Raw genomic sequence first — 57,852 nt, 5'->3', positions numbered from 1 at the left:
TCCACCAGACTTCACATAGGTAGCTCTGCTGTTCTTCCTGCCTTGATACATCCAACCTTCTTTAAGTTACTTTCTTCAGAAAGTCTTTACTGATTTAGTACTTCTGAGGTAGTAGGGCATAGTGATATGTTATTTTTGCCTTAACTGCTATATTTATACTTTTCCTTATACAATTTGATAGCTTTTCTGTTCCCCTCTCTCCTTCCCAGACAAATAATAGGAACATATAACTACTATTAATTTTGTTCATCAGCTCTACTGGTGCCCAGTACAGGGCTTTGATGTCATATCTGGATTTGAATTTTAGCTCCTCCACTTTCTATCTGCATTGCTCTTAGACAAGTTTTAAATTTTATCTGTGCCTCAGTTTTCTCATCTGTGAAGTAGCCACCTCACAGGGTTGTTGTAAGAATTAAAGGAGATGATTGTTGTAAAGCACTTAACACAGTTACTTGTCAGAGTAAGTGCTAAGTAAATGGTCACTGTTACTGACATTCATAATTCCAGTCATCCTAGTCATGGCTGTACCATCGTAGTGTTTGTGAATATATCTTTACGTGGTCTCAGTGGTGGTTTGCTCTTGTCTGTTCAACTGCAGTTCAGCTCAAGAGACACACAATGATTACCCAGGCACTATATACCAGGCATTGAGTCACACCAATATGAACAAAACACTGTGTTTCCCCAGGTCAGTGAGCTCATTGTTCCAAAATACTATAGAGTACTAATGGGAAAATAGAAGGATGGGGAAAGCTCAGAAGTGGTACAGAGGAGGAAGTGGAGTGTTTTGTCTGGAGAGTTTAGGAAAAGATTTATAGAAGAGGTGAAATAAGAATGGAATTTCATGTGACAAATAAGTTAGCAGTGGACAAGGAGAATAGGGCTTTCCATGCAAAGGGAACAGCATTGTATATTGGGTAATGGCATGGTGGAGTTGGGGTGGTTGCCTAAAGTTGAGGCAGGAATGGTTTTGGGAAACCAGTTCATGCAGAGCTCTGAATGCCTTGCTAAGGACCTGTACTGGAGGTGATGGGAGATCTCTGAAGGACTTTAAGCAGGGGAGTCCCAGGATCAGATTTGCAGTTTAAAGATCCCTCTGGAAGCTGTGAGCGGCACTAAGCAGAGTGACAGGGAGACCCAAGGCAGGTAGACTGGTTACAACAATGCTGTAATAACCTTACCCAGAATTGAGGAAGAACTGAACAGGGCAGGGGCATGAGGGCAATCTTTTGGGTATGCCCTTGTGCATTTTCTTTCTTATAACTGTATCTTGTCTCCTCAGCTACATTTGTGAACTCCCTAAAAGATCCTTCAATTTCCTTTCAAATGCTCGCCCTGCCAGTAAAATGATAGGTACCAGATTTCAAATACAAAATGTAGTTGTTCGTTGTTTGCTTCAAAGGCCCAAGAGCTCCTGGAGGTTGGGAGCCTTGCCTGGCTGGCCACGCTGTCTCCAGCTTCTCCCTTGCTGCCTGGCATCTAAAAGGGCTCAGTAAATGGGGTGGCCACTGCCAGGTGTTGGCTCCATTAGGAAAGACTTGCACAGAACCAGCCATCCTCTTTCCTCTAAGCCTCCCTTTTGGCCTAGGAGGGGTTAGGAACAGCAGCATCCTCTGTGTGCAGATAACTGTCCTGTGAGGTGGGGAAGTGCTCCTTGTCCTTTTTAAGACAATTCTAATGTAGCCAGGCCAATCACTAACTTCTAAGGACAAGTATTGGCCTCATCGTTAGCCTTTGAGAAAACCTCAGAGGTTGCTGATGTGATCATAATTCATATTAAAACCTTTTTGCTTTAGAGCTGCCTTAAAAATAGAGTCAGCACAGTCACTAATGGTCCTTCCTTTTTGACTCCTGCCAGAGGTGGCCTGAAACTTCTCTTACCTTCTTGGACATTTGTTACTTTGGTTCTTGTGTCACGCTTACCCACCACCCACTCCCAGCCCCACCCTGGGGGAAAGTGTTGGACTGATCCCAGCAGACTCAGGCACAGCTCACTGCCTCTTCAGCTGGGGTTATAAATAACCACTAAAACTAAACAGTCAAATAACCACATTTTGAAAATTGCTAAAAAAAAACAACAACACAAAAACCCCCACTCTGTTCCTGATTCAATAGCAGTTCTCCTCCTCATGCCCTTCATCTCCCCCCTCTTCCTCCACTTATCTACCTCCCTTCCCTGATCCAAGGTCCCTAGGGAAGTCAATCTGAGCACAAAGCTGTGCTGTGATGAAGACATCTTTTTCCATATTTGACAGGGCCAAAGCCCTCCAGGGCTGTAGTTATAGTTACATGATGTTGTTATGGCAGCAGAGGCCTCAGGGCAACATATGTTCCTGGGTGGTAATTGGGTTTGCTTTAACAGACTGTTTCTCCCTGGGTTCTTCATTCCCAAATTCACTTATCAAGAAGACCAGGGAATTGCTATTATGGATGGGCCTTCATTTTTTAATTACAACAAAACCAAATTCCTCTTTATTCCCCAGGATGGAATGTACCCAGTCATCATGGGTTGAGACTTTTGAGACTTCAGGCATTTTCATTTATTCATTCAACAGATATTTACTGAGCATCTGGTAAGTGCTAGGCATTGGGCTGGGAGCTGAGTGCACAATGTGAATAAACTGACATGGTCCTTCCCCTCTTAGAACTGTCGATTTAGGACAAAGAATGTATAGGAAAGGGCTGTGGGAGTATGACTTTCACCTGCCCCCACCCCCTCCACCTTTTCAAATATTAACCCAGTGTAATAACACTAAATAATTTTTTTGAGAAAGGATATTCTTAATCTCATTGCTGTCACAAAGCTATTTTTAATTTTTACACATTGCCTTCTGATTTTTCTCCACATGTATATGTTTTATTACATGTGCATATTTTTGTATAGATACATTCATTGTTTACATTAAACGTCATATTTTTCGCACATTCTTAGCATTTCCCATGTTTCTCTAATAGTCTTCATAACTGTAATTGTAACCACTGTGTGACATTACCTGTGGTACTGTGGCATACGTATTTCAGGTATTGAGGGTCTTTTATGTCAGATATTGCTGCAGTATTTGCCTACATCGATAGCTCTCTCTTGCTTTTATTTCTACCTGTTATATATTGCTTTATTTCTTTCCCCAAAGATTTGCCCACATTTAAAGTGTCACCACTATTGTGTAAGGGTGCCAATTTTAAGACATTGTTCCCAGAACTGAGTGTTACCACTTAATAAAATCTTGCAATTTTAGGAGAAATGAAAACTGCACCTCAAATGTGCTTTTGATATTGTTTGTAGTTAGGATATACTTCAATCTTCCATGTATTTATTTGCTAGTTTTGTTTCTTCTTCCATGAAATCCTGTTCATTACTCATTTTTCTACTGGGGTCTTGATGACTTTCTTGAAGCTTGAGAGATGATAGATGATGATAGATAGATAGATAGATAGATAGATAGATAGATAGATAGATAGATAGATAGATAGATAGATGATAGATAGATAGATGATTAGATAGATGATAGATAGATAGATAGATAGATAGATAGATAGATAATAGATAGATGCATGCTTTGTCTGAGTTACATTCAGTTACAGTGCCCGCGTCACTGAGAAGGCAGAACATCTGCTTCATGATGATTTCTCTAGTATTTTCTCCTCACTTTCACTCTGGGTTCCCAGTTACCTACAGTGGTAAACTCTTTGTCAAGGATGTGGGCTGTTGAGAAATAGAATGAGACTGTGACCAAAATGTGTGGATGACATGGATGATACAGTGAGGAAGCAGGTTATGTCCGATCTCAGCAAGAGTTGAGGGGCCACTTTATTTTTTATTTTTTAAATATATCTTTATTGATTTTATTTATTTCCTTATTTTTGTTAATCCTCATCTGAGGATATTTTTTCCATTAATTTTTAGAAAGAGAGGAAGGAAGAGAGGGAGGGGGAGAGAGAGAGAAACATTGATGTGAGAGAGACACATGAATGTGTTGCCCCCCACAAGCTCCCTGCCTAGGGCCAGGGATCAAACTTGCAACCCAGGTATGTGCCCTTGACCAGGAATCAAACCCGAGACCCTTCCATGCACAGGCCTATGCTCTACCCACTGAACAACACTAGCCAGGGCTATTTTTATTGATTTTAGAGAGAGAAGAAGGGAGAGGGAGAGAGAGAGAAACATCAATCGCTGCAACCTGGGTATATGCCCTGACCAGGAACTGAACCCGCAATCAAACCGACCACCCTTTAGTGCACAGGACTACGTTCAACCAACTGAGCCACACCAGCCAGGGCAAGTGGCCACTTTAAAAGCTGTAGTTACTCTTGCCCACAATAGAAACCTCAAATATGGTTCTGTAGACACTTTTTTTTCCCTGAGAGGAGCTGAGTCCCAGAAAAAACATTTCCCAGACCAGCCAACTTTAGGAGGATGAAAAATGACCCTGCATTCTCCCATTTATAAACAGGGTTAGGAGATACTTTCCCAGGAACCGTGTGGTGAGGATCAGCTCCCTCTGAGTCATTCACAGTGCTTCCCAGTCTCCCTTATAACAACTGTACCCAGATGTGAATCAACTGGCCAAAGTGAGGGGTGCACGCTATAACTAGGGAAAACACTTCTCTACTTAAGGCAAACCAGCACATACATGGGCCAAATCCACAACCTTAGGCTTCTTAGTCTTGCTCTAACCAAATGAGGTTACTCACCTCAACCGAATCTCGGGGGGAGGTTAAGAATGATTTTCTTACTAGTCTGGAAACTACCTGAGGATGAGTAGGCATCTGGTCATTTTCTTACCTGCCTAGCCTTGCCAGTAGATGTCACTACACCAAACCACTTTCTCCAAACACAGGACTAAGAATCAAAGAATGGGCTTTGAAAAGGGGGAGTCCAACCATCACAACCCTCTTCTCCCATGGCTCCCATTAATACCCCTGAAAAACTATCAAGGATATGTAAATACACATGGTTCCAGACAGTACAGAGGCCTGAACTCAGCAGGTCAAAACCTCAGAGTCAGAGTTCTTATCCAAGGGCCTTCCCCAGACTGGGTGGGGAGCACAGCTGCTATAGGAAGGGCGGCAGGGTGAGCAGACCATTTCAATGGGGATACACATGATAGAGTTATCTAGGAACAAGAGCCATAGTCTTGGGGCTGTTCCAAATGTCACTGTGGAGCTGATACCTCAGGCAAAGCACTCCACCCACCCTCCGCCCCTACCCCTCTGTCTACACTGGCAGGGGCCATCCCTCACCTAAGGACTGCCAGGCTGGAGCTGGCTCATCAGTTTTGGGCCTTCTCAGTGCCAGCCACACCATGTGAGGGCACTGGGGAAGTTCCTAGCAATTTAGACCATCATTACTGTTCTCCTTCAAGACAAGTAAAAGCAGCATTAGTAATCTGGGAAAGAGAGCCATTGTCTGCTCTTCTGTAAGGACTCCAGGTGCTTTTGTAGGATAAAGACTGAAATCCATACTGGGCCTGCAGTGTCCTACATGGTCTGTCCTCTGGTTAACTTTCCAGCCCATCCCACACAACCTCATCCTCTGTGCTGAAGCCTGATCGGCCTTCCTGCAATTCCTTAGGAGTGCAATGGTTCCTTCCACCTCAGGACCTTTGCACATACTCTTTACTTTGCCTGGAATGTTCTTTCTTCATATTTTTATCCTATTTCTACTAATCCTTCATATCTCAGATCAAATGTCATTTCCTCAGGGAACTCTTTCCTGAAATTTCTAGATTAGATAAAGGCCGCCCATTTCTACACTTTTATAGCACCCCATACTTTCCTTCACAGCAGTTTTCTCTATTTGTAATTATGCATTTGTCTGTGTGAGTATTTGGATTCTTCATTTGCACACATTCACATGGCATTCATATATGAAATATAGTGCCTAATTCTGGTCACTCAGCTCCCAATATGAGAATCCAGAAAAAGGCAGCTAAATCAGTCAAAGGAAAAGTGGAGGTTACCAGATGAGGCAAAATTTCAAAGATTGTGGAAAGATGAAGGCTGAAAATATGATCCATGTGCATGAGAATAGAAGGGGATAGATGAAGATATGCTAACTAAATCTTAAAAAGTCAGCATGAAGGGAAATCTTTTGAAAACTAGACTGTGGACTACTAGAGAAGAGACCATGTATTATTTACCTCTGTATCCCCAGCACCTAGCATGATGCCTGGCACATAGTAGGAACTCAAGAAATGCAGTTGAACTCTTCTGTTGCTGAAGCTTAAAGGAGGAACTGGCTCTGGGGATAAGTAGTATGCAGCTATTCCCTTGGGAAACCACAGAGAAAAGCCTGAATAGGGCCAAGAAGGGTTCCTTTACGTGTATAGACAATAGCTGTACAATAGACTGTTTCAGGGGCATTAGGGCTATTCAGGGCCCATCCCCTGACCTTTCAAGGCCATCCTTGTGAAGGGCAATTACCACACACTCTCACAAAAAAAACCTTCTTTCCACCAGCAGGGCCCAGATTCTAAACTATATAAAACATGGGTCTCACCCTACCTCACATTGCTATCTCCTTCAGTGCCCTCCAGACTCTTGGGCACATGCCCTGTTGGTCCTTTGGGCCTGTTCCACTCTGGTTTTCACCAGAAAAGGGAAAATCCCAGAAGGTGGTGCCCTTCAATCGAGTAAAAATGGCTGCATCTCTCAGGGCAACCAGAGCCAGGGCCTGGTATTCCTGAGCCCGCAGCAGGGAGGCCATTAGCCCCAGTCCCAAGAATCCCCACAACCAGCACCCCTGGCATTTAGCCTTCCATCCCTGGCACTTAACCCCCTGGCCCCTTAAGCAGGGACATTTCACATAGTTTTTCTTGGAGCCATGGGAGGTTCAAAAGAATTCTTGTACATTAAAAAAAGAAATCCTCCAAAAACAGCCATTGAGCTGTTCAACCTCACTTATTTCTTCCCTCTCCCAGCACTGTGGGGCTTGCAGAAAAGAATAAGGCCCTGGCCAGCGTGGCCCAGTGGTTAGAGAGGCGGCCTGCACACAGAAGGGTCTTGGGTTCCATTCCCAGTCAAGGGCAGTACCTGGCTTGCAGGTTCCCTGCCCCATTTGGGGGAACGGTCCGGTGATGTGTCTCTCTCTCCTCTCTCTCCCCTCCCTTCCATTCTCTCTAGAATCAATGGAAAAAATATCCTCGGGTGAGAATTAACAAAGGAAAAGGCTAAGGATTTGGATGTATGTTTATTTGTCTCATTCGGCCAGTTCCCCTGGTCTCATCCTAGATGGTATTAGAATCTTGGGCCCCAGGAGAGGTGAGGGCTGAATCTGCCCCAAAGCTGGACCTAAAGGCATAGACATCAGGAAAATACTTTTGACTCTTGTCAATGGTGTGCTGATGCGTCATGGAAACTAGTCCCAGGGGCTTCCCCTCTCCGGTTTCCCCTCCTTCCCTCCCAGCTGCCCATAAATCACTGAGTATTAAATATTGTTTGGAGGACCCTTCTGCCCCCACCCCTACTCTGGGGCTCCCTGCCAGGGAGAAGACTGCAAACTAAGCAGGGAGAAAAGAGAGAATGGGCAGCAGGCAGGGGTGCCCACCATTTATCAACCAAACACAGCGGTCAGTCACTCTTTCCAGCAGGGCTCTGGCAGGCAGGGCAGGCAGTGCAGCCAGAGTTTTCTGGCAACGGAGGGCATGGTCCAGCAAGAGTTCCCCTTACTTGGCTGCCCCATCCCAGAGGTGGGGAGACAAAATCAAGGGGTGAGCCCCTTTATTTTTTATTTTGGTGGTTTCAGAATTAAACACACACTTTCAGTCCTGGATAGATTCTTACCTCCTTCCCACCTTCTTCTGCCAAGTCTTCCCTGGGGCCTCCTCTTGTAGCTTCTCTTTTGACCCCACGAAGAGCTTTCTCACTTTACCTGGCACACTACAGAAGTTTCTTAAGAGTCCCAGCTCCGGAGCTCTGGCAGGCTTTCTTAAAGGGCAGCGCCACCCTTCTGCCTCCTTTAATCTTCTCCGGTTTCTTCTTAATGGAAATCCCCCAACTCCCCCATCTCTCTCTCTCCTTCCGGGAGATAGGAAGCTTGGAGAAAGGGAGTGATTTGGTCCTAGGCTAACTAGTCCACTGAAGGACAGACATGCTTTTGCCAAGGAAACGTTTAAAAAAATATTTGACTCACACTCCAGGAACAGCTGGAACCTGCCAGACTCACCTCCATGATTTCTGAGTACTGCTCCCCTGCAATATAAACAAAGTAAGAGCTCTAGAGTTTAGGGCTGGGGGAGTGACTGAAAGGCAGGGGAGTAGGTTATAGTATGATGGGTCTTGTGTGTATTTCCTACCTCTGACCTTTAACCTCTGGGTGAAGAGTGGACCTCTGGATCTGCATCCCCCTCACCTAGTCCACTGAGCCCCACCCCCTCCACCACCAGTGGTAGTTATACACAGTAGAGGTGAAAGCAGGTCACCCCTAGCTGTATAACCTTCAACAGATTTTCTAACCATTCTGAGCCTGTTTTCTTGCCTGTGAAATGGGGATAATTATACCTAGTGTATAGGATATAATAACTATGACTGAGGATTAAATGAGATGATATGTACAAATTGCTTAGCCTATAGTAAGTGCCCAGTAAGTGGAAGTTTTCTTCTATGCTGTGTAGCAGGGGCAGATGATCTGTAGCATCCTGATTACATTCCTTCCTTCCTGGGACCCTGAGGTTTCTGTCTCTACAGATGATACAGTTTCCTTGGGCATTCTGAACCCACCGCCGGTTCAGGGATCCCAGTATTTCTAGTCTGTCTGGGGAAGAATTCAGAATTGGGTGTATAGAGCCAAGAAATTTCTAGGGTTGGTATCTAAACCCTGGCTTGACATTCTGGGCAAACACCCAGGAGGTCAGAGAATTGGATGGAGCTGTTGGGTGGGACTTCCGGGGAAGATGCCAACTTGTCTGATTTTATCAAAGTGGCATGGAAGAAGCATGGCCAAGCTGCTTCCTACCCCAGCAGAATACAGGCCAGTTTGTAGACTACCAGGCCTTTGCCCAAGCTGAATAGAAGCAGGGGTCACAGAGGTCACTAGTGGAATGTACTGGAACATTCCAGGCCCTTCCGCTGCACAACAACACAATTCCTTGTGGCTATGAGCCACCAGGGGCTTCCAGAATTGGGTACAGGTCTTCACACAGCAGGAGAAACCACCTGTTTTGAAAGGAGGAATATTCTATGTGCCACCCAGTTACTAAGTGGGAGGAGTGTAAATCCAGCCCTTTGGGACTTTTTTATTAGATAGAGAGACTTGGCTGCCAAGGCCATTTTGTCAAGCCAGAGCCACTGGAATAAATGTGTTGGGTACAGGATATCCACCAGAGAAACCAGGAATAGACAATTCAGTCAGGGTCGATGATTTGGCTAGGATATAACCAGGCTTCATTCTTTCCGTTAGAAACAGATTTACAATGAAGCTAATGCAACTCAAGTGTCAGAACCTCTCACTTGCACAGAACCCTTCCAAGGCCTAGTACCTAATTCTATAATTGTTTTACTCTTTAACTTAGACAGGAACCCCCAAATGATATAACCATTAAACCTCACAAAACCTGCAGCTTCCCTACTTTCAGTCTGCAGGACTTCTGGCCTCAAGCTTGAGGAGTGGCCAGAAACATTAGCTGGAGGAACAGTCAAATACTTAACCAACTTTGACTCAACATTACTGAATGCAGTGGCTTGCACTAGTTGCTGACAAGAAATACCAAAATAACTGGGTCCCTTTGCTCAAAATTGGGAAGAAAGGACAAACAGATATAAAATGACTTAGCAGGAATAAAGCTACCCATAAGCTAGTACTCTTTTTTTTAAATATATATTTTTATTGATTTCAGGGAGAGGGAGAGAGATAGAAATATCAATGATGAGAGTCATTGATTGGCCGCCTCCTGCACGCCCTCTGCTGGGGATGGAGCCCGCATCCCTGGCGTGTGCCCTGACCGGGAATCGAACCACAATCTCCTGGATGCTAGGTCGGTGCTCAACTGCTGAGCCATGATGGCTGGGCATACGCTAGTACTCTTAAATATTGGGCAACAAACTGCACACCTGAGTCCCTAGGGAACCATTAGTGTCTCACAAGGTCAGTTGAGGAATGATTGGAGGAAGTGAGGTCTAATTGGAAGTTGAAGCAGATGGTGAAGAAGACGGCGTTGCAGGGAGGGGAAAGCTCATAAAGCTTTATTTTCAAGGCACAGAAAATAAAACTGAGGAAGAACCTGTGGTGATATTTTGCAGTTCTTTATTATTACAAAAGCCCTTTAGAGATAATATTTTTGGCTCTGAAAATAGCTCTGGAGTCTATGCCCTGGATCTAAAGGAAATCAGACTACGGACCAGTTTTCAAATCACTTGTCCCTTATGTTATATTTATAATGTTTTTTGTTGTGTTTTTTTTAAATCATCACCCAAGGATATTTTTTCCATTGCTTTTCAGAGAGAGAGTGGAGGGGAGAGAGAGAGACATTGATGTGAGAGACACATCAATTGGTTGCCTCCTACCAGTGCAAGGATCCAGCTTGCAACCCAGGTAAGTGCCCTTGGCTGGAATCGAACCCAGAACCACTTCAGTCCGAACAAACCGATGCTCTTAACCAATGAGCCAAACTGGCTAGGGCTGTTTTTGAAATTGGAATGATACTTGATGCCTGATTTGGTGTGTGGTGTGAGGAGAAGGGAGAGGGACTGGAATCAGATAGAGAGTGTTTAGAATATGGTAGTTTATTTGCCTCAGGGGTAATTGCATTGTTGAGGCCAACTTGAAGAAGGTAAATGGGAATAATGGTGGAGAAGAGGGAAGTCTAAAGGGGGCTGAGACAAATGGACCTTTTGGTTTATATGCAGTCCCCTGGGAATGTACGTAAACCAACATCTCCTCTCCAGAGTCTTTGATCTCTGAGTGGGTCTGAAAAAGTCGGGCGTGGGGGATGCAAACTGTTCCCACCGAGGTGCTGCTCTAGAAACCAGATGGTTCCCTAAGGTACCCATAATCACATGATGCAGCAGAACTCGAGTTTAATGAATTTTTTGTGAAGCACCATCTGCATGCTGGTCACAGTGTGCTAGGTGTAGTAATTAGAGTGATGACAAAGACACACCTGTTCTTCTCAGGAAACACATATTTTAGAGAGGAGGACAGTTTTAAAAACTGAAAAATGCCAACCTGGTATTCCATATGCCAAAGAGCCAACTCTTACATCTTGCATAGTGACCTTTTAGGGATATCATGGGGGTAGGTATATTTGTTTCCTGAGATATTCCCTTAAAAGATTAGCAGGATCTGCCACAAACCATAGATCTTCCATTCATAAACATATATAAATCTTTTTTACTTTTTGGAAATACCTTAATGAGGCATAAGTTACATACAATAAAATTTACTAATTATATATGTATAATTCTATGATTTTTAGTATATTTATAGAGTTGTGCAACTATTCCAATTTTAGATCATTTCCATCGCCCCTAAAAGTTTCTTGGTGTCTGTTTGCAGGCAGTCCCTGCTCCCACTCACAACCCTAGGCAACCACTCATCTACTTTCTATCTCTATAAATTTGCCTCTTCTGAACATTTCATATAAATGGAATCACACGATGTGTAGTCTTTCGCATCTGGCTTCTTTCGCTTAGCATAATATTTTAAAGTTCCATTCATATTGTAGCAGCCAGTAGTTTGTCTCAGTTTATTGCTGAACGGTATTCCATCTAAATTCTTTTCAAAGTTATTGATGTTTCGGAGCAACACTGAATGGGATGCAGGAGCCCTGGGCTCCTGCTCTGCCTCTGATTTGCCGAGTGGCCTCTGGAAAGTCCTTGCCTTGTCTGGGCATCCATTTCCCCATCTGCAAAATGAGGGGGCTAGATCATATATTGTCTCTAATGTCTCTTCCAGTTCTTTAAAAAACACCCTACTTTGGTATTTTTCACAGAGTGCCACTAGGTCCAGTGTTCCAAAATGTTGATATCTCTGATCCCACATTTACTCTTTATTTTTTTAACACTTCCACCATCTCCTTTATTGTCAGGGATGAGGAATCTTAATTTTCAAAAGGCCACCATTTAGCAAGAAAATTTGATTCCCATGAAGAGAGAGGAAAAAAAGAGTTAAGAAACGAATGCCATCCAGTGTGAGTGAGGGAGAAAGAACAAGTGAGATAGCTAAGCCAGAGGACAGAAAGTGGTGGGTGGGCTGCAGCAAGGGACAAAATGTGTCAGACAAAGTACCACAGGCCCAAATCCAGGCCATCTGGTTACCTTGGGAGCAAGAGGGTAGGGGTATAGGGACAGGGAGGCCACTAGAATGGGAGAGGTGTTGAGGCCTAGGCCCCCTCCCTGCTCTGTTCCCATAACCTCATTCATTCCCTCAACCCTCCTTCCCAATCCCTCTCAGGCTGCTCTGCTCCTTCAGTTCTGACCCCATTTCCTCAGGATCTGATTCCCTGAGGATCGAGGCCTGACATTTCAGACAGAAGCTGAGGAAAGGAGGTAGGTCGGCAAGAGACACTGTGTGTCTGCGTCATCTTATTTTCTGTTTTATTATTTTGGAACCCTAGGGGCCAAAGACGTAAGCACTTAGACACTTACCAGGAAGTCCTGTCCCCCAGGTACCAAGGAATATCAGAACTTCTTTATTCTCTGCTGAACAATTGCTACTGAGTATCAGATTTTGGAGGGCAAAAATGATGATTTGGAATTCCCATTCTTGTTGGTTATTGTGCCATAAGTGCACAGGGTGAGGGTCCAGGTGCCCTGGAAGTAGGACCAGACAGTGCCTTCAGACCTGGAAAGCTTCTCTTGGCTATGACAACCCCAGCCTTCCCTTAATTCAGTAGCCGGCAGGATAAGGCTTCCCTGCTGATCCTCTGATCTGCCAGCACTCCCCACAGCCTTTCATCCTTGGTAGCCCCTCAGTCTCCTACAGCTTTTAAGACCCCTCGGACTTATAGGGACCATTTGGGGGGTGGCTATACCTCTGACACACACCAGTAGGAAAAATAACTCCAGTTCCTTGAATCCTCATTTCTCGTGACATCTATGGACATCCCAAGAGCAGGCTGGGATCAAGGACTAAGTAAGCATTTGCTATTGGAACCCACTGAGGTAAATAATTCTCCTATAGATGAAAAACAACTTATTGGTATATGCAGTACTCCACTTCTGATGTTTTCGAGTGCCTGCCTCTGATCCAAAGTCCCTGATAGCAGGAACCAGGTCATGTCTCGATCAGAATAGCCTCTAGCCTAGTACCACTTCTGCAAACAGGCTTCAGGGCTTGCTGGGCTGCGAACTCCATGGTAGAGAGCATGTCTCTGAACGTTATTGTCTAGCGCCTAGTTCTGTGTCTGGCACAAACTGGTCATTTCAATAAATTTGTGATGAGTAAGTTAATGACAGTCGTATTGATAAGGATGACAGGGGATGCTGACAAAGGATTCTTATAAGCTAGAAGATGCTTTGTAAGGCAAGGTATCTCCCCTTAGCAGCACACATCCTCCCCAAGCCATGGCTTCTTTTATTGGAGGAAACGAACAGGCGTTGATCTTCAGAATGAAGTCTCTATTCTCCCATCATGACCATGCCAGCAGAAGCTATCAGTGATAGAGAAAGCAATAAGAGACAGCTGGTTGGCATGATACCTGGGTAAGGAGAGGACAGGGATCTCCTATGCCTGCCTGCCTTCTCACTCCTCCAACTAGGTCATCTTTAGTGCCTTTTGCCAGCAACTTATCAGGAAGGACCAGGACTCTCTGGACTCAGAAGATCCAATTCTTCAGCTATGCCACCTCCATTGGCTCTTCTTCCACTGTCCAGGCCCTCAATTCCTCATAGCTTGGCTTTGGAACAAAATTTAAATCCCATATCCTTGAAACTACCCACATTATCCTTTTCTCCATCTGTCCAATAATATGCCATTTTATCTTTATAACAGCTCTGTGAAGTTGATGGAGCAAAGGTGATTCTGGCATAAAGAAAGGGCGCCACTCACCCAAAGTATCTCATGATTCTTAATTCCAGGGCTTTTACCCCTAACACACTGCATGGCTCAAACAATTAAAAAAAAAAATAAATCACTCAGCCCTAGCCCATGTGGCTCAATTGGAGCGTTGTCCCGTACACCAAAAGGTGGCAGGTTTGATTCTCAGTCAGGGCACATGCCCAGGTTGAGAGTTGGAGCGTGTGCAGGAGGATGTTTTCCTCTCACATTGATGTTTCTCCCTCTCTTTCTTTCTCCCTTCCTCTCTCTAGAATCAATTTTAAAAAAATCACTCAGCATCTCCTAAGACTGCCTGAGAATTGTATGTTGAGGGGTCCTATAATAGAATAAGTTGTAAGGCAAGAAAAGATTTCAAGAAATCAACTACCCCACCCTTTGGCTCTCAGGCAGACCAATGGGCTAGCAGTTGGTTGGGAAACTACTTGAATCTGGAGTCAAAAGACCTGGGATGTATGTCCTGGATCTGTCATTTACTAAGTTGATGATCTTGGGCAAGTCATCTAGCCTTCTGTAAAATAGAGACAATATCTGCATTTTCTAACTTAAATGCCTATTGTGAAAATTCAATGAGATGATATATGTAAAAGCTATAAAGTACTAGAAAACTGTTTAACATCTCAACCAAATGTGCATCTTTGGAGATTCTTTATATAAAATATAAATAGTAATCCTTCTGTGTTCATAAGAAAGTTTTACAAGAATAAAGATTAGGAGTTCAGCTCTGGAGTCAGGATGCCTGAGTAAACTTGGGCATTTCCTTCCTTCCTTCCTTCCTTCCTTCCTTCCTTCCTTCCTTCCTTCCTTCCTTCCTTCCTTCCTTCCTTCTTTTAATTTATTGATTTTAGAGAAAGAGAGGAAGGGAGGGAGAGGGAAACATCAATTTGTTGTTCTACTTATTTATGCATTTATTGGTTGATTCTTGTGTATGCCCTGACTGGGGATTGATTGAACCCACAACCTTGGTGTATTGGGATGATGCTCTAACCAACTGAGCTACCTGGCCAGGGCTTGTGCGTGTTATTTCTTTCTGAAGCCTCAATAAAGAAGAACTAATACTCATCTCATAGGGTGTGGTCATGAGCATTAAATGAGATAATGTATGCACAGTGCTTAACATGTACCTGGCATGGAAAAAGGAACTCAATGAATGGTAGCTGATACCATTACTATTATTTTTCAAAATATATATATTTTTTTACTGATTTCAGAAACAGGAAGGGAGAGGGAGAGAGAAACACTGATGAGAGAGAAACATCAATTGGCTGCCCCCTATGGGTCCCCCACTGGGGATCAAGCCTGCAACCTGGGCCTGTGCCCTGACTGGGAATTGAACTGGCGGCCTCCTGGTGCATGGGACCATGCTCAACCAACTGAACCACACTGGCCGGGCCCATTACTGTTATTAATGAAGATGTGAGGCAGGGTGGTCCAATAAAATCTCATAGACATCTGAGCTAGGAATAAAAAGGACTTAGCTTTTTGGGCCCCAGTTTTCCTACTTGCACTGTAATAAGAAACCATGCTTTTCTTCTTTTGTTGTTGTTTTAAACTGAGTTAAATTTATAAAAATTGAGTTTTTCGCAGTTCACCAGTTTTTGTTCATTCCTATCTGCCTTTGGTAAAGTTGTCTTCTTCGTGGAAAAGGAGTACAGCATTTCCCAGTCAATAAAAAAAGATTTCAAATGTCAGTTCTTGAAGTAAATCCTTCAAACCTGCAAGAGTACACTCTGAAAAGAAAACCTTTCTTCAGGGTGTTCCATTGCCTCAGTTTGTTCTGTGTATGTAGGCTGATTTTAATATTCAACCAGCTCTTGAATTTCCACTTTGGATATTATCTGCTTTCAATATTTAATCCCAGAATGACCTCTTCTTGCCTTGTGGCATGCTCCCAGATTACCTCCTTTTCACTGATTAGTTAGTATGGCTTCAGGGAATATCTTTATTTTAACATTAAACTGGGCAAAAACAGAAATAGAAAGATAAATTTGTAGCAAGATCAAAATTAGAATTCATAGCTAAATATAAATCTGGAGGGAATTGTCCAATTATTTGGATGGTCCCTCATCGCAGACAATCCAGGGTTGATTGCCTTTCGCTTTTTCCATATATAGAACAAAATGATTAATAAATATCAAGTGTAATAATTCTTTTCTTTTGAAGAGTAATAATTTTTAATAGTAACTTAAGTGCTGTTTTCTTTCTCAAATGTCTTCATATATATATTCTAGCAAGTGATTTTCACAACTGCATATGTTCCCTTTGGGGACCAGCCAGTCTCATTTTGACTTGTAGGTCAGAGAGCATTGAAATGAGAAGACCAGGATTTAGAATGGAGTCACTGTGCAAATTTGGGCAAGTTTTTCAGTCACTTTGTTCCTTGCAGTCTGCTGAGACTTGAAATGGACGACTCTGAAGAGAAGTTCCTGATCCTTTACAGTCTCAATTTAATTTCCAGGCTAGCAGTTTTCTTTTTTGGATTTTTTTTTAGGTAGGACCAACACCAAGTACGAACTTGGAAACGTGGAGAAAGACAAATGTGGGTGTCACATGATGCACGGTAGCCATTAAGTGCAGGAATATAATGCAAATCGCATGCAAATGTGTGCAAACCGCATTAACTTGTAGACTCTTTGGATCTTGAAAGCAGCACTGAGATCCTGAGGGTACAAAACTGTTTTTAGACGAAAACAAAAGTAATACTTTTTGAAGTTATCGCTTTCTGGGTGCGTGGGAGGACTCAACTGCTGAAAGTCTGACACTCCTCCCTACCCCCGATGATGATTTCAAAGCCTGATTCCATCTTACGCCTGGTCCCACCCCCGCTCAGTCTGACGTCACGTGACATCGTATTTGCATACTACCTGGGACTGGGTGTGACGCTCCCCTTTTCTGCGTCTTCTCATTGGGGGAGCTGGAGAACCAGCCCTCTTGTGAGCTGACCAATCAGTGGCCCCTCGGACGTGCGAAAGCAGGCGGGGTGGGATGGGGGTGGGGTTTGGGGTTGGATCGCTAGGCATATTGACCAATTATGCTCTGGGAAGGGACGATCAAGCCAAGAATTGGTTGGGAGGAGAGGCCTGGGAATCCGTAGGCCAATGAGAGCTCCGGGTTGAGGGGGCCGGTCTCCGCTTCGTAGGGCAGATAAGCATCCGCGACGGGGGTTGGGGGGCTGTGTGGGGCTTGCTGTGGGGCCGAGGCAGGCGGGCGGGCGATGGCGGGGGCCGCAGCGGGCGGCAGAGGCGGAGGTGCCTGGGGGCCGGGGCGCGGAGGGGCAGGGGGGCTCCGGCGGGGCTGCTCTCCCCCAGCCCTCGTCGGCTCACCCCGGGCTGGGCTGCAGCCGCTCAGGGCCACGGTCCCCTTCCAGCTGCAGCAGCCGCACCAGCGCCGGGACGGGGGTGGCCGAGCAGGTGAGCTGGGCCTGGTGCGGGTGCCGGGGGAGGAGCCGTTGGGGGAGGGGGGCGCGTGGTGGGGGGAGGGGTTTTGGGAAGAAGTGTGAGGGAAAAGTGGACTGGGGCGAGCGAAGGGAAAAGGGGTCGTGCAAAGCCTGAGAGGGCGGAGGGAGCGAGAGCGAGGAGCCCCGAAGTCGGGGTGCACCGCCCGGACAGTGTGCAGGGTGTGGGGGCCGGGAGCTGAGGGGAGGGACCTGGCAGATGGAGGCTGGCTTTGGGGGCGTAACCGAAAAGTGGCAAAGGTGTCGTGTGGGGGTGAGTGGAAGATGCCGGAATAGCAGCGAGGTGTGAGGAAGGAGTGAGTGGCGCCTGATGGGGGCGCCCTGTGCAGGGTGGGCGCGGGACGTCTGCACGCGGAGGGGGAAGGGCATGGAGGAGAGTCGTCTGGAGCCATGCATTACTTCTCCTACTTGAGTTTGGCCCCAGCATCCTGCTCTACAGCTCTGGAGTTCCTTTCCCCACCACTTTTCGTGCTCTTCCCTTTATGCCGCCTCCTGGAGCTTATTTCATCTGAGTCGTTGGAATAAGTTAGTTTAACTGCTTTGACGACCGTATAAACGCTCCCCTCCTATTCCCTACATTCCTCTGGTCCCAGAAGTTGTATCTTCCTAGATCATTGAGCTGCTTCATATGGCTCTCATTCCGTGTGTGTGTGTGTGGTAGAGAGAGAGGGAGGGAGGGAGGGACCGAGGGACCGACCGAGACCTGGGTAGTTTGCCCCCTGCCTTTTCCTCCTCTCCCCAGCAAGGGAGTTTTGTCCTGGGCATTGCCAGCCAACGTGGCAGTGGGGTGAGGGCTACAATCAAGTACCTTGTGGCAAGTACCCCCTCTTTCTGAACAGCACTGAAACGGTGTCTTAATAGCGGCTTGATGTGGGAGTGGGGAAACTAGGGAGGAGTAAGCTTACCTGACTTTCATACTCAAAGCTGTGATGCCCACCTCCACCCCCACCCCAAATGCAGGCAGTTAGAAATAGGAAAAGGAACCTACTTGCAGAAAGAGGTTGGCAATAAGTTGAAAGTGAGGCTTGCATTTGATTCACACCATATGTGAAAAGATCATTGCACACTTCTAAAGCCTCAGTCTATCAAATGTACAAAAGTCATGGTCCCTGCCATCTAACAGTTAAGGACAGCCTGTAAACCAGAGTTTCTTGAGCTTTATGTGACTACTAAGCTTAGTTGCTAGACATCCCCCTCCTGAAAGTATAGCTTCTACAGTGCCTTCTAGGTAAGAATGGGATTAAGAGGGTCTCCGAAGTAGAAAGCCAAGTCTATCTGGACCTGATTGTAAATGTTAGCATTACATCTTGGAATGCAGAAACTTGGTCAAATCTGGTAGCAAGATGGTGACCAGCTAGTAAAAGTATGCCTAGAATCTGGTGGTGTAGAGCAAAGCAATGCCTAGACAAACTCATGCCTATCGCGAGCTGTAAAGTAAACCACAAGACTGCAAACCTGTTGGTTTTGTTTGGGCTTCTTGGAGTCCAGGGAACTTAGTATAACAGCAAGCACCAGACCTTAGTCACTTTTAGTAGAAATCAACAGAAAGCCTGCTTGTGTACTAGCTGGAAATCGATTAGCCATAATATTTTAAGAGCAGCTAGTCTGTCTACCATAGCGTGTATATTAAAAAGACAAACACTGGTGAATGCTGTGGAAAGGAGATGAGTGTAGGTTTGGATGACTGGGTTCTTTACAGGGCCTGTTCCTTTTATAGGGCCAGGGGCCCTAAGACACTGGTAAAAACATAGGAAACTAGAGTTCTACATTACCTGTCAAATGATTTAGGCCAAGGTGCGTGGTCTCTTGCTTAGGGATTGGGCTGATGGATTGTTTCTTCACCTGTTAATATCCCAGAGGCATTAATAGGCACTTACTTAGTGTGTAGTGGGATTATCTGTAGATTTTCAATGAGGCAGGAGAGAGGGAAGATAGAAGGAAAGAGTGGCCTGAGCCTCGGGACTCCTTCGTGGCCGGATACTAAGGGAATGTACCTGGCCTTTGGTTTGGGAGTGCATGAGGTCTTCTGCATGTTAACTTTTAACCTTTATGTGTGTTCAGATTGTTTCTATTATTTGGCCTTAAGAAGTGGCAGAAGTGGTTTCCTCTAGGCCATATGTGATACAAACCCTTAAGAGAATGGCTTTGGGTGCCAGAATGCCTGGGTTTCAAATCCAGGCCCTGCCATTTAGTAGCTCTGTGGTTTGGAGGGAGTTACTTAACTGCCGTGCCTCAGTTTCCTCATCTGTAAAATGTGAATAATAATATCAACATCGTGAGATTCACATGAGGTAATAGTGCTTGGCCCATAGAAGGTGCTATAAAAGCGTTTGCTGCTGCTTATATTGTTGTTACTCTTTCCACCTAGCCAAGGTGAGAGCACTGTTGGCCAGAGCCCATTGCCTTTTCAGGCTTCAAAGAGCAAACTCATATTGGTCTGAAACCAGTACTGCAGGTTTCAGAATTTCAGGGCCTCCCTTTGCACTTTTATTCTCTCATCTTTTAAAATGAGCTTTTTAAACCAGGGCTCTGAAACCCAACTGTTTAAAAAGGCAGGTGAGCTGGAACTGGGTTTCAGAAACAATTAAGTGTCGTCCCTGTTTCTGTTTCCCATCTCAAAGTGATGTAGTGCTCAGCACTGTGCAGTTATCTCTCGACCACATACCCTGTTGGGTTCTTGACAAGATATATTAGACCTTGTAAAAGGGTTATGGAGTAAAGAGCAGGGTTTACCTTCTGTGGCCATTCATCCGTAAGGGATGTCTTCATAAAGTAAGGAATGGCTTCATTTTATGAGCCTGGGCTAGGGATGTGGAAGGCAGAAGAGAGCAGAGAGAAAAATAAAGCTCAACTCTAAGAAAGCTAAGAGCCACTAGTGGGTAATAGAAAAGCAAGATAAATTTCTTACTGCAATTCCTCCTTTAATTAAATTCTCGTTTGTGTCTTATATCTCTTGGAGGCTGTTAATGTTTATGTTCTTCCAGGACCACTGATGATGGACAAAATGGGACTAAGAGGTGAAATTGTTTTGAATTCCAGCCTTCCTATCCTGTTAAGTGTCTCTGTCTCCATATCCCAAGAATGAAGCTAATGTTTAATCCAGCTTTGCAAATTCTCCACTGGAGCCAGCTGGGTGCTGGGGGAGCCAAATGCTGCCTCTCTACCTCCTCTGCCCACCAGACCCTTCTTAAACCAGGGGTTGGCAGTTTGGGCCTACTGGACAAATCCAGACCTCTGCCCATTTTTGTAAATCAAGTTTTAGGGGAATACAGCCATGCTCCTTCATTTAGGTATTGTCTGTTGCTTCTTTTGCACAACAATGACAGAGTTGAGTAGTTGTGATATAGACCATTTGCCCTGCAAGACAAAAATATTTGCTACTACTTGGCACTTAATAGCAAAAGTTGGCCTATCCTTGTCTTAAACAGTGTTCCTGACCCTTTTTCGTATATTAAGATCAGTTTCAAATGTGTGTAGCATATATCTCCTCAGAAAATCCTAATGAGGTAAAGAAAACTAGCAAGCCTGTGTCCCCACGTATATTTTAGGGGTAAAGCAAAGGGGTTATCAGCTTCAGTCAGTTCTCAATCTTTGTGGAAAATCAGCACATGGGAATCCAGGCTGCCCATCCCCACCGTGTTCAGGTGGCATATGTTCAGTAGACATAAACTAATTTGGATTTACATAAAAGCTTAACTGTTAGGCAAATTCCCACCCTCTTCCCACTTACCCACCTTGCAAACCTAACAACTCACAACTGCAGTGAGCACATTTTAAAATCAGATGGAAATTACTTTAGGCTTATCTCCTGTTTTGGATTTTTCTTGTTTCCTTTTATTTTTCTGAACAGATCATTGTGAGCTGGCAGTAGTCATGGCTGCCGTAAAATACTGGCTTCCCCACAGGAACATAGGAAGGGTTTATTTTAAATGTTGATTAGGTTCTACGGGATGGGATGGTCTTGTCAGTGAATATAGGGCAGCATTGTTATCAGCAATGCTGTTGGTAATTATTAAACTTTTTTCCCTGCAATGCTTTGAAAACTTAGTTCTTGGGGGATGGGTGTTTAGATAGGTGTGGAACCACATAAAGGAGGTTGCTTATGGGAGACCCTGGGAGGAAGCCCTTATCAAACCATGGTCCTTTTGGACCATGGTGCCAGAAACAACCTGGAGACTAGAATAGAGTGCAACTTTTCTATGCCAAAGAGCCATCTTGGGTGGAGGAGGCGGGGGGGGGGGGGGGCATTTTCTTTACCTCTTTTAAGAGCTGCAGTTGTCCTTGAAAACCCTGAGTGAGGCAGCTTCTGTTTGGGAAGCATTAAATACCAGGCACTTCCCAGCCTGACACTCACTGCTAACTTGCTTTTGACAGCTTTTCTGGTACCAGGCACCTGGGCAGCAAAATGCACTACTGAAGTATCTGACTCTTAAATGTTATCATCGGCAAGGGCATCCTTGAAATTGGGGGCCACAGTGCCTAACTGCTTTATCCCTTGGTACCTAAAGGACTGTGGGTCCATGTGTTCTTCATAATCCTTTGCTATCCAAAATACTGTATATATGGGAAGTTCTCCACTTATGTAATGTAGAGCTAGGATATTTTCAACCATTTGAGGCCTGTGGAGGAGGGGTGAAAACAATAGTGGGGTGTGGTGGTAAGAAGACATCATTCTCTCTGGTTCCAGTTATAGATAGATCTCTAGAAAATTTGAAGCAGGATTGCAAAATATGAGTATTGCCAAAGTGGTTGGTGGGCTATTTAATAGCCAGAGAACACTTTCCGTGCATTTTCTGCTAGTTTATATGGAATGGAGTGATGGGCACCAAGGCCACACTATCCCATGATCTTAATGGAACTGTTAGAAACTGAGCTTCCTCTGGATTCTAACAGCTCTCAGGGAGAGCCTTTGTGCCAAAGGATTCAGACTTTAGGGTGTGACACTTTCCAGGGCCAGGTCTGGTTTTGAGTTCTTAGTGACACTATATATCGAATGCTATTTGACACTAGCTCACATGCTTTACTAGACTTATCTGGGCTAATGCTTACTCCACAGGCAGTTTGGAGCCCTTTTAAGGGGCTGGAGGGGAAAACTTTGTGTTTCCTTTCCAGTTCCGAGCCAAGGTGGGTGCCCACCAGCAAGTTAGTTTAGTGAGAGTGGACAGTCTCTTCGTGGGTGAATGAGTTTTACTCCCCTCTGAGATGAGTAGAAGAGGGAGGAGGGAAGAGTGGGAGTAGAGGAAAGATGAGTGGGAAAGCTGATAACTTTCTACCTCTGCCTGAATTGAATCTTCACAGAGGGCTCCCATCATTTGGTTTGCAGGGTTATGAATTAACCAAACATTAGCCAAATCTATTCACATTGTTAGGTCAAAAACAAATGCTGATCTCAGAGAGAAAAGAGTTTTGGATTATATTTGAAGTTATAAATTATCTGTGCTCCAGTTCCTCTCCAGTCGTGGGGAGCTTGGGAAGGGGCCATTGGTGGGAACAGCTGGTTGGTGGGAAGTTCTGTACAGCTGGCTACTTATACTCAGGCCTCCAGTTTCTGGTCCCCACCAATCCTCCCGGTTTTGAAAACTCGTCCTGGCACTTTGCTCTCTCCTCCACACTGTTCTTCAGTGTCACTACAAAGCTGAATGCCCTTCTTGGAGTCATTTAAATGTTTATCCTCGGGCTCAAATAAGCCTCAATTGACTTTTGCTGTGTGAAAGCATCACAGCCAATCAAGGATAGCTTTAACAGACTTAAAAGAATGCTATCAAAGTATTTCATAATAGGAAAACTTTTAACTCCAGCCCCTGGGGAACCTGGAACTGCAGTCAGGGCTGTGTACAGACACTTACCCTGCCCTGCTCACGAGCCACAGACAGCTGACACTGGGGGTGGATGGAGTGCCTTGGGCTCAGCCCTGCCTGCACATTAGCAATTTTGCTTCCAGCTCCCTAATGAAAGGGGTGGAGGGAGGATGGGGGAGGCCTGAGAAGACTCCTCAAAAGGTTTTGGTTGATCTGAAGCAGCAGGCCTATGATTGGAGAGGGGGCCCTCTCAGAGGTGAACTGAATATGACTTCTTAGAGAATGCAGTGTTAGGCAGTGCAGAGTTAAAAGTTTGGGAGGCCTCTTCTTTGACACTGTGCTCCCTATTTTGCCAATGGTGGGTAGTTTTGTGGGGGGGGAGGGGGGCGACTGTTAACAAGCATTGTCTAATCTACTACAGGCTCCGCCACCTGAATAACTTACCATCTGATCCTAAATGAAAACATGCAGGAGAGCCTTGAGGTCTAACCTCTTTGAGAGACAAAGGTAGCATTAAATATACAACTCTAAAAGCAAATAACATGTCCACAAGTGAATAAAATAATGCAAGCTGGAGGTGACATAGGCTGAGGAAATCCTGTACTTAGTGTTAGGTGGGGTTAGAGAATTACTCAGGTTTGAGTAGACTTTTTTTTGTAATTGGACATCTTCCTAGGGTTAAGTTTTTACTCCCTCCTCTTCCTTTCAGCAGTGGCATTGCTGTGGCCTTGTCTGATCAGCTGTATTCCGTAACTTTCTCAAATCTCTTTAGTCCCTTCTGCCTCATGCTGGAAATTGTGTGCCTGCCTTTTTAAAAGGTAGGCACCTCATGTTTCAAGTTCAAGTGCAATGGAACTCACCCTGCAGCTTGAACAGATTTGAGTGTTTTTGCAGAGGGAGGGCCAGGGCAGATGGGGAGTGCCGTGCTCAATAAATACTTGTTGGATTGAGTTGCTGGAAAGGCAACAAGGGTGGGGAGAGTGAGCCACACTTCCCCCCAGGCTCGCTTGAAGTGGTTTTTCCCACTTCTGGTCCCCATACACTGTGCCCCTTTATAACACCTCTCTTTAGCTACTTAAAAGCCCCCCACCCCCAAGTATTAGTCTTCTCTCTCTCTCTCTAAATCACTGTTCCCCTATTCATCCTGGTCATTGGGCTTGAAGCCCAGCTGGTGGCAAAGACGTGGCATTTCCATGGATGTCATTGCTAGGCCTGTAGACTCTCTTCCCCACATACTTAAAGCCAGAGGGTGACTTGGGTGGTTAGTTACCAGGTTGATCCATGGAAACAGCCAATGTTTAGGATTTTGTAATGATTCTGTAAAAAAGCCAGACTACCTGGCTTTATGTGGATATGGGTGAGAGGCCAGGGAGCAGAGTTGTCTGTTGGCTTCTAGGGTGGCTTCAGAGTTGTGATCAGGCTGGAAGCCCCCCTCTCAAGCCAGGTGCCATCCTGTGATACAAGGCACTGCTGTTTCTCCTTCTTTTTTCCAATCATGAGGAGAAATGCTGGAAAGAAATGCTCATTATCATTCCCTAACCCCTGGGCACAAACACTGTCATCCATGGAGTCTGTGTTCCTCTACCTTTAAAGCTGTCAACCACAGGCCTGGTGGCATAGTCAGAATGGTTTATAAACCTGCTCAGCTGGGGGTAACTTTGAAAAGAATAAAAATGGGATTGGGAGGAAAGAAAGGCAGCTTCTCTTAACCTGCTCTTCCCTCTCCTCTTCCCCACACACTGCCTTCCCTTCAAGGGTTTTCTGTGCTCTGTGCATGTTTGATCGCCCACTCGGCTTTGAGAGAACCACAGTTGATAACACGTGCGCTCCCTGCCCCACACCTGCAAGCTGGCTGAAAACCTGCCACATTGCCCCTGTTTGGGATTGTCTTTGTAATTCATGCCCATCAGATACGACATACACACTGGGGTGGAGGGTGGAGGTGGATAGCATTTGGCATGACAGAGGGGATGCAACCAGAGCTTTCACAGTATTATGTAGTCTGGATTCAGAGATTGGGGAGAGGAGGGCGATGTGAGTCACATCCATGGGGTAGGTGCGCCTCTTTATACTGAGAGCAGCACCTGACTGTTCCTTATTAGAACCGAAATCCTGGCTTGTTCTGTGTTCACAGAAGAAGACTAAAGCAGGTGCCTTGTGGAAAGGAAGAGTTTGTGAACCCCAACTCTGGTAGGCCCCCAAATTCATCTGTATTTCTCAGGGGAGTGGAGAGTATAGATCGTTAGTTTTAACTGTGTACCATTTGCTTAGCTCTTTGTTGCTCATAGTTGGTACTTGAATGTTTCTCATTCATCCGCACAACAGTCCTGCAGGTGCAGGTGGCATTTAGTTGTTATTGCAGATAAGGAAACTGAGGCCCAGAAAGGAAGTGACTTGCCCATCATGTGACTAAGAATGCTGTTTTGCTCCTGATCCCAGGGCTCTTCCCACATAGTCTGGACACCCTGCTGTGAATCCCCCCCCCCCATCCTCTGTTGCCTGCCCAGCACATGCCCAGCCTTTGTTTCCCTTCTGCTTGTATACCTGTATTCCAGAAGCAAAAAGTCATTTGTGCAGTTCACCAAACTAGAGAATTGGAAAGGAAAATGGGCTGCAAAGAAGTCTGTTTGTTTCTTTAGCACCCCATAAGTGACTATCTACTTTGTATGGCTACTTGGAAGGTGGTGGTTATTACATTATATGTGTGATATGGTGGTAGCTTTTGAGTGTTTCCAACTGGTTGGAGATATGCAATTTCCATGTGGAATGAGAAGCTAACCAGAGACAGGTAGGGATCAGGAGGCAGGCAGGGTTTTCCTGCCTCTGTGGGGTCATGATCATTGTTCTCGAGCTAGAGGTCATATGGAGATTCTCTTAAGATGGAGCTTATAGGAAAAGGGTGTCTTTCTTATGTGTGACTATGTGGAACCCCCCCCCCAAAACAACTGGGAATAAATGTGGGTGGTGCATTCCTATGTTGGCGGGGGGGGGGGGGAGGTAGGTGCAGGTTGCATTCCATCATGATGACAACTTAGTCCTCAATGTAGGGGAGCCCTTGTGCAAACCTTCTGACGCCCCTGCCATGCTCTATCTGAGCATGTCTCCCTCTCCTAGCTTTAGATTAACTGGGACTGGAGTCATTGTGATACATGATCGGCCTTTTCTGAGACAAGCATGTGCCCAGTAAGGTGAACAGTGGGGACTTGAATTTGGGAGAAAGTCCATCTAGGAGCTTGGTATCATAGAGAATTGCCTGGCTTGCCATAACCCACCCGACAGGGTTATGGGCAGTTCTACCTCCTTACCTCCTACAAAACCAGATTCTGTATAGAATTCTTGAATGTTCTAATAACCATATGCTTATGTGGAACCTTTCTTTACCAGTTACTTCCCAACTTTATGAAATAAAATCCCATTGTAACAAATACTATAAAAATTATTCTGTATAATAAAGCTATTTCCATGGTTTATATAAATACTTTGTGGTTGTTTTTTGTGGGTTTTGTTGTTTAAAGAAAAAGACAAGAGTAACCAACTATCATCTGTAACAAGTACTTTTTCTGGTCCCTGTCCACGTAATAGTTCATCTCTAAACCAGAACACCTGAGTGCTTGCTGTATACATTGGAGGCAGGGAGCAGGAGCAGAGCTGTGGAAAGTAGCAAGGCCCCTTTTGCTTTCTCTTCATCTTTTGAACCTCCCACCCTCTGATACGTTCTTACTGTTTTCAAATAGAACACCACACAGAAACCCAACAAAGGATGGCATGTGTGTGTATCTGAATGTGTGTCTTGGGGGTGAATGTGTGTGTGTCGAGTGTGAATGTGGAAGAGTGTGTATGTATGTGAGAAAAAGTGCACATGAAAGAAAGCAAATGACAAAGCACGTGGGGCAAATATTTAACAATAGGCGGGCCTGGGTAAAGGTTATATGGGTGTTCTGTGTGCTATTCTTGTTCTTGCATCTATAAGTTTGAAGTCATTTCTGAGTAAAAAGTTTAAAAAATGAACATATGCTAGAAACTAATTTGAACCATGGTAGAAGTTTTCTTCTACCATCCTCATAACATCTCCTATCCTCCCCATTTAACAGAGGGAACAACTGAAGCCCAAAGGAGTCAGTGACTCATCTGAGTTCATGTAGCACATTGGGGCAGAGGCAGGATTTGGGTCCAGGTATTGACTGTTACAGTAGGCTTGTCCTTACTACTCAAGCTGAACAAGGTCGGCATCAGAACCTGAGAACGAATGGGTGCCTGCTGCTGTGTGTCCGAGCCCAGTCCATTCCCCACACTGATCCAGCAGAGGTATTGGCAGGGTTGCAGCAGTTTGCTGAGGCGCACTGAGCATATTCAGAGTTCCAGGTACCTTCTGGGGAAAACTGCTTCCTTATTCTAAGAAATGCTCTTACTCTGCTATTCACTGTACTCTCTTCATTCCTTAAAATACATGAAATCAGAAGGTTCTCTTGCACCAGAGCCATGGAGTATACTACTTCGCATTTTTATAGTAGAGATCTGAGGGGGAAAAGAGTTGAATTTGGGTTAGAAAGTGATGCCAGGTTATGGGCCTGAGCCAGACAGCTTTCTCAGCTGTGTACCAGTTGGTTTGTTGTACCGACTGCCTTGTGAATGTACAGGAAACCTGAGAGAGGGTGTCTGTACGGTTTATTGCAGAATGTCTTACTAAGTGGACAGGAGTTACAACTTCACACACAAAGGGAAGTCTCACTCTTAGTCAATGAAACCTTCCACATACTACAGGGCCTAAGGAGGGGTGGGTCTGGTAATGACTGCTAGGTAGACTGAGTTAGAGGTTCAGACACCGATCTTTATTTCCCACCCCTCTTCTCTCACACCAAACCACATTTTAGACATCCATCTGTGCTCCTTGAAGGCACTGGAACTATTCCTGACATTTTTGCTTACTGATATTTCCTCTAGTTTTCAGAATTGGGGTAAGTAAATGCGTCCTCTGTTTCTTAACATAGAAAAAGCAGGTTTTAAAAAGTCTCTAGCTTTAGTGTGTGTCCTTTATCTAAAATGTCTCCCTGCAGCTACCCTAGAGCCGTGAGACTGTGGCTGAGTTGGCATCAAAGGATTTTTTTCATGGGCTCCAGCCAGTTATGTAAAATAGACCCATGAACATTTACTATATTATTACCCAGCTTACATACTTAGATTGTTGTCCCTTAGGCAGTTACCAAGTTTTATCTGCTGTCCCCACCATTCTCTGAGATTCTTCTTGGCTCTTTCCTACCCCAAATCAGTGCTGGGTAGATGGGCATCCAGAATCAGGGCATGATGCAGAAGAGGACAACCCGTTGGGTTGTCTGCAGCTTAGAGGTCTGTGTTAGAGCAGCTGCGCAAATGGCCAGAGCTGTCTGCTTAGAGGTGACCGTGACAACTGAGTCTTTTCCTTTCAGTTCTTAGAGGCATGGATAGGACGTCTTAGTAATTAACATTCCAAACTATTTCCTTTTTGCTTCAGGAGGATAAGCCTTTTCTTTACCTGACTTATAAAAGAGGATGACATTGTTAAGCAGCTCTTGATTTAAGATAAGAATGAAAGCCCATCTTATACAAGGAAGATGGTGTCACTTCAGTGACTGGAAGCACACGTGGTGAGGTGAGCTGACAAGCATCCTTCTGATATGAAGTCATCAGTGGTCAGTCATATACTGGTGGTAGGTCAAATTTTACCGGTGTCAGGCTCTTCAAGGCTCTCTTTGGAGGGGCCATCTAATCGTGCTTTTCAGGCTAGGGTTCCCCTGGAGCCTCTACACAACCTTTGAGCCTCCCTTGGGTGATCTGAACAACTGGCAAGGCCAGGGCTTCAGAGCAGGGGCTGAAGGTTGTCCAGCACACTTTGGGGTTTTTCCACCCATAGGACACAGCCTGGGAGTTTGCCACTGAGTTGAGGTCAGGCTGGGTCAGTTCCAGAATGTCAGAGGCTAGGTAGGGAACCACTAGATGGAGTGTAGTGGTCTCTTGGGTATCTCCTCTTTGAAGCTGGGGACACAGAGTAGAACTTTAATAAGGAGATGGAGATAACCAGAGAAGACTTTCTGCAGGTGGGACTAAATGGTCCACATAGCTTTTCAGGGCTGTAAGGGTTGAGCAGAGTGATTAATATGATTTAGACCCTGAAGGCAAAGCAGATTCTGTGACTGTTCCTTTCTGGCCCTGAGGAACAGAACTGAGCAATTGCTCCCTATAGCCCTGCTCCCTCCCACAGCCCTGAGCAAAATGAACCAGTCAGGGATAAAAGCAGAGGTCCTGACAGATTCCAAACTAGTGAGGTGTAGCAAGTGAGCAAACCTGCCCTCTGAGCGCTGATGTCTATGGGGTGTTTACTCCCAGCTGGCCCAGTCATGTGACCAGACCTGCCTGTGGCTTGCCACAGGTAAATTGAGCACTATTTATAATCTCCTGCTTGGGGGAGGAGGTGGGAGAGATCATCTGGGAGCCAGCAACACAGCTGTCTGATCAGCCTGGGTGAGGCAAGTCTCCCTTTGACTTTGTGCCTTTTCTCTCCCCTTAACTTATTTTGCCCCAGATAACAGCATGGACTCTGAGCTTTCAATTTAGCTGAATTGTTCAAGAAGCATCTCTTATTTACCCTTTAATAGTTGGGGAATTCTAGAATTAGTAGAGACTCAGACTGTTCTGATACAATGTCCTGCCTTCCTGGGTGAACATTGAGACATCTGGGAGCATATAATTATCTCTTCCTGGAGTTGTTCTTGGATAGATTTTACAGCCTCCCTCATTCAGTTCTGATGAGCAAGTTCTTCCTTTTACCTAGCTAGACTCTCCTAACTAAAGTCTTTTTACTGCCCTTTATTTTTGCACCCACACAGAAGACTGATAAATTCTAATTCATTTCACCTTCCTCCTGGAGTCTACCTACCTTTCCTTTAGCCATTTTTATCCATCTTCCCTAGAATCTATCTGGTTTCTACATTCCTTTCGAAGAGCAATAATGGCAAGTGACTGCCCAGGGGTAACTTGACTGGGCCTACATGAGATTATATCCAGCTTCAACTGTGTCTCTGGACCTATAGGAACCCCTTAGTTCTGCCCCCAGTCTTGCTCTTGCTTCTGGGATGACAGGACACTTCTTAATATGGTTTCAAGTCTCCTTCACTTAGTATCTTTATTCTACCTTGTTCTGATTTACATCTTTCAATTCCTTGCCTCAGATTAAGCCTCATTCAGTTTCATTTCTTCTCGCCCATCTTCTCTTTCCCCAAATTAGAAATCCAGAGCAGTGACCCGAGTGAGTTTGACTACAACCTGCCAAGATTGGAATTCTAAAGGGTTCAGATCCTTGCTGGGGAGTGAACTGAATTCCTCTCTTCCAAAATTAAGCCATTTTCCCCCACTCACAACTTCATTTTGGAAAAATTTCAAACCTACAGAAAAGCACAATGCATACTAATTTATTCTTCACCCAGACTCATCGATAACTTTTAGCCACAATTATCTCTCTTCTCTCCTTTTGTGTATTACGCATATATATGTCTAGACGTACATGCATACGTGCATCCGTAAGTGCTTTTTTGGTAAACTATTTGAAAATAAGTTGCAAATATCATGACACTTCGCCCTTTACTTCAGTGGCATCTCCTGAGAATAAGGGCATTCATAATAATATTATTACACTAAAGAAATGATCTATAGGTCCATAGTCCATACAAGTCTGTCTAGAACTATACTCCCACCTGTTTTTTGTTTATGTGTTTGTTTTTTAAATGACTTGAAGAGTGTGGACCATTTGTCTTCTAGTTGTCCCACATTCTCGGTTTTCCTGTTTCCTCATGGTGGCATTTAACTTGTTCCCCTATCCCCTGTACTTTCATGCAAATGAGGAATTAGGTCTGGGGCCTGATTCGATTCAGATAAAACATTTTGGGCAAGAGCATTTCAGGGGTGAAGTTGTGTACTTCATATTCTATCACTTTAGGAGGCACAGAATGTCCATTACTAGCTAAGTTTGATCACCAGAGGTGGTGATTACCAAATTTCCCATTGTGAAAGTATATTAAAAATAATATTAAAACTATTGTTCTCTTAATAAGTGGTTTATGGGGTGATACTGTGGCATTATGTAAATATTCTGTGCCTCACAACCTTTCTCCCAGTAGTTCTGGTGTCCATTGCTGACTCTTCCTGACTGAGATATTATTGGGAGGCCTATAAAGCGAGTTCTGAATTAACACTAAGGGATGTAAGTATTGACATGAACAGTTCAGAAGGAGAATAAAAAAATGGGGGGAGGTTGGAATCATTGGGGGGGAAGGCGACAAAACAGGGCCATCACATTCTGTCCAAGTCTAAGTATTTTGTGTGTCTGGGACTGATACGAATTGAGTATCAGTTGCTTACACATACATTGCTGTCTAGAAGTTTGGTTGAGGTCAGGGAGAAAGCAGGCTGGATGAAGCTAAAAATAAGTCATGTTGGTTCACAAAGGAAAAATTATGTTGACTATTTGAAAGTTATCTGTAATTCTATTCTTATTTCCTTTGCTTTCACTTGCTTTCCACTTTTCTCACTAGAAAAGGGATCCCTCACATCTTGACTGTCTTCCATTCCTCGCCCAACATGCCGGGGGGTAAAGCAATGTTCCCGAGACCCAGGTATGTATGATCATCCTGGTTCCTAGCAAGGCGAAGGAACAAGACCCTTCTGAGTGGTGCCTGGACCAAGGCAATCATATGGCAGTTGAGTCTGAGAATGAAACGCAAGTGTGGGAAATGTAGTTTCAGAAGTTTTTGATCAGGGAAAAAGACCTGCGTCTCAATTTGCTGTGTAGCACTGGAGAAGTCAGCTCACCTCTCTAGATGAGGGCATGTCATGGGCCCCCCATCTGTAACACTTGGGAGCTCTGCCCCCTCTTCATACATTCCCAGAGAAGAATTCATGAGAGTGTATGGGGTGCACACATTCAGAACAGAAATCAGGGTATAGTTTCCATCACAATTGCCCCATCACAGTGTGTGTTGTAGATGAACCATCTCAATCTCTGGTTCTTCATCACATTTATCTTAAAAGACTAAGAGCTGACTGGATGCTGTTATTTCTTTTCTACTTGATAGCAATCAGGTCATTGTGAGAAGTAGAGATACTGAAGGATTTATACTGAAGGATTTATACTGAAGGATTTATACTGAAGGTTTATAGGCCACCCAGAAATTCATCATTCCCAAATAACTACAGGGTGAGGATTTTTTTATTTTTATTTTTTTAGGGAGAGAGGGCTAGACTGCGCAATTTATGCTATTTTTGCAGAGGCCATGTAGATTCGAAAGGAAAGCCTGCTCCAATCAGTAGTTGCTAGTATTTTGTTTTGTTCTAAGAATGTCGAAATCTTACAGAACTCTTCAGAGAATTCAGATAAAAGGTGAAAAGTTCACCCTACTTCCTTTTCTAACTGCAGCTTCTTGAGAATGGAACAAAATGTCTAAGTGACTGCTGTCAGCTCTTTACACACACACACACACACACACACGGATCACCCTTCTCCTCTCTGCTGATGATGAAGAGTTAGTGTATTCCTTATTTTCCCCCCACAATGACATCTCCAGATGGCTTTGTCCTGGCCCTTCTTTCCAGCTGCCTATAGATGTGGTCTGCACCCGGGGGAGTCAGACATGTAGCCAGAAATGCTTTCATTTGAGCTACACACTTAACTATGGAGTCAGTAATTAATTGAGGGCCTGCCTGAGAAGTTTTTCATGCATATATAAATCTCGTCACTCTTTTCTCGTTAGGTAAACCTTCTTGGTAAGGGAAATGTGGTGTTACTGTTTATTTCTTCTTCCTTTTTAATCTAGTTTCTTCTCCCCATTATGGTTAAAACGAGCTATTGCTTGGTGTTGAAAGTAGTATTCAAGGGCCCAAGTTTAATTTTCCCAGCTGGGATGGATGGGGTCTCCTTGGGCTTTCCAAGGAGGGCTTCTAACTCTTGTACAGTCATATTAGGGATTTCGGTTTGACCGCAACTTCCCTCCAAAACCCACATGTCCCTAAGTTAAGCAGTTAAGCGGTGCTGGAGCACAGAGGGCTCAGAAGACTGCCTGCACTGTTTAATCCCAGCACATGTACTGAATTGGAAAAATAATCCCTATGAAACTGCTAGGAGGGACTTCCCCTATTTATTGCAACTCTGTTATAGGGGAAATGCTTAGAAATTCTGAATCCCTGTTTTACTTTGCTCCTCTTCAGATTAACATCCCCCCCCAAATCTCTGCATCACATCTAGGAGACGGGACAGGGCAGAGCCTGCTCCCTCCATGTGCATACCATGTGCCCTGCCCCAGCCTGCTTGTTCTTCCTAAGTGAAGATCAGGGACTGAAAAAAGCAGATTGTAGAAAAATATGTATAATGTGATCTCATTTTATTAAAACTATATTTGCATCCATATGTGCCTGAAGAGAGACCAGGGAAGATGTGCACAGCGGTGATCTCTGAGTGGGGGCATGCATGGTTTTATTTTTCAGTTTTAGTTCATCTGCATTTTCTTATTTCCTCCAACATATGTACAGTTTTTGTTATAAATAGGAGTTATTTTCTCTTTAAGAGGGGAGGCGAGAAGACAAGCACTAATAATGTTTCAAAGCCCAACAACATGAGAAAGTGACTCATAACTTGTTTGTTGGACCTGCTAGTTGTTGAGCTCTTGCCATGTGTGAGGTCTCGTTGGCTGCCTTTCTCTTCTTCTTTCTGTACTCCTTGGGTATTTTGGGATCACTAGGTTTCAGGCTAATGGAGGATGGGTGGAGTGTAGCCTTGTCTCATTTCCCAGGCTTCTCTCCTGCATGAGAGTAAAATAAGTGAACTAGTCCCCCTAGATGCTCAGCCAGGGCCTGACTTCTCATAAGCTACTAAGCCTCCACCCCACAGTCCATCTCTGGCCAAGTTGAGAAGGGCAGCCACAGACACCTCACTTCCTGTGACATCTACTGCCTTCCTCCTTCCCCTGACCCCTTCTTGCCCTTCTACAAACTGTCACCATCCTCCTTCGGGTACCAGGAATTGGAGTTTGCTGGTGAGGTCAGGCCTGAGCTGATTTCCAGCCAGGGATAGAAAAGAACAGCAGAGACAACTTTGTGATCTTTCTGAAGAGGCGTTGGCTGGGGTGCCTTCGGTTGCTCAGGGATTGTATCAACCTTGTTAGCAGCTTCTCCTCCTCATGTACCACCAGTGCTTATCACAGAGCTGGATTGTGGTGGGCTCTCAAAATCTGCTTGCTGAAGCAATCAGTCCCCTGTGGTGTGCCAGGCCCCTGCCGGCCACTCTTGGTTCAGTGTCTTATCTGCAGTTTGTGTGCTCTCCTCCCTAATGACTGTCCCCCAGTGTACAGACACTTGACTGCTGGTCCTCTGCACTCAGAGCCCCCTCTTCCCAAAGCCATAAAAATGCAGCAGTTGGGAGACAGGGCCAAGTGGCTCTGGAAGATAGCACTAAGGCTTCTTATCTCCGGTGTGTGCCGGTTTGTTTTGTTTTTTCCATTTGCCGTTGCCCAAGAACCAAAGCATCCGCCACTGATCAGCTACACGGTGAAATGGCCTGGCCCCGTGCCAGGGTGCTTCGCCAGGTGGTTGGGCCGCGGAGGCTGCTGCATGCGATGGGCCGATAATACCCCACAGTGCTGTAAACAGGACACTCCACCCTCCCGCAGCCACCCAGCCAGTGCCCCGGCAGCCTGCTGCTTTGTCATGGCCTGTCATGATATGGGCGTCTCTTCTCAGATAGGAGAGCCGATTGCCTTACTTTCCTCCCCGTTTCCCAAATCTGAGAGGGGTACTTTCCAGAAATGAAACCAGTTCATCTTCCAACCACAAGCAACCGTTGTGACTTTTCAGTGCTTCTCTTCTTTTAATCATAAGCACACAGTTGCAGAGCAAATCCCACTCCCCAGATCCTTCCAGTATGCCCATGAGGGATAAGCTCCTGAGTCCCTATTTCAACTACACTCACTTGTGAGATTTCTTAGGGAATGTTCCTAACTGAAGTAGGTCTCAGTGGGTAGCACAACTTGAGTGCTGACCCACAGCTGCTGATGCCCACATCTACAGGCAGTTTTATTTCCACCCCTGCACCATTTGTTCAAGGTGGTGTCCATGCTGGGTTAGACTGGCCCTGGTAAAGGGAACGGCTTTGACACTGCAGATGTGCACCGTACCTGGGGATAGTGGTGAGGAGGACCTACTCTGCTGTCTTTTCTGGGTAGCCTCCTTTTTCTAGGCTCCCTCACCCCCACCTTCAATCCTAAAGGATTGTGGTGTGGGGAAGGATTAAGTGACAATTGATTTGACCTAATCTAGCTAATGAAGACTAAAACATCTCATCCTCTGTTTTTTACAACATCCCTAAGAGGGAATTTAGGCCAGATTGTGCTCCTGCTTGCCAGATGGGAGAGCAGGCCCAGGGAGGTTGTGTGGTGTTGGCTGCAGTTACACCACAGTGAGGACAGAGCTGCAGTCAGAACTAGATCCCTCCCACCTGAAGCCTCAGATATTCGGGTGTGGGGCACACTGCTCCAGCCTGTGGCCCCTTCAAGGATGGAACAAAGCATGCCTGATTTTAGCTTTAGTTGGTGTTGCATTTGGGGAAAATTTGATACCTTGGTTTAGCCCTTGATCAATTTTGGTGCCCAAATTAGCAGATGTTCCCCAAACCATTTGGGATGAGGTTTTTTAAATAAATGGTAGACCCCTCCCCCATCAAAATCTAATTTTTTAAGTTCTCTTCTCCCTTATTTTGGGGGCATGAAGGAAGCATGGCACTTTATGGTCTCTTTCAAGGGGCCGGGACATGCCAAGAATTTGGGGGTTTAGGAGGGGAGAGGTCCTTGCTGAGGGCTCTGAGACAGAAGGTAACTCTGTCATCTTGTGGCTGGCTAGGAGCTGTGCCAACACCCTGCACTAGGATGTGGTCACTGTAGAAATAGGGCTGAGGCCCAGCTGTCTCATTTAAGGAAAAGAAACTGAGGCAAGTCCTCTAGTTAGACTCAAGCTGTGGTGAGATCCTTATAGACCTAGCAAAGTAGAGGAGGTCCAAGGCTGCTGGGTCTGGATTAGGGTGCTTGGTTTTTCCCCATGCCCTTTCCTATCTCTTACCCCCTTCCTCCCTGCCTCCCCCCCTCCCTCATGTGTGTATGTGTATTTATGGTTTTGTTTTGTTTTTGGTATATGGAGGAGTAAGTCAGGACCCATGAAGTCCTCAGAGTCTTTGTGAATAACTTTGGTCAGAGGTGGCCAGAAAGCATGTAGATTTGACCAAAATGGGTGGTTGGAGTCTCACATCAAATTCCAGGACTCTGGGTCCTCCCTAGCCGATTGAGTACTGGGAGTAAAGTACCGCATCTGACTGCCCTTGAGATTGGAATTCTGCTATAGCTCGTGAATGGATGGGATATGAAGGGTAATGGGAACTGATATGAGTGTGGTTTAAATTGTCCCTGGGAGATAGCAGAATGCTTTACTCCAGCTTTCAAAGACTTAAAAAAGCCCAAAAAAACCAAACCCCCAAACCAAAAAAGGTCATTGCAGACCCCCAGGTCAGACCTGTCATCTCCTTCCCTGAAAAGGAGCTAAAGAGGCAGTCCTTCCTCCAGGTGCCCAGGCAGGTGTCCCAGCAGCCTCAGAGGGTGTTCCTCATGCAAGAGGGCCCCCGGCCCCAGTGAATTGACATGGGAGGGAGGAGGCTTAGATTTAGATCTAAAACTGCCTCTGACTTGCTGGGTGACTGAGTCCAATCTGAGACTGGGCTTCTCTGTGCCTTGATTTCTTGACCAGTCTTTCCCTAGCACCTTTGAGAGCTGGTAGAAGAATAGGAGATTACACACAGAGCGAACTTTGTGGATGGGGCAAATCTTGAGTACTATATAAATACAGAGGAGCACAGATAACAACTTCTGCCGGGAGACTGGGGAAGTGTCTCCAAGAAATCTTTTCTTCCCATTGCTTCTTTCTCAGCCCTGGAGTCACAGCCCTTTCCCTTCACACAGGGATGACACAGCCATTAGGATTGTGGCTTTCTGACCTTTATGCCAGTCTCTTGCTCATCTGTTTCCCACCTGTTTCTTTGCTTCTATGTCATGTAATCTTGCAAACTTGCTTTTCCAGAGCCCCCACCTCAGCATTGGGCTTTTAAAGACAGTGTAGGAGGGCAACAGCATTTTGGTGTCTGACTTGGCTGCTGACGTAGGTCAGAAGCTCCCAGAAATATCTGATTGCTGCTTTTTGACCTTAAGTGCAGAATAGGAAAATGAGTGATAGGAAGCTGAATGATTGAAAACCTAGTGTAGGAGGTGAAGTTGGGACTGAATCCAGTCTGTCATTTATTTACTACTGGTCAACAAGGTGCAGGATGGGAAAGAAAGAGGTTGGGCCTTTCTGAGCTTCGGGGGGAAAGAGACAAGCAGCTCTGGGGGCTTTACTCCTGGGGAGTGGGTTGTGCATGGATGTGCAGACAAACTTAGAATCCATGGTATAATTAGAGCAAGTTTACCCTTACAGTAAGAGTTTTTTTATTTTAGGCAATTACTTAGGCACCTTCCAATCACTAGCCCTGTGCTCTAGGCACTGGGAGGGGTACAAAGATAAATTAGAGACAGTTCTTGGCCACAGGTTGTTTACTCTCTAGGAGTTACAAATACCATGGTCCAAGAGAGAGGTTGGTAAGTACTAGAAGGGTACAAAGTGCTAGAGGAAATCAGAAAATCCTGAGACATTCCTTCCTGGGGGCAGATGGAGACAAAAGGGGAGGCTGGCCTTGGTGGGCTGATGAGATTTCAACCCTGGGCACATGTGCAAAACCTCAGAGAAGAGAAGGACCCGGACATGGGTGGGAAACAGTATGTGGTGTAGTTTGTGCAGGACATAGAGACTTTGAAGAGGAATGAAGTATAAGGACAGGTAGGTGGGACCAGAACATGTGGCCTTTGATTACCATCTTTGAAAGAGGGTCTTTGAAGAGTTTCAATAGTAATGTTAAGATTATTTAAAGGAATGTTTTATAGGTCAGTATACATTGATTTGGAAAGGTGTTTATGATATAAGGCCAAAAAAATTGCAAAATGATATATACAGTATGATATCATCTTTTATTTTAAAGCATAAACAGACATGCAGAAGGCAAAGCCTACAAGTATACTATCTCATAGTATTATCAGTGGTTGTCTCTGGGCATTTGGAGTTGTGGATTTTTTTCTTTTGTTTATATTTTTGTTAATCTTGACTTTAATACAATTCATACTTACTACTTTTTAAATTAACAAATCATTTTTAATTTTTTAAAAATTAGCACATATTTCATGATTGCAAAGGGAGATGACTTAAACTATGCCAAGAATTAGATAAAAACTGAGACTAAAAGTTGTCCATGCTGTATTATTTATGATATCTGAAGAGTCCAATAATATGGGAATGGCTAAGCAAACTACTTTATATCTACCTGCTGGAATATTGTGTAGTCATTAAAAATGACAAATAAGAAAGAAAAAAAAAGACAAATACGTGAATTTTGATGCTCAGAAATGGGCATATGAAATGGATAGAACAAGCTAGAACACAATGTAGTACATTTCATATTGCATACAACTATGTCAAAATATGTAAACACTTAAATGGATCTGGAGAACATAGGTAGATAGTATTGTTAAATTTACCACTTAACCATTTTTTATCTTTACAATTCAGTGGTATTCAACACATTCACAGTGTTGTGTAACCATCATTACAGTCCATTTCCAGAACATATTTATTATCTCAAGCGGAAATTCGGTGCCCATTAAACAATAACGCCCTAATCCTTTCTCCCCCTAAGTCCCTGGTGACCTCTATTCTATTCTCTCTCCCTATGAATTTGCCTATTCTAGGCACCTCATGTAAGTGGAATCATACAATATTTGCCCTTTTGTGTCTTTTATTTCACTTAACATAGTGTTGGGAGTTTCATCCATATTGTAGCATATGACAGAATTCCATTTCTTTTTGAAACTAATATTTCATTGCATGTATATACCACATTTTGTTTATCCACTCATCTATCGATGAACACTTGGGTTGTTTCCACCTTCTGTTTATTGTGAGTAATGCTGCTATGGACATGAGTGTACAAATATCTCTTTGAGACCCCACTTTCAATTCTTTGTAAATATACCTAGAAGCGGAATTGCTGGATCACATGATAATTCTATGTTTTAACTTTTTGAGGAACTGTCAACCTGTTAGTGTCTTTTTTAATGTAAAGCTCTTCAAGTTTATTTATACCTACAATCCTCAGTTCCTTTTACTGTGCTTAATGCACACACGAATTATCAAGGGATTAGTACAGATGCAAAAGCATTTTGCTCTGTTTAAAGGAAAGAGCCTTATAGATCTTAATTCAGTAGAGTGTTCTGAATGTGGCCATGGAAAACACGGTCCACTCAGATTGAAACTTACAGATGATTCCAGAACCTTACTTGCTATCAACAGTCTCAACTTTTACCTTCTCCCAAAAAGCTTTAGCCCAGGTAAAAATAAAGTGAATTCATTTATGATTGCTATATTTTTGTCTCATTTAGCCAGAAGTCTGAGATAGAGGAGAGAACCAAAAGACTTGGGTATTTCCCTAAGCTGACTCTTCAGCCTGGATAGTTGAAAGTTGTTATTATATCATTCTTGTTGTCCCAGGCACCTAGGTTCCCTGGGGCTAACCAACTCTGAGGGAAGTATAAAGAGTCCTTCAGTTAGTTGGTTGAATTTGTGCAGTGCTTAGGAGCCCTGCAATAAGTGCTGGAGGGAGGGAGAAGGGCAAGAGATAAAAGATGGAAGAAAATTTGGTTTTTGTCCACTTAGAGTTCCTTCTCTAACGATGAGAAACAGTCCTGCTCTCAGAAAACTCAGTATGGAGGCCTCAGAGTTCACAGTTCATAGTCTATTAGGAACAGGAAAAAGATGGAGGACATGTATATAAAGTCACCCCAGTCCAAAGTAAAATAGTGTCAATTGTTTCCAATGATAACAGCCAGCTGGTTAAGTCAGGCGAGCTCTCCGCAGACTATATGTGCTTTTATGGGCAGCTTCAAATTCCTTTAGGAGGGGGTGGATGCAGGTGAAGAGGTGGTAGTTAGGTAAGGCTTCCGAGAAGAGAGAAGGTTGATTTACATGCCTCTTTCCACCATGCTGATGTCAAGGGGTGTGCTGTGCTCTCTTGCAGCCAGCGTCCCGTGTTCGGTGGCCCCAGAAAAGCCAGTGTGTAGACCTCAGCCACCCCAGGTCCGACGTACATTCTCCCTGGACACCATCCTCAGCTCGTACCTTCTGGGCCAGTGGCCACGAGATGCTGATGGGGCCTTCACCTGCTGTACCAATGACAAGGCCACTCAGGTAATACTCTCTCCTAACTAGATAAGGGATATGAGGATGGGGGAAGGGGGAAGGGGGCTTTGGTCTACGTACCAACTCTTAGTCCTTGAAATTATCCTGGGTTTTGGCCGTACATTTTCACCATGTGGCTTTTTATCATCTAATGTTTACCAGCTCAGTTTTCTTTGTAAACTTACACAAAAATGAGTTTGTATTCCTTCTGACTGGTGGGAGAGAAGTCAATCTGGTTTTTTCAGTTTGACTTGAGTATCCATATGTGGGTAAGCAAGAGTTGATTTTGGAATTTATTCTAGGTTTTAAAAAATGAGATTTACCTTGCTAAAATTAAACTGGGGCTGACGTTCAGTTGTGTTCACGTTCCCCAGACAGCTGGAGGAGGTGGCCAAAAAGTGTGCTGAGCCAGGATAGACCCCACTGGAGCGATAGGAGGGGAGGGCTCTCAGGGAATGGAGAATTCATCCCTAGCCAGCAGCCCAGTCTGGGACCTCAGTGGACCCACTAGAGCCCTATGGAGCCCAGGTCCCCTCATCTTCTCCACCACAGTCTTTTTGGTAAGAATCGTAAGCTTGGAAGGAATGGCCATGGATCAGCGAGTCCATTTGTTAGTGTTTGAATAAGGTGGTGTTAGCCTGAGCAAGAAATCATCTGTGAAACTACACGAAGGTCCTTCTTCATCTGAGTCAGGACTTCAACAGTCTTAGCAGTTGCGTTGTTAAGAGTCAAATCTTCTCCCTTTTTGATGCAGTTTAAACCCACTTCTGTTCAACTTCAGAACAAATGAGTTGTCCTCGGGAAGAAAGATATGGGCTCAGAGGCAAAGCAACGTCCTGGGGGACACTGGGCAAGTTGGCTCTTCCTTTGCCCACTCTGCCTGCCTGTAGGTGGGGTGATGGCCAAATGTGAGAGTGTTTTGTGTGCTCACTTCACCCTACCTCCTCATCTGAGCACATCACATCAGTCCCTTCCTTTTATTTATTTTAACGAGATCCATTTTCCAATGTTTTTAGTGAAAGTCTGAGTGCCCAGTGCCGTTCTTGGCATGTTGCAGTGAATAAGGAAATGAGAAGGTTTGGCCTCTGCGAGCCTGGATGCCAGTTCCATGAAGGCCAGTGAACAGCCAGCCAAGGGATGAGTGGGGCCAAATGCCTGGCACACTTTAGAGGAGGGGAATTCTCATGGGAATACCCTACCTTGACCCTACAGGAATTTACCACAGTTGAAACCAATGGCCCTCTTTAGATCTATGAACAGAATGTGAAGGGAAAACACACTCCAGGTAGCAGACAGAGCAGGTCTACTTCCTGGGAGCCCTGGGCACTGTTGTTCCCCGTACCCTTGGAAAAGGGCAAGTATGATATTCTTCCCCTTCATAGGCCTGGAGCACTCCCCCCGCCCCTTCTCTTTTGAGAGGAGTGTTTGGCCCAAATAATGTATGTAGTCAAGGAGGGCTTCCTGGAGGAGGAGACTTGAGATTGTTTCACATGTGTAAGCTCATGATTGCATCCCTCTTTGTCGGGCAGCAGGCTGCCAGGTAGCCTGTCGCTGTCATTTCCGGCTGTCAGCCTTCTAGGAAGCCTCCATCCCACTCCTCACATAGCATTCTCTTTGTCAACTCAGGGCAGGGTTGGCCTCAGATGTTCCCTGGCCAGATTTAGAGGCATGGGCTCTAGGCTGTGTGTTGCTGCTCAGGCTCCAGCTGCAGGCCAGATCTTTTATATAACAAGTCTGGGCTTCTTGCCACGGCAAGACAGAGGTCAGCGATGCGCCTCCATGGGTCTGGCAAGGCCGAGCTGTGCAGCTTTCCTCTTTCCCCGGGATGGGCTCCAGCCCTCGAGGAACTCTTAGCAACCTGTCAATATTGTGGCTGCAGTCAGGAGGTGGGAGAATTCTGATCAATGTAGAGGTCCAAACCAAAGTATGTACTCTGCCCATCTTTCATTCCTGGCCTTCTGGGAATTTTCTGCTTCTAGGTTTTGGGCACCATTCAAATTCCTGCTTGAGTCCCCTGGCCTGGCACAAGCTACCTTCTTCCACACTGATATTACACCATGACGACCTGAGGCTCTCCTGGCATCTCCCTTACTGGATATCCCCCAGAACAGACTGAAGATGAGGGAGAGTTTTTATTGGGGAGATACTAGGGAGTGTGGGGAAGGGTAGGGATGTGTGATCTACCAAAGTCCTTGAGAGCTTTTAAATTGTTAAAAATAAATAGATTGATGCCCTATCTTAGCCTAATTCTTCTGAGCGCAGTGGGGCCTCTTCCCACCCCTACCTCACCTTCTGCCCTTTCTCTTCCAGCCACACCAGTATAGTACATCCACTGTTCTGGCTGGCCTTCTCTTCTATGCTCTTTGCTTCCCCCCTGCACCTCTCACTGTCCCCCACTCCAGAGCCTGTAGCCAGAGTATTTGTTTGGAGCCCTGGCATTCCTGGGGCCTGCCTTGTAGTGAAGGCAGGGAGCCATTGTACAACTCCCCTCTCTGAACCCCTAGAGCAAGCAAGCAAGGGCCCTACCCATTCCAGGCAAATTTCAGACCTGGGCAGCAAGCACAAAACACCTGCCATTTAGATAGGCATGCTGCATCCTCAGGCAAAAGATGGAGTGAAAAGCTCTCCGTCCTCAAATATAGCAGGTTGCCAACAGCCCCAGGATTCCCTCCCTGGGCTTAGCTGTGTTTTAAGCTCTTAGGCAGGCAATTTACAGTCTGATGTGGAGAGCTGAGTTACCCAAATATTTGGGGCAGGGGAAGAAGAGAGGTGGATGGATCTCATTTGGGAAGTTGGTTGTTCTAGGAAGGAGAGGAGGTCTGAATGTGGTAATTGGGGAAGGAGTGCTTTGGAGCTGCTGCATGTTCTGAGGCAGGACGAGCAATGGGAGAGGGATGACCAGGTGTCCCAGAGACCAGCCTGGTTAGTACAAGGAAGAGCTCAGATGCAGCAGGAGCTGGACACAGAGTGGCCAGCCAGGGAGGATGAGGAGGGCCTCTGTGTAGAGTCACCATCACCTGGAGGCCTTTGTCAGGATTCTCCAGATCAATCTGAATATGTTTTCCCCTGTGTGGACTACTCTTCCGGTCAGCTGGTAAACCAGAACTGGACGCCAAGTGCTTTGGGTTAGCCTGTCCTAGCGACTGGGCTGGTGCCAGGGCGGTGATGGCACCACATGCCAGTTGCGGTCACCCCTCTCTCCTCTTGCTGTGCAAAGCATTTGTCTTCTTGCACCCTTCTGGAGGGAGGAAGTGGTCTCACCACAGCTGGCACAACTGTTTGAGCAAAGTTCCCCTACTGGTGTTCTCATCCTGCAGACAGATGGGACCCTGGGTACCTGCCGTGCCTCTGCCCCGCCCTCTGCCCCTCTTCTATTCATCCCCAGCCCCACATCCTCTGCCTGCTCCAGGTGGGGTGGGGAAGCCTCTGTGACAGACTTTTTTCTTTAGGCCTGACTTACCCTTTGGGAAAAAAAATAGCTTAAGTCCTTGACAAACCTCATGGAGTGGCTTGCAGGCTGGAGGCAGGAGTGACGTGCTTTTTTGGGGAAGACTTCCCTTTCTGTGACTTGTCCTACGTGTGTAGCGTCTTCCTCCTTTTCCCAAGCCAGTGCCTCTGCATTTAGTGATGACACACAATTCAGTTTGCCCATCATGGGTCTTCCTTTGTGGGTGTGGGGGCCTGGGCACAGCGCCTATTTTCCAAACTGCTGAGCAGGACCAGTTGTTCAGCATATGGTGTGACAACAGCACAGAGTGTTTGAAAATCGTTCACGATGGAAAATGTGAGGGTTGCCTAGTCACTGTAGGGCCAGAGATGGTGGTCTTGGCCACCTGCAGCCAGAGTTCTCAGAGTTGGCCGGCAGACCTCCCTCAGAGTCTTTCCTGTCCTTTTCTGGCCAGAGTCCCGGGGAGCTGATTCCCTGCTGGGTTTCATTTCACCACATAGTTACTGACCATCTGTACCATGCCAGGCACCATGCTGCCCTGTGCCTTTGCACAGGCATGCTGGGTTATGTTCCCAGGGCCCAGCTGGGCTCTGCCAACATCACAGGAGACAACACGACTAGACTTTTCCTGTCTCAGAATCCAGGTAGAAACTTAGTTGGGTTAGGGGCAGAGAAACAGGCTGTAGTTGGGAGATTTTCAGTTCCATCTGGCCCCTGCCTTGTCCTATCAGGCTGCTCTTTGGAAATCTCTCCCCCGTCCCCATGCCCAGTTATCCTTCCACATGTTGCTCTGGGATCCCAGAACCCCAGGCAAGGCTTCCTTGGTCCAACCCACATTCAGTTTTGCATAATCCGAGCATCATCTGCACAGTTGGCTGATGCCGCTCATGGCTAGTAAATAGCCCTGCTTTTCCTTCAGCTGTTCCCCACTGGCCAGGGCCTTCAAACAGATCTGTTCCATTGCATGAGTCCCTTTGACAAACATGACTTTGGCCTGCTGAGCTCAAGCTCTACTCTGCTTCTAAAGGATCATCTGGAATGACTACTTACAGTGCTGTCATGCAGCATGGCTTGGCCCCTGTTGTGCCATAAAGGGTGACTCTTTGAAGGCACAACAGGGGCGAAGCCTTCAATAGCTGTGACTCCTCTGTGCTCCAAGGAGACATTGGCCCAGACCTCTGTGGTGAGACCTAGAGGAAGAAGGGCCTGTCTACCCAGGGGCACTGAAAATAAGGGGCAGGGCATTGTCCCCACTCTTGGTGCTCCCAGTTCAGTTGGAGGCACCGAAGACCACACTTATGCCCATGCCTGCCTTAAGAACACTGAAGGTCAGCATGTAAACAGCTTCAAACATAGCATAACTTAGTGTATTAGGTACCCAAAGCTGCTGTAACAAATCACCTTAAACTTAGTGATTTAAAACAACAAAAATTTATTCTCTCACAGTTCCGGATGCCAGAAGTCCAAATTCCATTTCACTGGGCCAAGATCAAGGTGTTGGCAGAGCTACACTTTCTCCAGAGCCTCTCTGGGAGATCCGTTCTTTGCATCTTCCAGCTTCTGGTGGCTGCCAGCATTCTTTGGCTTGTGGCCACATCACTCTAATTTCTGCCTCCATGGGCACATCGCCTTTTCTTCTCTGTGTGTCTAACCTCCTGCTGTCTCTCTCTTTTCCTCTCTCATATGAACATTTGTAATGGTATTTAAGGCCCACCCAGATAACCCAAAATAATCTTACCACCTAAGGTAATGTTTACGGGTTCCAGTGATACTTTGGGAGACCATTTTTCAATCTGACACACCTGCTGACCTCATTTCTACTGCCATGCCCCTGACCTCCTCTGCTCTAGCCACACTGACCTCCTCCTCATTCTTAAACACACTGGGCTCGCTCCTGCCTCAGGGCCTTTGCACTTGCTGTTCCCTCTGTCTGGATCATTCTTACGTGGCTTGCTCCCTCATCTCCTTCATATTTTTCTTCAGACATTACCTTCTCATTGAAGACCTCTGGACATTTAGAATCATGTCTGTCCCCCCAACACACCCCCACCCCCACCCCCACCCCAGCATTCCCAACCCCTTTTTTGGGTATACTTTTCTCTTTAGTACTTATCATTGTTGAAACTCGAAGAGCTAGAATGTCCCCAGCTAGAATGTAAACTCAAAGAGGGTGAGGATTTTTGTTGCTTTGTGCATCATGGTGTCCCCAGCACCTGGAGTACTACCTGACACACAGTTTGCATTCAGTAGCTATTTGTTGAATGTACGAATAACAAAAAGGAGCTGAGTTTGCTTGGTTAGGACAGAGAGTCAAATATGAGAGAAGAGCCCATGGGAAGGAGGGTGACACTACAATATCTACAGCCAGGGCCAAGTATTGAGACAAAGCGATGGCCTTGGTAGCACAGTTTACACAGAGTAAGCAGTGGTTGATGGAAGACGATGCAGAGCAGACAGCAGGGTGTAAAATGGATTGAGAGAGATGATTCTCCCTGCCATGAATTTTCACATCCTTTCTAAACTCCAGCACGAGCCTACATTTCGTCTTCCACCCCCTCACATATCTCAGAAGAAAGAAGGCAGTTGAAGAGTTTGCCAGAGATGTTAGGGGAACTGGTGACAGCCTGAATGTGGCTGTTTTTACCTCTCACCACCCACCTGTGAGTATAGTTATCTTCCTGGAGGAAAGGAAATGGACTCATCACCTTAGCCTTTGTCATCCCTCCTCCATAGCCTCTGCCACCTTTCCAGGGGCAACAGGCTAGCGTGGGACTCAGCACTTTGATTAGGCGAGCTAGTCATCTATGGGGTTGGCTTTGGAGCCCTGGAAGGAGGAGCGTTCATGTATCCACTGGGCTGAGGGGGCTGAGAGACGTGGATTTCCTCCTCACTTTTCAGTCTATGCAGCAGCCTTTTCTGAGGTTCTGTCTGCCAGCTCTGGTTTAGAGAGATGTAGGCATTTGGAAGTAGACAGCTGCTTGGTTTCTATAGACTGTCAGCCAGCTTCACCTCAAGGGCTTTGGGGCATGGGCCAGAAGGATGTGCTGCCTGCCTTTTTCCTAAAGGAGGGGATTGTGGGGGAATGGATCTCTGATAGTCTCCCTGTGGTACTAGCCTCAGGGAAGGAAAGTAGGGCAGTTGCCTCACCCTAGCTGTGTCGCACAGCCCAGCAAAGGCCCTGATGGGTGGGCAGCTGGGAGAAGGAAGAGCCAAGGAGCCTCAGCCCCAAGCGGCCCCTCCCACTGCAGCTGTCACACAGGGCGGACTGCTCCCACAGTCCTGCTCAGACTGCCCCTGACGAGCTCTTCTTAGCAGCTGTTGGGTGTTGAGTTGTTGGGTTTTTCTCTCTTTTCCTCCCCCTTTCTGTTTGCTGCAACCTCTCCAGGGAGGTCAGCAGATCTGTTGTAGGAGACGGTTCCCAGGCCCTCATGGTTTTGGCAGCTTATGCAAAGAACTTAGAGAGGAACTGGTTCCACTGGCGCATTCCCCCTTGGGCCCCTCCCTTGGAATGGAAATAGAGATGTTGGTAGTGGGGAGGGATCTTGTCCTCCTGCCTCCTGCTTAGAGCCAACAGCTTCCTCCCTTGGGTGGGGGCTCAGGAAGTGGGTCTACACACTCCCCCTGCCTCCCTCTTGGGCCAACTCTGTCTTCTGTGGGAGGGAAGCCAGCAGACTGACAACCCTGTTCTCACGAGGGGCAGAGCAGGGCCCAGGAGAAGGAGCTGTGATAAAGCAAAGAGAGGTCAGGAGTCAGAGCTGAGTTCAGAATCCTGGCTCCCTCCTTTCTGAAAATGTCCCCTCCCCTGCATATTCAGGAGGGCTCCTAGCACTCTGTGTACAGGGGGAATTCACAGAACCAGCTTGAGGCACCACACTGCACAGCCGTCTCTTGCTTCAGTCGGGGATGGAGGGAGGGGGATCTCTGTTGGCCTTTTTTCTGCTTTACCAATTAATGATTCCTATCTAATAACTTGTTTTCATTAGGTTCCCGGGAACCTGGGCCTGAGCTGGGCACACAGAGGGCACGAGAATCAAGGATGCCAGTGGGTCTCTGAGCCCGCGCTCTTTGGAGCTGGTGGGGATAGGGAGGGAAATGCTTGTGCTCACTGTTGGGGAGCATCTGACAGCTGGGCCTGTCATCCATGTGTAAAATCATAAGAGAGTAGACAGCAGGTTGGCCTTACTGGCTCATCATGGAAGGTTTCCTGGAGGAAGGTGATGGGGAAAGAGGAAGTCAGGTGGAGAAGTCTGAAAGAGTAAGAGGCCGATAGTGTTGAGGACGTTGATGAGCAGATGAGAGAAGACTTTAAAGACCCGCTGCCTCTGTCCAGGAGACTGTGTCTGCTTCCCCTGAGCCTGCCTGAGAAGCTGTGCTGTCTCACTGGGTTCTTCTCCCTGCAGACCCCCCTGTCCTGGCAAGAGCTTGAAGGAGAGCGGGCCAGCTCCTGTACACACAAGCGCTCAGCGTCCTGGGGCAGCACAGACCACCGCAAAGAGGTAACTGTCTTCTTTGACTTCCTGACCACAGCAGCTGCCTCTTGTCTACCCCAGCACCGTGGATGCACCTGCTCCAAAGTGGACTCACACTTCCATTCTCACTTGCCTCTACCTAGTCTTTTCCTAATGAGATGACTCCTTCGCACCTGCCTCTCAGCCTCCTGGTGGCCAGGCCTTTGGAGCCAAGACCCTCCTGCCAGCAGGGGCTTGGCCGGTGACTACAGCAGCCAAGCGCAGGGTGGCAACCACCATTGTTCTCACTTTACTTTGAGGTTGGATCCAAATAAGTGGTTTAGAGGCTGGAGGAAGATAGGGAGTGACTTCTTAGAAACTAAAAAGCCCCAGCTCCATGTCCTACTTAGCTATTCCTCCGGCCTTAGTTTTAAAAGAAGAAACCAATAGTTAGTATTCCCAAGCACTTTTTCCTGGCCCGCCTTTTCTCTCAAGAGGGTTCCAGTCATCGAGGGTGAGTAGAGAAAGCCACAGACTGGAATTCCAAGGCTCCCAAACCAGTTCTGTCTGCCATGCCGTGGGGCAGCCCCTGATGGCCCAGCTTGCTAGGAGTCACCCTTGACTCCTTTCCGGGGGACTTACTTCTGCCTTCTTGGTTGCAAGAACAGAGAAAAAATATGAAGTGTTTAAGGCTAGTGGAAAATACAGAGTATTTAAAGTTTGTAATTATCAGAGTTAGCAAGTTATTTACACTAAGCTTGGAGCCATGGTCGAATGATCCCCAATAGCAAGTCTAAAAGCACTTTCTTTTTGTCAGTAGTCATATATTGCATGATCTACCCCTCCCAATTCCATTTAATTTAGGCCCATATTTAAATAGCTCGGCTTCTCCTGAGCGTTTGCCAGCCGAGGCAAGTAGGTCCAGAATCCCAAATGTAACAGGGATAATACTCAAAATTGTTGATGATAATCCATAATTGTTACAGGAAATGGAAGTTGGGACAAAATCTGATATTCCCTCTGGAGAACATGCTCCTTGCTCAGTGCAATCTGCTTTAAAATGGGGGGAAATCCTTCCATCCTTCCTGGGCCCGGGCCCTTTGAGATGACTGTGAGTGTACTTTGGAAAGTGGATTCAAAAACATCATTTGCCATTTCTATTAATAGAGTAGTATTCTGTGCCTTCAGAATCTGTGAAAGACAAAAATGGTTTCAGTGTTGTGTATTTTAAAATTTTTTGGTAACTGATCCATCTGTGGAATACATGGTAATTAAAAAAATCAAGTCATCTAGTTGATAAGGTACCCCGCTTGCCTGATGAACCTGTCATCACAGTTTTGAACACCACTGAGGTAGTTTGAGATGGAAGATCAACTGCCATGTCCCTCGTGGGCATCTGGGGGGAGCCATGCCTGGGAGGAAGGACCCAGGGCACTTCTGCTTTGCTTCACCTGCCACCCTCTCCCTCTCTCTGGGCCACCAGATTACCAAGTTGAAGCAACAACTGCAGAGGACAAAGCTGAGCCGCAGTGGGAAAGAGAAGGAGCGGGGCTCTCCACTCCAAGGGGACCATGCTGTGCGGGGAACACTGAGGGTATGTCCCCACCCCAGCCCTCTCCCCTTTGTTCTCCTCCATGGCACCCTCCCTCTGCACCCCCCCACGTGGGCAGAACATCTCAGGTTGAACAGCACGTGAGCCCTCCCACACCGCATGCCCTGTGGCCACGTGGGTGCCCAGGCGAAGCTTTAGTGCAAACTTGGGCCTGGTAAATGACATTGGATGACCTTCCTACTGTTGTGAATTTCTCTCTCCTCCACCCTCATCCCCTATACAATTGAGGCCGTGATGCTCCTACCTCCTTTACAAACGTACTCCAGACCTCTCAAAGCTCTAACTTCTAGAAAAACCCCCAATGACTGGACCTATTGCAACTAGTAACTGTCCCCAAATCGTCCTTATGTGGTTTTGCTGTGTAAACATGACCATTACCCCCCAGTCAGAGCTGACGTCTGTCGGGGCTTGGTGGGTTTCAGCGAGTGCTTCATCTGCTTCCTCCTCAGGCATCCCCTCCCAGCTTCCCCTCAGGGTCTCCTGTCCTTCGACTCAGCCCCTGCCTGCACCGGAGCCTGGAGGGGCTCAACCAAGAGCTGGAGGAGGTGTTCGTGAAGGAGCAGGGTGAAGAGGAGCTGCTGCGGGTGAGTGGGGCCCGTGCCCTGGATACACTGACAGGCAGAGTCTTGCTGAGCCTGGACTTGGGGGGGCTGGGACTCTTGCTCTCTGGGGCTCACAGGCTATGGCTACAGCAACAGAGTACCATACAAACACCGGCCTGCAGAAGGAAAATTAATTGAATTTATTAGACTCAAATGGACTTAACTACAGGGACAGCAGAGCTGGCTAGGTGTAACTGGGGAAGGCTTTGTGGTGGTGGGTCGACAGAGAAGGAGCCGAGGTTGGCAGAGAGGAGGTTCCCAGAAGGGAGGAATGAGCGAGACATCGTCCTTCAGCCAAAGCCCCTGCTCACTTTCCACATACTTGGCACCGCTACCGTCACCCCTATGCTCAGTGGAAGCCACCCTGTTGCCTGTGTTATCACTTCCCTTTCCCCCATCTCTACCTGGTGACACACATTCATCCTTCATGCCCAGTGCCCGCATGCGGCCTTCTTCCCTGCCCCACTCCCAGGCAGAATGATTTGTAGTCTCCAGCATGTTTTTGTATTGACACAGTACAATCGGGGAATGCCAGTTGGGCAGTATTAATATTATTCTAGTGGGCACACCCCTCAGTTTACGATTTACTTGCTAGTTGATTTTAAATTTGCATATATGTAGGATTTTCTACCCACCCAAACACATGTGCACAATTTGGTTAGCTGTGGGTATAGGTGCCACTGAATGTGAGAGGGGGGAGGGGTATTTAGTACACAGTGATGTTCTGCATACTTGTCCTACAGTGGCCTACAGCAGTTACAGTGCCCTGGTCGCTGGCCCACAGAAGGTCCCTGCCCTTGTGAGGCTTATTAAAGCCTGGTGGGGGTGACACATTGAGAAATCAAATAAATATGTAATTATAAATTGGGCTGCAAGTGCTACGAGGGAAAGAACGAAGTGCTAGGGGAGAACTAGGAGGGGTTTTCCCTGAGATTGGGGTGGAGGGGTTGGGAAGTCAGTGACTTGAGGAAATGGTGTCCCATTGTCACTGTGTGTTATGAATAGAGGATGAGAACAAGGGAGTACCCTGAGGTTCCCCGAAGCTCTACAGGCCTGAGAGTCATCACCCACCCTTTTCCTGGCAGATCCTTGATATCCCTGATGGGCACCGTGCCCCAGCTCCCCCCCAGAATAGCAGCTGTGATCACCCCCTCCTCCTCCTGGAGCCTGGCAACCTCTCCAGCTCTCCCTCCATGCCTCTGGCATCCCCCCAGCCTTCTGGCCAGACCAGCCGTGAGGAACATCGGGGTGCAGTTGAGGAGCTGGCATCCATCCCCAACGATAAAGGTAAGCTGAGGAGGCTGAGGCAGCAGGGCCCACTCGGGGGTGCAGGGGCGTCTCCACTCCCCTTTCTGCCTCTAATCCATTTCAGGCCTGGCATTTTTATTTACCATGCAACTGGAATATCTTTGTGAGTCATCTTTATTCCATATATTATATCAGTAATAACAATGGTCCTTGATATTGATTCCTATTTGTAGTTTACATCAAGTCCCTGCACCAATACTTTTATTTAATCCTCTCTGGAACCCAAAGAAGCACTCTCTCCCATCCCCATATTTGGTGGAAAGCCCTTGAGTCTGTTCAGGCGTCCACTGTACCTATTACCAGCAATAGGTGGTTGTCAATAACATAAAATAAGAGAATGTGCCCATGGTCACCTTGTTTGACCCAGATGGAAACCCAAGCTTTCTGACTCCAAATCTCTACCTTCTGCTGTACCCTGGCTGTATCACAAACAGTATAAGATATGAGTCCTTCCTCCCAATAGTAATAATCCTGACATTATAAAACACTGTTGTCCGCATCGCCTAATTTGATTCTCACAGCAACCCCATGAGGTAGGCTGGTCAAGGGCAGGATCTAACAATACACAGCGGTAAACAGAGCATAGAGTAATAGGAATAAATGTGAGATAAATACAGATAAAAGTCAATATTTGTAACCTAGGCAAAGTACATTCACTGTGTGGAAAGCAAGAGGAATTTTATCCCACGAGTGGGGTTGAGTAAAGATTGCTTCTCTGAGTCAGTACAAGAGCTCTTCCTGGAAGAAGGGATAGATTTTCAAGGCTGTGGAAAGGAAGAAGCTGTGGTATGTTGGCAGGCAGGGCGGTGCAGTCTTGGAAGAAGGCAGAGAGAGATGAAATTGGGATTCCTTTAAGTTCAAGATTTGGACTTCCAATCACTGTTTATCTCCTAGGAATATAGAATTGGTATTAGGCCTGATTTTTCCATCAATTCAACTGTATTTTTTTATCCTGTATAACAGGATATGTATTTTTGTAAGCTGCCTCAAAGATCTTTTAGAGTAGAGTATACATAAACAACCTGGATTAGCATGACCCCTGCCCCCCACCATACTGTGTTTTCCAGCCTCTTCCCTTTACACCAGGGCCTAAGCTGAGGATGGTGGAGATCCTTCCTTCAGCTCCACTGGACTCAGCCTTGCTCTGTTTGCAGCCTCCCCTCCAGGCCACTCAGCCTTCCTTGAAGACGGCAGCCCATCTCCTGTCCTTGCGTTTGCCTCCTCCCCTCGGCCCAATCACAGCTACGTCTTCAAACGGGAGCCCCCGGAAGGCTGTGAGAGAGTGCGTGTGTTTGAAGAGGCCACGTAAGTACTTTGGAGGGAGGGACAGGGATGTGGGGGTGAGCTGCCCTGTGTTGTCCCACCTGACAGGCCCTCCTTCCATCTTGGACTCTCGCTCATCGTAAAGGTGCGGTCAACTTCAGATTATTAGTACTGCAGATTTTCCATGATCAAACTTGTTGACATTACCTACTCTAAGCACTAAATCTTTGCTTATCATGATCTCCATAGAAACCTGCTCTCTGCCCACATGTCAGCCACAAGCGCAGCAGGAACTGGAAAGGAAAGAGCTCTGAAACCTAAACCCTTTGTTTCTTCTATTTTTTTCCATCCCTGGGAAAAGTGCGAGAATTTGCTAGACCATAATCAGAGAGAGAGAATATATTAGTAGTTCCCTTCAGGCAGAGATGAAAATTATCTCTCCCCCCACTGGAGGGGCAGGAGATCCTAAATAGCTTTCTCATTGCTTCTGAGTCAAGTCTTCACCCTTTAGCTACAGAAGTTCAAGTGGCATGAATGTCCAGATAGAAATTTCCAGTCCTTGCAAGTAATGACTATGGAATATTCCCAAACCTGATTGGACAATTCAGAAGCCATTCTTCCATTAGCAGAGAGCATTGAGAGCTGACCTTTCCATGTAGCCACACAGCCAGCACCCCTTGATAGGCACCCTAAGAGTTCATTTTATTCTCCCCCTCACCCCAGCCAGCTTTAATATTCATCAAGGCAGATTCACCATGGAAGTTTTGGTGTCCATGGCAGTCAGGAAGTTTAGTCATGGAGTGTGAGTGGACATCTAGCTGGGATAGTGTTTGTGACCTTGAGGGCTCCATTTGTATCTCAGGTAAGGGAGAGGACAGCCCATGGTAGTAGCAGGAGGTACATATATTACCCAGAGTAGGAATTAAGGAGAAAAATCATAGCCACTGAGGTGCTTCTCGCATCATCATTGTTGCCTGGTATCTCTCCAGAGCCCTGGGTCCTCTGGGGTGATGTGGAGGGAAGAGGCCAGATTGTGTAATAGTGCCCTTCCCCAGTCCACGTTATAGCTGAGTAATTACAACTTCAAATTACTTGTGGAAATTAGGCAGTTGCTTGCCTTGATTCTTTTGTAAACAGTGCTGGAAGAGGTCTTAAAGTCATCTCATCTAGATTCCTACCCCTGTGTCAACCCTTTTAGAGAGGTGCTAATCTGTCACTTACTTTCTAAGATATCCGGGGATGGAAATTCTCACCTCATTGTGGTCTCTTCATTGCTGAACTTTCCTATTGGGAAGTTAGTGGTTCTTTTGCCACGTTTCCCTTCCTAGCCTCTGAATGCGTGAGATGGCCTGGATTTCCCAGGGAGGGAATCAGCTGTTCAGGAGCATGCTCATTGCCCTCATGTCCCTCAAACACTGCTTGGTCTCGGGGTCAACTTCCTCACGTGTGCCTGCGCACACCGAGAGCATTCCCTCTCCTGCCCATTCCCGACTCCTCCATGAAGCAAGCTTTTAAACCCTGCTAGGTCAGGTGACACCTTGCTACTGTGGAGTCCTTTGGGACCCCACATCTTTCCACCTCTTACTCTGTGCCAGCCTCTGCCTTCTTCCTCATGCCTCACTTTTTATTTTATTTTTTAAAAATATATCTTTATTGATTTCAGAGAGAGGGAGAGAGAGAGATAGAAACATGAGAGTCATTGATCAGCTGTCTCCTACATGCCCCTTGCTGGGGATTAAGCCCGCAATCCGGGCATGTGCCCTGATCAGGAATCAAACCTCAATCTCCTAGATCCTATGTTGATGCTTGACCGCTGAGCCATGCCAGCTGGGCTCATACCTCACCCTTCTTCCTGGGTTTGAAATTCTTAGAATCTACAATTAAAATGGTAACCAACTTATCAAGCTATACACTGAGTGCCTTTTTCTGTATACATATTATACTTCAAGAGAAAGATAGTCGATGGAAAGCATTGGCAACAGAGCTTCCCCATCTTCAGACACATTTGTCTTCCTCACAACCAGCAGCTTCTCCGGCTGTTTGAACCTTGAAACATGGTTATACTTTTTTTTTTTAATCACAAGGATTCCTTATTCTAGAACTCTCCTACCTAACCTCCTTTTTTACCCTTCCATTTCCCCTGCATGATCAGAAGGGTAGGGATGTTTCTTTCCTCGTTACAGGTGAGACAGATCAGGCCAAGACCACATGGTGAGCTAGAACCTAGAGCTCCTGATAAGGTCTGAATGTCTTTCTCACAATGGTTGCTATCCTTCCCTCCCAGCAAGGATTTTGGAAATTATACCTTCCCAATGTGCTCAAGAATAAGATTCTTTAGGCCATTAGATTTCAATAGGGGACAGTTTTTACCCCCATGGGACATTTGACAATGTCAGGAAACATTTTTGGTTGTCACAGCTTGGGGAGAAGTAGGTCAGGTGCCACTGGAACTTAGTAGGTAGGGGCCAGGGATGCCAGTGAGCATCTTAAAATGCACAGGACAGCCCCCACAACCAGGAATTATCCAGCCCAAAATGCCAATAGTGCTGAGGCCGAGAAACCCTGCTTTGGACTGGAAAAAGTCTTAGAAAGTCACTTGCCTGGACCTTTGCTTTCAGGCAAGGGGTCTGCCCCCCAAAACTGTGTTCACTGATGAAATCTCCCAAGTTAAAAGATACTTTAGTCTCTTCTAGAATCACATTGTCAGGAAGTTCTCCTTCCTGTCTAGCTTCAATCCCTCCTGTTTCTAGCTAAAGTAGATTTCCCGTTGCTCAGCCATACTTCTAAAACATGAAGATCCGAGGAGCCTAACGACTGGTTATTGCTCAGCAGCCTTTCGTTTTTTGGTCAAGTTACCTTCCTGTTTGAACAGAGACCCAGCTCCTCTACTCTCCTGACGCTGGGACATCCCTCATCTCTTCACTGGTGGCTTCTCGCTCACTTGCTCTGTGTATGTGTGCACATGTGTATATCTGGGTGTTTCTCCATCCTCCAGGTCTCCAGGTCCTGACTTGGCCTTCGTGACTTCCTGTCCTGACAAGAACAAAGTCCATTTCAACCCCACCGGCTCGGCCTTCTGCCCCGTCAGCTTGATGAAGCCCCTCTTCCCCAGCATGGGCTTCATCTTCCGTAACTGCCCCTCAAGCCCGGGGGCCCCTCTTCCTCCCGCCAGCCCCAGGCCACCGCCTCGGAAGGATCCAGAGGCCTCCAAGGCCTCCTCGCTGCCATTCGAGCCGTGGCAGCACACCCCACCATCAGAAGAGCCCGTGCTTTTCCAGAGCTCCCTGGTGGTCTGAGGGCCCCATCCCCACCACTTTTCCATGGAGACCAGTGCCTTGGTGGCAGGCCCCTCCCTAGCTCCCCTGAGGTGGAGATAAAGGAGCCCTTCCCTCTCGGCCTTCGAGCACTTTCATTTATTGTGTCAAAGCCCTGGGTCCTCTTTCTGATGGACGCAGTTCCCTCTGAGTGCAAAGGGACCTGCCTTCTCCACTAGCAGCTGGGCAGCTTACAAGTCACACCTGTGTTCTTGCCACCTTTCTCACTTGGTGGAAAACTCACCCAGAAGGTCTTGGGTCCCTCACCCCTGGGTGTGAGTCCAAAGGACTGTATATGGGGCCCTTGTCTTTGTCATGGAGCAAGCTGACCATGATCAGCGGAGAGGGGACATGACAGATTTTCTTCCCTTTCTACAGACAGAAGAGGAGACCGGAAGATAGATACCCCCATTCTCTCAGCCTCTATCCCCATGCTTCCCTCTCATTATAGGAGCTGACCAAAGCAGCCCTAAAGGGCCATAACACTTGACCAATCCAGCTGCTGGCAGAAAGGGGACCCTAGCGTTTTCCCAAGTGGCATTTTCATCTCGCTTTCATCCTGACTAAGATTGTCTTAAGCAGCAGCCCAACCTGCCCAGCCCCAGGTGGGTAGTGGGGGAAGGGGAGAGCTGGTATTCCTCCAGGTGGCAAGTGGTGACTGTATACCCTCCACCTGCCCCAGGACTGGGTTGGATTAGAAAAATGCCTATTTTTCTTGTATCAATGTAGAAACTCTATTTTCTCCCAAAGACACTATTTTTGCAGCTGTTTGAAGTTTGTATATTTTCCGTACCGCAGAGCTTCACAAAATTGAAGAAGAATGTTAATGTTCAAGTTTTCTTATTCTGTGTTTAGAAGTTTGTTTTTGTTGTTTTTTTTGTCTGTTTTTTTTTGCAGATCTTGGTGTTAATAGACCAAATAAATAAGTATTCCCAGCAGTTTGAGGTTCTGTGCAATATTTGGGGGTGGGGAGTGGGATGGAGATTGAGGGTATTATATTGATCACTTCCCCTTGTCTTCAAGAGGAGCCTTTACTTAATACATAATGATGTAGATGAACACAGAGTCCCTGTCCTCAAGCTTGGTGGAGGTGTGGTGGAGGGAGTCATCCTTTCTTGAGTGGGTCTGGAAAAGCTCTCTAGGTAGAGTGGATTTCAGAGAGGAAGTGAGGGTGACCGATGGAAGACAATGTGACATTGTGGATGCTCCTTGACTAGTAGGAGAAACTGCTCTTATCCT

The 57,852-nt window shown here is 46.2% G+C and overlaps 1 protein-coding gene across 1 annotated transcript; it reads left to right on the top strand.

Moving 5' to 3' along the window:
- Positions 1 to 17,204: 17,204 nt before the first annotated feature.
- On the top strand, positions 17,205 to 57,428 carry FAM117A (family with sequence similarity 117 member A). The gene is made up of 8 exons (XM_087826180.1): positions 17,205 to 17,400; positions 40,458 to 40,627; positions 48,467 to 48,562; positions 49,998 to 50,108; positions 50,576 to 50,710; positions 51,814 to 52,015; positions 53,191 to 53,341; positions 56,295 to 57,428. The coding sequence occupies exons 1-8, from the start codon at positions 17,205 to 17,207 to the stop codon at positions 56,593 to 56,595; spliced, it is 1,362 nt and encodes a 453-aa protein (XP_087682306.1). The 3' UTR covers positions 56,596 to 57,428.
- The last annotated feature ends 424 nt before the right edge of the window (positions 57,429 to 57,852 follow it).

Source organism: Miniopterus natalensis, chromosome 17, assembly GCF_054644295.1.
Source record: "Miniopterus natalensis isolate mMinNat1 chromosome 17, mMinNat1.hap1, whole genome shotgun sequence".
Lineage (NCBI taxonomy): Eukaryota > Metazoa > Chordata > Mammalia > Chiroptera > Miniopteridae > Miniopterus > Miniopterus natalensis.
This window is presented reverse-complemented; position numbering and strand designations above follow the sequence as displayed.

Excerpts from the sequence above, each read along its gene's own strand:
- FAM117A (XM_087826180.1), top strand. The coding sequence starts at position 17,205 with ATGGCGGGGGCCGCAGCGGGCGGCAGAGGCGGAGGTGCCTGGGGGCCG. Across the intron at positions 40,628-48,466 it reads CCAATGACAAGGCCACTCAG|ACCCCCCTGTCCTGGCAAGA; the intron begins GTAATACTCTCT and ends TTCTCCCTGCAG. Across the intron at positions 52,016-53,190 it reads ATCCATCCCCAACGATAAAG|CCTCCCCTCCAGGCCACTCA; the intron begins GTAAGCTGAGGA and ends CTCTGTTTGCAG.